This window comes from Bactrocera dorsalis, chromosome 2, assembly GCF_023373825.1.
Source record: "Bactrocera dorsalis isolate Fly_Bdor chromosome 2, ASM2337382v1, whole genome shotgun sequence".
NCBI classification, from domain to species: domain Eukaryota; kingdom Metazoa; phylum Arthropoda; class Insecta; order Diptera; family Tephritidae; genus Bactrocera; species Bactrocera dorsalis.
Window position 1 is genome coordinate 34,870,718 of NC_064304.1, and position 72,089 is coordinate 34,942,806.

The 72,089-nt window shown below is 34.6% G+C and overlaps 3 protein-coding genes across 4 annotated transcripts in view; all 3 read right to left on the reverse strand.

Annotated features, from left to right (window-relative positions):
• Positions 1-9,236: 9,236 nt before the first annotated feature.
• Positions 9,237-19,741, reverse strand: LOC105231754 (probable multidrug resistance-associated protein lethal(2)03659). Its single transcript, XM_011213205.4, has 7 exons — positions 19,005-19,741; positions 13,845-14,075; positions 11,769-13,775; positions 11,297-11,693; positions 11,066-11,216; positions 10,053-11,001; positions 9,237-9,973 (listed from the first exon to the last, which is right to left on the reverse strand). Exons 1-7 carry the CDS (start codon positions 19,082-19,084, stop codon positions 9,703-9,705), a joined length of 4,086 nt encoding a protein of 1,361 aa, XP_011211507.2. The 5' UTR covers positions 19,085-19,741; the 3' UTR covers positions 9,237-9,702.
• Positions 19,742-27,014: 7,273 nt separating this feature from the next.
• LOC105231753 (protein glass) lies at positions 27,015-44,363 on the reverse strand. The gene is made up of 7 exons (XM_011213204.4): positions 43,951-44,363; positions 37,864-37,997; positions 35,021-35,151; positions 31,993-32,706; positions 31,503-31,927; positions 31,162-31,434; positions 27,015-28,606 (listed from the first exon to the last, which is right to left on the reverse strand). The coding sequence occupies exons 2-7, from the start codon at positions 37,907-37,909 to the stop codon at positions 28,504-28,506; spliced, it is 1,692 nt and encodes a 563-aa protein (XP_011211506.3). The 5' UTR covers positions 37,910-37,997; positions 43,951-44,363; the 3' UTR covers positions 27,015-28,503.
• A 17,912-nt stretch (positions 44,364-62,275) lies between these two features.
• The window catches only part of LOC105231752 (retinol dehydrogenase 14), a 10,158-nt gene continuing 344 nt past the window's right edge, over positions 62,276-72,089 (reverse strand). The window contains exons 2-4 of one of the 2 annotated variants that reach the window (XM_049447897.1): positions 65,795-65,932; positions 63,192-63,330; positions 62,276-63,135 (exon numbers count right to left, since the gene is read on the reverse strand). In XM_049447897.1, the coding sequence (XP_049303854.1) occupies positions 62,405-63,135; positions 63,192-63,330; positions 65,795-65,932 (1,008 nt within the window). In that variant the 3' untranslated portion in view covers positions 62,276-62,404. The remainder of the gene's footprint in view (positions 63,136-63,191; positions 63,331-65,794; positions 65,933-72,089) is intronic. The other variant, XM_049447898.1, reaches the window with a different exon arrangement.

Consider the following 72,089-nt stretch of genomic DNA (forward strand, 5'->3'; position numbering starts at 1 on the left):
TGCCGAAACGTTCAGAATGTTGGAAAAGATCGTCGATAATAATTGTTTTTTGGGAGCAGGTTTTTTTTTCATTTGTATAAATTATTCAAAGATGGTCGAGAACGCGTTGACGATGAACCACGTCCAGGACGGCCATCAACATTAACCGATGATCAACACGTAAAAAGGAATTGGTGCTTGAAGATCGACAATTAACAGTCAGAGATCTTACTGGCATTGTTGGAATATCGGAAGAACCAGTGAAGTCATTTGAAAGATCATTTAAGCCTAAGAAAAGTGAAAGCTCGATTGGTTCCAGAATCACAAAATTCTTTCGAAAGACGGCGTCGTGTTAACGTCTGTGAAACAATGCTTTCATTCTAACACGTCATGAAACTTTTTATTACTGGCGGTGAGTATTGGTTCTATGCTACGACCTGGATACAGACGATCAGTCGGTCGAATATCGTGACAAAGGTGAACCGACAGCATATCAAAAATCAACGTTATGTTGACAGTTTTCTTCGAATATCGAGTTATGGTGTACTCCGAATTACTTCCGACCAGCCAAACTGTCAACAAGGAATACTATTTGAGGATTGTGCGTCATTTGCGCGAGGCTAGCCGTAAAAAGAGTCGGGAGTTAAGCGCCGGCAACTCATGCTTTTTGCATCACGGTAATACACCGTCACATACTCCATTGATTCAGCAAATTTTCAATCAATATAATTCCTCAACGACCGTATTCGCCTGATTTAGCTCCGTGTGACTTCTGGCTATTCAGCGAACTCAAACGACTGCTCCGAGAAAATCGTTTTGACTCAATGGAAGAACCACTTTAAAAACTGTTTAAAGGATTGGAAAAAACGTTGGCACAAGTATTTTGGTGACAAGGGGTATTACTTTGAAGGGAGCACATAGATTTTGAAAAATAAAAATTTTAAAATTATGAACAAAGTCTTAATATTTTTTGCTCATAGTTGTATAATCCTCAATATTTCTTTAAAAATATAGATATTTTGACTAAACTTGACTATTAAATTCTTTGGTTGGTATTCGAAATGCATAAAAATGGAATATTGCAACGCCTACAAAGTAATTTTCGTCAAATAAATTATACTTTTCGATTTATAATACTCGTACTATTGAAATTTAGTTGTGAGCCACGAAGTATTAAATTCTCCCATATAATCATTGACGGGCCTTCAAGCCCAATAACTGTCTAACAGATTACTCTAAAATCAGCAAATTTTAAGAAAACACATTTTTTAAAAACAGGATTGAGACCAATACACATCAGAGGTTGAAAAAATATGTATGCAACAGTACAGAGACGACCAAAAAATAGAATTTCACCTGTAGAACTAGCTCCAAAGAATCTGAAAGCTGTCCTATTTACCAGAAAGCTAATTGCTACCGTTTTCTGGAATGCTTCAAGTGTGATCTATATCTTCTACATATCCAAAAAAAAGAGTGGCAAACCTCTATAATGCTGAATAAATGGGAAGATTCATTGGTCAGTTACAGAATACCGTTTCCATTTGACTAAGAAAACTGTTTTCCCACCATGAGAACACGCCGGCTTATGCCTACGCCGTTACCACGACCGTATTGGCTAAATTACTATACTTTAATCACTGTATTCTTCAGAAGTGCAATCGAGCGATTTCTTTTTGTTTCCAAATTTGTAAGAGTTACTCAACGGACAGACAAAAACGAACACAATCTAATACATATACCAAAATATTCAGAATAAAATCTCATTTTTATTGAATTTGAAACAATAGTTTGCCTAAGTGACTCAAAATGATATAAAATGGCCAATTTGCATAGAAATTAAATTTTTCTATTTGCCTACTGTTATAGCTTCTATGATCATAAATTTGTTTACGCATATCAAAATGGAGAATGTGCTAAAAAATATGCTAATCATTGGTCAGTTACAGAATACCGTTTCCATTTGACTAAGAAAACTGTTTTCCCATCAGGACAACACGCCGACTCATGCCTACGCGGTTACCACGATCGTATTGGTTATACATATTACTATACCTCAATCACTGCACTCTTCAGAAGTGACATCGAGCGAGTTCTTTTTGTTTCCAAATTTGTAAGAGTTACTCAACGGACAGACAAAAACGAACACAATCTAATACATATACCAAAATATTCAGAATAAAATCTCATTTTTATTGAATTTGAAACAATAGTCTGCCTAAATGACTCAAAATGATATAAAATGGCCAATTTGCATAGAAATTAAATTTTTCTATTTGCCTACTGTTATAGCTTCTATGATCATAAATTTGTTTACGCATATCAAAATGGAGAATGTGCTAAAAAATATGCTAATCTTTCTGCTGCTTATTAGTCAGCATAAAAGCGATACCTACTAACTTTCATTCTTAACTATGCAAAATTCTACTTTGAGCAATTGGAATTCAAAGCTCATTTTTCAGCAAATAAGTTCAATGCTCGCTTTAATGCTCACACCAAAATAAATATGCACAATTTTACATATATATTTATGCATCTAATGTACATATGCGCATAGTCATATTTGCCGGCAAAATAAATAACATCGGAGACCATAAAATTTGCATAGAGTGATAGAAAACATATGTACATACATACATATGTATGTATTTAGTTTCGTTTGATAAATTAATTTTGTCACTTTCATTTCAACAATATCAATACGTCAGCTACACAATATGTATACAAATTAAGTTTGAACATGAACGTCATTAAAAACAGATAAACACAAACTCGTTCAATCACTAATCGCGCAGACACTTCAACCGGCTGCATTAAAGTTAAGATATGTGTCATTAAATAATAAGTACTAAGGCTGACTATGTTTGCGGCTGTAACTAATTTGGCCTTTTGCTTAGGCCAAGTGGTTGCAGTAAGTGTTTATGAGATGTTGATTTGTGGGTTCAAATTACGTTTGAAGCCGTCCTTAAAAATCATAGAAAGAGGTCCTTGCAAAAGTAACCGGCCACTGGGAAGTAATTTTGAATCTTTAAACCAGTGGCTGCATTTGTAATAAGAGAGATACTTCACAAAAAAAGCCCTCAAAAAATTATTGAAATTTTTAACACAAGAGAAACTTCTCAAAAAAGTTCTCAGAAGATGTTTGATATGTTTATGATCTTCAAAATGAATGCCAAAACTAAAGTGGACTCATAATTTTTGCGAAAAAATAAGCAAAATTATATCAATTACTTATTGGATATAAAAATTTCAGTTCCGTTTCAAATTAGTTGCCGTTATTGTTATATGCTTAAAATTGAAGATGAGTACTTCTTATCTCTTCGCATTGTATATTTTCGTATCAAATAAACACATACATATTTATATGTAAAAATTAGCTGAGTTTCTGGATGTTCTGTGCTATAACCAGTTTATTAAGTTTGCCAAAATATACTCGCATTTATTAATTTTTTGGGAATATGTTTGTTTGTATTTTTTACACAGCGGCCGCAAGCGTGTCATATGATCTTAATTCTCTTGTGTAAAATATTAGCCCGCTTGTTCTAGAGTCAATGACATAGATTTTGAAGCTGTGCTATTTCAAGGTAATTGCAAGAGAAATTGGTTATTAAGGGATATTTCTGTTAAAATTTCGGAGAGTGAACAGCCTAGATATTAAATATTATATCAATTTGATTTGATTAAATAAATAAATATTATTACATTTTATGTATCGGACTGTACTGGTGTTGAAAACTGAATCTATGGCTATTGGCTTGACTCTTGCTTGACCGCCAAGACGTCGCAATTATTTTGGAATGGAATCTACAAATTATCGGGGTTATAGCAAACAGTTATAGCTTCAGATGGACAATACTTCGAATAATACTATTGTACATATTTTTATTAAATAAATTTTGAAATTTTGAAAAATATGCACGAATATATGTACAGAGTTATAGACCCGGTATAATTTAATTAATTATTATTATCTATTATTCCAGAAAATATAAATTATTACAAACACTTTTAAACACTAGAACACTTGCACAAACTTATTCTATCAACGCAGACCACTCGCACATTTTATTTTTGGCCTTTTGGATGCTTCATTTGACCCGCCTTAAGCCAAATCTTGCCCTTTGTTCCGGTTGATACAGAACGATCACCCCGAAATTCGTTAGAACAGGTTATCAAAAATTTGCCTTGACTCTTGCTTGACTGCCAAGACGTCGCAATTATTTTGGAATGAAATCTACAAATTGTCGGAGTGATGGGAATGGTTATAGCTACAGATGGACAATACTTCGAATAATACTATTGTACATATTTTTATTAAATACATTTTGAAAAAACGGACGAATATAGTTATTTACCCAGTATAATTTAATTAATTATTATTATCTAACTATAAAAAACAAAGCATATCACAATGCAATTAAAACCGCATTTCAAAACTATATAAATGTTCAAATGTGGCTTTCAAAAAGTAAATGTCCCATACACTCCAAACTGTTGATATACACAAAACAAAACAGTTTTGAAGCCAACAACATAGAAACCAGCGCTGCCGACAACTCGTTGCCCTGCCGAGACTTTCTTGTGAAACATTTGCAAACGAAAATTTTATGAATTTTTCAAAAAGACTCACCGCTTTTCTCTTCCCGTTGATGAGTATTCCAAGAAGCAGCTTTTATTCGAGGAAATATAATGTATTACAAACACTTCCATTCACTAAAACACTTGCACAAACATATTCTATCACCGCAGACCACACGCACATTTTATTTTGGGCCTTTTGGGCGATTGTTTAATTAAAACGCTAGCTATGCACAAATTTTCACTAAAATCCACACACTGCAACAATATTTGCCATGAAACGCTTGATTTATATTGAATTTTATTGCAAAAATCACACTTTTGACTAAATTTGCACAAGCGCGTCGAAAACTTCTACACGACAAATTGAAATGGCGACGGAAACTGTAAATCGGTATACAAAGAGTTGCCAGAGTTACTGCAATGACTTGACAAATTCAATAAATCAATTAAAAATAATAGAAACAGATTAAAAACATTAAAATTATTAAAAATTATTAAAATTTATTAACGAAAATATATTATACAAAATATATTTTTTCAAATTGTATATATGTATAATTACATGAAATTTTCACACGCGATGTTTTACCAATAAACATTAAGGTCAAAGCAAAACAACACTTGTATCATTATAAAGAAAATGTGAACAAGTTTTTATTTAGTTTACAATATACAAATATTATCTTGCTAAATTATTTATTAAAATAATATTTCTTTTTAATTTGTTACCTTTGAACGCAAGCTGCTATTAGCGCCATCTAGCTTTTACATTTCTGTTTTAAGTACTTTTTGTAGCAACTTTCACGTAATGCCTATTCGAAGAGTATACAATTTGCAGATGGTTCCTTCTTTCAAGGGAATAATGCTTGAAAAACTAAAATATAACTCATTAGCTTAAAAAATTGAATTCCAATATTATTAATCCGGTTGCACTAAGTAAGAGTTCTTTTAAACTATGGCAACTCTGCTTCTCACTTTTTGTCAAATTGCTTCACACAGTTTCCGCCGCCAATTCGAACGTCAGCGTTCACAGTTTCCGATTAGTGTGTAAAAAATTAAAACAAAAAAAATTAAATTATGCAGTTTTAATTACAAAAATAAAGATTATTTCAGTTAAAAAGTGTTGTGTTGAATGTTTATAGTTGAAAATATTATTGCAATCAGTGTTTTCTACAATATTATGTGAACAAGAGCTCAATGCAATAAATCAGGCCTTCGGTGCTCCATAGCACAGAACGTGTACGAGTGTGTGTTCGTGTGAGAATGTGTGAAAGTGTTTTTAATACGCGTATACATCGGTTATCAATTCGAGTTAGCAAGGAAAATAATATTTTAATTTTTATTAAGAAATAATATAATCATGATTTTACTATTAAATCCTTACAAATAAAAAATTAAGGACGGACTTACATATTCTTGACGGGGTCACCTAATTTTTTGTTCATTAAGGTAACTTCGATAATGAATATTTTATGCCAACGCTTGATTATAGCACACACCTTTCTCTAATTGAGAAATTTCCAGTTTTCTTTAAACCAGTCGCAACTCTAATTCATATATTTTTTTCTTCAGTTACCGCCATCATTCTACTAACGGGTGATTTTTTTGAGGTTAGGATTTTCATGCATTAGTATTTGACAGATCACGTGGGATTTCAAACATGGTGTCAAAGAGAAAGATGCTCAGTATGCTTTGACATTTCATCATGAATAGACTTACTAACGAGCAACGCTTGCAAATCATTGAATTTTATTACCAAAATCAGTGTTCGGTTCGAAATGTGTTTCGCGCGCGTGTTTTGTTCAGCGATGAGGCTCATTTCTGGTTGAATGGCTACGTAAATAAGCAAAATTGCCGCATTTGGGGTGAAGAGCAACCAGAAGCCGTTCAAGAACTGCCCATGCATCCCGAAAAATGCACTGTTTGGTGTGGTTTGTACGCTGGTGGAATCATTGGACCGTATTTTTTCAAAGATGCTGTTGGACGCAACGTTACGGTGAATGGCGATCGCTATCGTTCGATGCTAACAAACTTTTTGTTGCCAAAAATGGAAGAACTGAACTTGGTTGACATGTGGTTTCAACAAGATGGCGCTACATGCCACACAGCTCGCGATTCTATGGCCATTTTGAGGGAAAACTTCGGACAACAATTCATCTCAAGAAATGGACCCGTAAGTTGGCCACCAAGATCATGCGATTTAACGCCTTTAGACTATTTTTTGTGGGGCTACGTCAAGTCTAAAGTCTACAGAAATAAGCCAGCAACTATTCCAGCTTTGGAAGACAACATTTCCGAAGAAATTCGGGCTATTCCGGCCGAAATGCTCGAAAAAGTTGCCCAAAATTGGACTTTCCGAATGGACCACCTAAGACGCAGCCGCGGTCAACATTTAAATGAAATTATCTTCAAAAAGTAAATGTCATGAACCAATCTAACGTTTCAAATAAAGAACCGATGAGATTTTGCAAATTTTATGCGTTTTTTTTTTTTAAAAAGTTATCAAGCTCTTAAAAAATCACCCTTTATATTCGTATACTAGCTGCCGACTTCTGCAAGAAAATTTAGTGAATATTGTCAATATCTCACCGTAATTAAACTATTAAGAAATTTAACATAAATATTACAGTACTTAGTGTTGTTAGCTAAAATCATATTTGTGTCTGCATTGTTTTTTAGTAAATAATTAATACAAAATACTCAACAAGCTGTATTTGTATGTGCAGGCATCTGTCAGCGTTTGATTTACTTTGAACATGTAGCGATTAACATTAGAAATATAATAATAATAATATTAGCAATAATAATAATAATAATAAATATATAATTTTATTTAAGTGAATTAATATTAAATGGATCATAAGCATTTATTTATTTTTAAAAATAAGATTGATGTCAGCGCCATCTACATTTGCCATTTGTTTACTTCATCCTTGTTAAAATTTAGGAAATGTCAAGCAAAGTATATTTTCCAAAGTAGTGGTAACTCCATTTGTCACTCTGTCAAATTGTTTCACACAGTTTCCGCCGCCATTTGAATTGTCGTACAATAATTTCCGATTCGTGTGCTTAAAATAAGCAAAATGAAGTCAATTTGGCATTAGAATTAAAAAAAAGTAGTTTCTTTTCTAAAACATTGCAGTGTTGATTGTGTAAAAGTGAAAAGAAGCCGAATATTCATTTGTGTAGTGCAATTTTTATGAAATAATATAACAAAAGGTTCAATGCAATGCGTCAATGCTTCGCGTTGCAAAATGCTTGTGTATGTGAAAGTAGAATTTGGATGTGAATGCAGCAGATGTAATTAAACAGAAGCGACCCCAGCGAAACAGTTTCTACTCAAAAATTAAAAGGTTAGTGCATGCTTAAAATATATAAAAAGCTTAAAAAATGTATTTTATTTAAAGAAATCCGCCCTTTTTTTGTACTTTATGTTTTTCTATCTTCGTTCCATTAACAAATGGTTGGTAGTGTACATTCACTCTAAAATTTTTTAAAGAAGACAAATTCGCAATAACTTCTTTTTGAGCATTTCTGCGCACAAAAACAAACCTCAGGATTTAAACTGTGAAAGAGATTAATTGTGTTGCTCATCAAGAAGCGATGATCGGCTTCCCATTTTCCTTTTAAAGTCGCCAACGGCATAACATCTTCAGGATTATCATCGATTTCCGCAAAATTTAAAATATTCTTCCAGCAATTATCTAGGGTTTTATCACTAACACGACTCCAATGATAGCTTCTTCATTGACTGGAGCAAATCAGATTTCGTCCCTGCTATTGAAGATAGAAGCTGTTTCTGTAGTGAAGCTTCATGATTTTTATTGCATTCTGATCCATCGATTGAATGAAGGGAGTAACGTTTTGTGGCATAAACATTGGGAAAATTTTTCTGCTTTCAAAATTCAAAATAAACTTGTACCTGCGGAACGAATGATTAATGAATTCTTCATTCAGGAAGTTTTTTTCGGTTGCCAGAAGTTTCCAGAATAAGCCAAACTCGTCAGAATTACTTTTACTCATTAAATCTTATATGAATCGCTTTATGCAAATCCAAACTTTGTGACTGACAGACACAAAAACAGAACAGTAAATTATTATTAAGGATATCCAATTCAGAATTATTTATTGTCAATGCATAATACTTTCAAACACTGAAACGTTTTTCGTTCACGTTTTAGAATAGTCAATACACAAAAAAACGTATTCCCCTTTCTGAGTGTTTACGTTTTCGAGGGTGCGCTGTGTATGTCCGGCTTTCTTTCCAGCTGTTATAAACTTTAAGGCAAACTTAATATATCGTGTTCAGGGTATAAAATTGTTGTCAGGAATCATGCTAACGCACCACCTACCGAAGAATAGCTGACGACGAAAAATTTACGATACATATATTGCACAGAGAGCGTATATAGATGATTTTTTACGTTCTCTAAAAGTACGCTCATGCAAAATATAAATCCAGGGAACGTTCTCTGATAAATCTTCGAAATTTCTAATATAATTCGTATATGAAATTCTTAAAATGAATACTTAAATATTTTGCATTATTATTTTTTCTAACTAAGGCAAAAGTAAGCGCAGCATTTATTATTTAAAATTTTCCTCGGCATTTTAATAATATGTATATTATGCTCCCCTTTATGCACCAAATTTAAACAACAAATTATTAGTTTACACATACACACTTATTTGCTTTATTTTTTATTTTCAAGACATACATACATATGTGTGGATTTGTGCTCTTTTCCTTCACTACTCCCTCAGTACAAAATGCTACACTTTTACTTACAGTAGGAAGAAGTTTCTTACTTGTATATGAAAATAGTAGTATTTATAAAGCAGTACAAAATATGCTTTTTTTTACAAAACATTTTACGAAAATCTTTTTTTATTTATGCATACTAAATACGCGTATAGGGTATAGGTCTGTTTGTAACTTCGTATATATAATATTTATGTACGTTTACATATTTTAAGTAACAAAGCAAAAGATTCGCGGTTCATTTATGAGATTTTTAAACAAACGTGTAAGTACAAAATTTGCTTTCGAGATTGTAAACAATCAATGGCTAGTTACAAAAGTTTAATTTATCACATTAAATTCATCAGTGGTGTCTTAATTGCACAGATTACGTATATGACTGCTTATAAATCTTTTTTCTTCTGCTCGTAACTCTGTTCGGCCGCATTCATTAACAAATTCGTCATCGCGACGCCAGTGTGCTCGGCTAATTGTCGCAGAAAACCATGCGGTCGTTGCAACAGCTCATATGGATGCCCCAGTTCCACCATTTGTCCAGCATCCATTACCAAGACGCGATCACTGTCCATTACGGTGTGCAGGCGATGGGCTATCGTTAGCACTGTGCATTCGGCAAATTTGGTGCGAATAGTTTTCTGTATCAGTTTATCGGTTCTATAACGAAAGTTTTTCACATTAAATTGGATTACAAATCTTATTTAAAATAATATAAAACTCCAAAATTTTAACTTACTCTGGATCCACATTAGCCGTAGCCTCGTCCAAAATAAGTATCTTGTTGTTCCTGAGAATGGCACGTGCCAAGCAGACCAATTGCCGTTGACCCACACTGAAGTTCGCACCGCCATCATACATGCGACACGCAATGCCACCTATCAGTGTCGATACATGTGCACGTAGCTCCACATCTTCCAACGCCTTCCACACTTCCGCATCACTGCGCTCCTCCATAGGGTCTAAATTATAGCGCAATGTGCCCGAAAATAATACCGGATCTTGTGGTATTATCGATATTTTACTTCGCAAATCATGTAAGCCGAGACTTTCGATATCAACGCCGTCTACGAGTATCGCGCCCTCATTGCAGGCCAAACGAAACAGTGACTGTATAATGGAAGATTTTCCCGCGCCAGTACGTCCGACAATACCGATCTTTTCTCGTGGTGCTATAACAAAGTTTAAGCCTTTCAGCACATAAGAGTCCTTAGGCGAATAACGCAATTTCAGATCCACAAACTCAATGCGCCCTTCACTAGGCCATTCACCTTTGGGTTTTTTACTTGGTTCAGTGTCTAGCGGCGGTTCCGGTGGCTGTTGCGTATACTCGAGTATGCGCTCTACACTCGTCATATCATTTTCCAGTTCCGCCGTCTGACGCATGCCCCATTGACACATACCAATCATGGTCATTGAATGCAATATCGCCAAGCCGACATCACCGCTATTGAACTGGTTGTGCAAAACTAGAAAACTGAAAGTCACAGCTGCAATGTAGAGCACGCATAGGAAGTCCGACCACAGCGCGAAGGCACGAGTGCAGGAGATGAACAGAAACCAGGCGCATGTGTTGCCATTCATGTAATCGTGAAATTCCGAATCCAGTGCCGATTCCGCTTGTAACGCACGTATGGTGCTGAGTCCTTGAAATGTCTGGTTGGTCAGTGAATATATCGGACTGCGTGCTGTAAAATGGTAATATTATAAGTATTGACAAAAATTTATAAAATAAAGTGGGAATGCGCTTACTAATCGACTCTATGCGCTTAACGCTACGGCTGGTGTTCACATAGATGTAACGGAAGAGAAATAGAAAGGCGACAATAAATGCAGCCGGCACTAATAGCCAATAATTGGCAATGGCTACGATTATAAGCACGCCAGAGATGTCAATAGCAAACTGTAAATTATTGAAAAGAAAAAAGTTTAGTTTTATTGTCTAATCAACACAATTTTAATAACGCTCCAGTGCTAACTTACCGCTATACAGTCCAACAATGTATGTGGCACATCAGTATCCACGGTGCGTATATCCTTAGCAAAACGATTAAGAATTCTGCCAGACGAGTTCACATTGAAAAAATACATGCTGGTGCGTGTAATGCCACGAAAAAGTCGATCGTGCAGTTTGAGCGATATACGAAGACACATGCGGAAGAAGCCGAATGTACGCAGTATGTAAACGACCATTGTGGAGCCGAGTATAATTGCATAGAAAGTGACCAACTCTTGACGTACTGCTTCCTCATTTTCTGCATCATTATGTACGTACGAACGATTGGCCGCGGTTTCATTCGCCAATAAGGTGATATTATTGTCATTCAAGCTTCTCATCGGTGAAGCGCTGGCTACCGAAACCTTCTCTTCCCAAATAACCCTAAAAATAAAGCACAAATTAGAGTGAATTCAATTTTGGACAAAAAAGTCTTTAGCACACTGTAACTTTACTTACCACCTAGACAAGAAGTAGTCGACTCCTGTTAACATAAATCGAGCGCATATAAATAATGCCACAATTATGAAAAGTAGTATGGGGCTTTCTAAGGCTTTAAAGAACGACATGTAGACACTCAATTTCACAGAGCCGACGGCCTGTTGTTCTTGATTTATATCCTCGACTGGCGTTTCATCCGCGCGCAGTAACTGGTGATGTTCCATGCTCTTCTCTGACTCACTGCGCGACATGCGGCTATCAACGCTAAGTGCATCTGTTGAGTCTGCCGTTTCATTGGGTGTTTCATAAGTAGCTTGCATTAGCAGGAACTGGCACTTTTCATTTTTCTGTAGATCCTGATAACTGCCTTGTGCCTCAATGCGTCCCGAGTTCATGAGTATTAGCTGCTCCACTTCGAAAAGATATTGCAATTGATGTGTCACCAAAATCACTATCTTATCATAAAGGAACTCAGTAATACAACGCTCGAATATATGTTTTCCCACATGTGTGTCCACAGCTGAAAGTGGATCGTCGAGCAGGTAGATGTCTGCTTTGTGATAAATTGCACGTGCCAAATTGACGCGCGCCTTTTGACCGCCACTCAAGCTAACGCCACGCTCGCCGACAATTGTTAAATCACCGTTCGGCATTAGCTCCAGATCACGTTCTAGCGCACATGCTTTTATAACTTTCTTATAGCGTCGTTCGTTGTATGAATCCACGAAAACAATATTATCGCGTACAGTGCCTTCGAACACCCAAGGTTCTTGCGCCGCATATGATAATTTTCCGTTAATCACAATTTGACCGGCATTAATTTTAACCTCGCCCAGCAGCGCATTTAGTAATGTCGATTTGCCCGAACCAACCGGACCCACAATAGCTACCATGGCACGCTCGCTAATTTTCACATTCAGCTTCGAGAGTGCTACATTTCCCTTGCCATCCGTCGGCGCAGCTGCATCCCATGTAGCACTAACATTTCGTATATCGACGCCCTTACGTTCGGCGTGTGGATGTACTTCACGCCCGTTTATAAGATCCAAGAAATTCTCTCCTTCACTCACATTGCCGTTAAGTTCCGCTTTTTCATTGTTCTCATTATTATTCTTATTATTCTTCGCCAAATGTTTCTTATCTTTTTTCAATACGGGCGTTGTCGCCGCATCTCCATCTTGTAGGAATTCGCGCACACGTTTCGCTGATACTGTTGCCTCCGACACGAATGTGATCGCCAATGGCCAAAAGTGTACCATTGAATCGTTCAGCATGTTAAAATACGAAGATACCGTATACACGCGCTTAGCGGTCAATGAGTCGCCGAGGTAAATGTAGGAAACCAACGCGAGAAAAACTGATAACGGTGATATCATGGAGGTACAACTCAGCGCCGCGTGTATATACGAGGTACCCTTTATAGCGCGCACTTCTTTAAATCGTATATCCGCTATAAGTTTGGTAAACGAATTTTCCCACGCATACATTTTGATCACTTGTATGCCCTGTATAATTTCATTCATCAACTTTACACGCAAATCCGTACGCTCGGCGGTTCGTCGTCGGTAATAGGCCGCCTTCTTGCCCACATAAGCTTGCAAAGGTATGAAACTCAGCATGAATGCCACGCCAATAACTGCTGAGATACCAATCTCTCGATACATAAGATAGCCGATAATTAGTGACTCAGTGGGTCCTTTCCACAGATCATGCAAAAAAGCCAACGCCACATCGAAGCGGCCCACATCGTTCGAGAGTATATTTATGGCGCGACCGCGCAACCCATCGTTACTGGCATTTTTAGAGATTTGTAAGCATTTGCGATATATCAGACCCGATAGACCGATTCTTATTTTAGTGCCTACTTGAAATATGTAAAATATAAACGGATGAAACGAAAAAACTGGTATCACAGAGCATAGCACAATGCCGGCAGCAAGTTTATAAGCATCTAGCTCGGTTGTTGTTGTCTGGCCTTCAACGAAGTAGGCGACCAGACCGCCAAGCAACAAGGGTTGTATAGCTCTAAAATATAGAAAATTATGGAAAAATTATTAGTTATTTATAAGTTAGTTCTATAAATATAGGACTCACTTGCAAATCGATTCGGTTATGGAATAAAGCACGCCAAGTGGCAAAAATACTGAACCATAGGCGCGTCCAATCACGCGCAAAATACTGGGTTTCTTATGCAGACGTTCCTCCTCCCAAAGCTTACTAAACTTATCGGTAAGCCGTTCACTATCTAACGATTGACGATTTTGATATAAATCCTCCTCTCTTAGCGGACCCTTTAGACCCAAGCGAAAGATGTCGCGCATCCACCTTAAAGCAAAAACAAAAAAATATTTTATTTAAAAGCACTTAGAGCGTGTAGTGCAAGAAGAAAACAGTCAAAAAGTAAAAATAAAAAAAAAAAAAAACAATTTGTTCATTTCTTTCGGCTGTGAGTGGCATACATATACCTACTTAAGTGAATAACCTAGTAGCGACTGCAATTAGAAATCGGAAACAATGGTTAACAATATTTAAGAGCAAACACCAAAGAAGTGAGCGGAAAACCGGTTGAAGAGCGCACGCACGTGAAGCGCAAAGTGCAAAGCGCTACAAATGTACATACTTATGTGCAGTATATGAGACTGCTTGTAGAGGCCAATAAACCCAGCTAAAATTTTCGTGTTTCCAAATTTTTGTAAACGGTTTATTAGCACAACCTCGAAATAATAAAATTGATTGTATAAATTGAAAGTATTTAATAATCAGGGCTAATAAACGTGCACTTATGTTGGCTTACATACATTAGGGCGGTTCACACCTAAATAATTTTAAATTTTAAAACAAATAAAAAAAATAAAAAATATACATTTTTGATAATATTATGATTAGTTTTATCTACAAACTACTAAATTTCTTTACTTTTAGACAAAAATTAAGGTAATCCTTATATTTCTAAAACATGAACCCTAATTTGATCTTTGAATTTTAATGTCACGAAGTCCAGTGACTTATACTAAGAAAAGCGTTACATGAAAGTTTCTTCTTCTTCTTTACTGGCGTAGACACCGCTTACGCGATTATAGCCGAGTCAACAACAGGGCGCCAGTCGTTTCTTCTCTTCGCTACGTGGCCTTCCAACGGAGTGGAGGTCTTCCTTTTCCTCTGCTTCCCGCGGCGGGTACTGCGTCGAATACTTTCAGAGCTGGAGTGTTTTCATCCATCCAGACAACATGACCTAGCCAGGCTGTCTTTTAATTCGCTGAACTATGCCAATGTCGTCGTATATCTCGTACAGCTCATCGTTCCATCGAATGCGATATTCGCCGTGGCCAACGCGCAAAGGACCATAAATCTTTCGCAGAACTTTTCTCTCGAAAACTCGCAACGTTGACTCATCGGTTGTTGTCATCGTCAAGCTTCTAATATAGCAGGACGGGAATTGTGAGCGGCCTTTAGAGTTTGGCTTTTGTTCGTCGAGAGAGGACTTTACTTTTCAATTGCCTACTCAGTCCGAAGTAGCACCTGTTGGCAAGAGTAATCCTGTGTTGGATTTCCAGGCTGACATTGTTGGTGGTGTTAATGCTGGTTCCTAAATAGACAAAATTATCTACAACTTCAAAGTTATGACGGTCAACAGTTATTCGAAGACTGTTTTGCGTTGTTTGTACCTGCTCGATTAAGTTCTGCAGCTCGAATATGAACGAAAGTTTAGAAATATTTGCGTTGTTACTGAGGATGTTTGAAGAAAAAATAATCTAGAATTAGCTGCAGAACTTTAAACTGAAAATAATGAAGTATATATAGTATGTATGTTTTTAGTTTCACTTTAAAAATTATTTAAAAAAAAGCTTCAGAACTTCTATTAGCACTATGATAGTACGGTTTAGCTCCGTTAGGATCGGGAAGGACCTCTCCGAGACGTTCGATACTAAACGAGGTTTCAAAGGCTAAACTCTATATGTCACTCTTTATTCCCGATCTGCTATGTGCTGAGGCATGGACGCGATGACAACATCTGATGTTGTGATGTCTCACGACAGTCGGGTCTACCTAACCGGAACGGAGCCGGATTTCAAGAGATGACGGATAAGGTGACTAAGTCATGTCATCCGAATGGATGAAAATAGTCTATATCTGAGAGTATTCAACGCAGTACGCGCCGTAGGAAGCAAAAGAAAGGCCACGTGGAGAAGGGCCTGACTACACTTGGAAACTCCAATTGACGCCAAACAGCGAAAAGTAAGAACGACCGGCGTGATTTCATAAACTCGTCTACACCAATAAAGAAGAAGTACGGTTCAGAATCAAGAATAAAATATTGAGAATCATAATTACAACCAATCCATTAGAGACCTCAAAGATTATCAGCAAAATGTTAAGCGCACTACGGCGTTCATGGCAATGCTTCAAGATATTAATAGCCAAGAGACCACATTGAACGTTATTTACAATTAAAATGATTGACACAAAAGGCCTGCCGGCGATTAGCAGCCAAATACGGTAGACATAAGTACTTATATGTTTACCTTCTTACAGTATTGTACAAAACGTTAGCAGCTGGGTGGCTTAAGAAATTAAAATTAAATTGTCCTAAAAAGTATTCATTGGAATATGGGCGTTTCTTCAATATCGAAGTATTTAAAAATATAATCACAATCATTAAATATTCTGTTTGGTATTAACTATTTAAAATTTCGATTGAACTTAATTCAATTTTTCACGATGAAGCTTCATTAGGGACTTGTGTCTATTGATGGTATGGTGAAATCAATCGTTGTCGTAGGACAATCCAATATACAAATACTATAGCAGGTTAATTTCCTACTTATGCAGAATAGACCTCGACATATCTAATATATATCCAGTGTGCAATGAGTCTCAGCATAACACTGGCTACCTCTTTGCGTGTCCCACTAACCCTACTCATCTGAAACCCTTCTCCCTTTGGTGCGAGGCCGTCGACGACAACTTATCTAATCCTTACCATCCTAACGGGGTTTATGTACCCTTTACAACAACAACTTTCAATCCAAGACGAATTTCGTGAAGGTGGTCCAAAATCGTTTGTTGTTCCGATAACTATTGCGAGTTTGCGCAAACTGATATTGGACGACCGGCATGTGACCTGCATGAACATTTGGTTATAAAAAAAATTTCTTTACATTGGATACCACACAATTTTTCAATCGACCTAATAAGGTTCGTGTCGATTAGTCAAGAAAAATGTTAAAATACGATAGCGGTGCTTCGAAATACACATATGACATCACGGATTTTACATGTGTGAGCCCGGAAGTAAACAGCTGTCGGCTGTATGAATGTTTCAAGATGAGGGGAATCCAACAAAAATGTTTTTCGCACATAGCACGGTGATTTTCTGTTTCTTGGCTAGACCTGTCGCAATCATAACATGTACTACAACAAAGCAGAACAGGAACTTCCAAGTGATACACAACTATCAAGAAATCATTAAGACCGAAGACAGATCACTCTTCACCAGGAAAATGCGAGCTCATATTATGTGACTGAAGCAACTGCATTTTCGAGCACTTAAAACATCGATTTGACAACTAAGCCATAGTGAAATCCTGACTTGTTCTTGTTTCAATAACTTCTAAAATTTTATGTTTCATTGTCATGTCTTCTCAAAGAATATATGTATTTAATATGGGACAACGCTCTGCTTTAATGTATAACCAAGTCTCTATGTAAGTTTATCATTAATTACATTTCATTATTCGATTTATTTTAATTTTTATTAACATTCTGGTAAAGTTGGTAAGAACACACAATTAATTAATTTAGAATAAACAACAATTAGAATGTTCGTGAGTAAAATTTAAATTATCATATGTTAATATTTAGAAAGCATCAATTAATTAAATAGCGGAACATTTTTTAGGGTATCAAATTTAGTTTTGTAATCGGACCTCTCAATCTACATAACCATTACTTATTTTTTTCAGCTTGTTTGGTAATTAGCAATTTCGATTCCACAAGCTAAAAACAAGTAAGTATCTATGTATGTTTTACCTTATTATTACTAGATGGACAAATACGAGGAGTCATGTGCACATCTCGGCATATACATATGTATGTATGTACTGATGAATGTATGTATGTATACATATATGCATGTACATAAGCACATATACTTAAAAATAGTGTTAATTTAATAAAATCGTGAATATTAAAGTGTTATTTTTAATGAAATTATTAAGTCTGTAGTGCATATTAGACTAACTCACCAGTCTTTGAAAATGTTAAAAAAAAGACATGAAATTCATATTATATTGAAACTTATCGGAAACGAAAGATAAAACAACAAACATGAAAGGAAAAATATAGTTATAAAATAAATAAGGAAAGTGAGTTCCTGGTTGAATTAGTAATGGTTTATCTCGATTACCGGCAAAACTACGAGTCCTATAGAAAAAAGTTATATGGCTATGCTGTAGGTAATGGATATATCCATAACTTTTGTATCAGCACCTTTTGGACATAACCTCAAAATTTATATGAAAATTTCACAGATCGGCAGCAAACTATTTTCATTATTGTTAGTTGAAATTTCGTTTCCAAAGGGTTTTTAGACCACTATGCTTTTTTCACAGCTTTTATAAAGCTAAGCAATTTTCTAACTCCCTATAAAATATTTTAATTTTTTCTCATACAATTTGTATACCACATTTATAGGAAAATTAGTATTAATCAATTTAGTTTCAATTTCCGTTTGTTTTGCTTAATACTTTAATTGTTTTTAATTGCAATGCGGCAATTAGTTGGACAAGAACGAATGCGTTGAAGGCAAAAGTGTGTCGAACATATGCACATAGACACATACATACATACATACATAAATGTATGTATGCATATACTACATACATATATGTATACGAATATTTATCTACTTCGAACACATACATATATGTATATACATACGAATACTTATCTACTTCGAAATCTAAAATCATGAATAATTTATAACAATAAGTGCTCGAGAACCCAGTTAATACAACACGAGCATATCTTGCTTTATTGGTTCCATAAAATTGATAATGACTATTTTTACACATATCGAATGGAAATAAATAAAATAAAAATGCACAAAAATCCACAATTAATACAAAGACGAAAAAAGGTATTAAAAGACACGTGAATTACACAAAGAACACAGAACACAATTTTCTCACACATTTTTCACATTTCCGCCTCCATTCAATACTCTACACACATATGATTACTTGCAATTCTTACCAGAAACTCCAGCGCGAGAGCAAATTTACCGTTGGATATGGATTTGTTGGACGTTCTATCTTTTTTCTAGTCCGGTTCATTATTTGATATTATTTATTACAATAATTTATTTACAGTTAAGTTTAATACTTTCAACTCCTCACACAAAATTGAACAATTTTCACTTTTTTCTCAGTCGTATCACAAACTTTACGTGGAATTATTTTTTACATATAATTTTTTTGTTGTTTTTTTTTTTTTTAGTAATTTTATATTGCACTTATCACTTTCATTAACGGGAAAGGAATGTGCTTATACAAATTATCTACTATTGCTTGGGCGAATCTTATAATCTTTATCAAATAATCGATAAATATAATAGTGGCAGTAATTGTGTCAGAATCCGAAAAAAACGAGACACAATTATTATTATTATTAAAAAAAAAATATTATCACTAAACGCTACAATGTCCGCATATTGCTTGCCAATCAATTGCACACATACATGTACATATATGAAGGGGGGAAAAACTGTATAGAAACGTGTAATTTGTTTTTCAACTATTTTATGTTGTTGTTGTCTATAGCGGCGTGTAGAAAATTTGTATTATTCGATGTGCTCGTTCTTTTTTCGTCTGGCCCGGCTCTGGTTGTGCCAAAATGATTTTAATATAGCACCACACAAAGCGTTATTCACAACAGAACGCAGCACGCGCACAAAGCCAACTGAATCTCTCAACTCTCCAATGCGCCTGTTTAAAGGGGTTGCTTGGGTTGCTTGTGTTTATTTATACACACAAGTGCACATACATACGTATCAAAGCGATTGAAATTAAGTAGCGCATAAGTCGACTCGGCCGAAACTTTAAATTATTGCTTTAAGCGACACATTTGCTATACCAAATATGCGCTCAAGTTGTTGTGCCACCATAGTAAGGAGATCAATAAAACAATATTTCGTTCAATAATAAGAGTGCAAATCAGTTTCTAGCCAATTTCCAACTATATTTAAATATACCTGACATTAAAATGCGTAATTCTACTTGAACGCTTTTGCCTTTCAGCGCGCAAAACATTGTTATTGTCGCTGCTAGTGAGTGGCAAGCAGTTGGAAACAAAGCGTTTATAGGTACATATATCAAAGCCAAATTGTGATAAGAGTTGTAAAACTGCTCTTTCGTCTATTTGCTCTTAATTTAAGCGCATGTTAGGTAAATATGCGGCTTTTGGAAGTATTTTGTTGTGGTAGGTCGGGAAACTTGAAAGAAATGATTTCACAAAGCTGTGAAATGAGTCAATTTTTATTGATTTAATGGAAAATATTAGATAATATCATATTTAAAATGAGATCAAATATTTTGCTTGGAAATTTGGTTTCAGAGACAGAAATATTTGAATTGAAGAAAAGTTTCATAAAGACTACCATATATGCTATATATGTATGCATAAGTATAATACAATCAATTTGTGCTAAAATAATAAATTAACAGTAATCTTTTTGCCCGTTGCGTTTCCAGACATATTTCCTGTTAATAAATATTATATATTGTACATACACAATTGTTTTTATTGTGCAATTTTCCTCGAATTGTGTCTTATTTGCTTAAAACTCCCGCGATAGTTTCCTGAAATCAGCGAAAATATAACAAAAATTATGCGTTGATAAGAAAACGCAATACAAATAGTTATTCCTATTATTAAAGTTCAAACTCTACACGAACAATGAACAAAATGAAACACCCATACATGCCATACTCACCCTATAAATGCGAGGTTAGCAACTAACTGCTGGGGTGGGCACAATAAACCTAAGATCGCGTTGCAATCCTCGTCTATCTATCTACTGGGGTTGCATTCGCTACTGACATTTGTTGTTTATTATTATTTTTGTTTGAGAATTATGTTGATAAAAGTTAGCTCTTTGACCGTTTCTCTCTACAATGACGTTTTACAACCATTATGACGTCATATAAGAGGAGCATTGTCTCGTATGCGCTTATTAGACCGCGTTTACACACGTCGACTTTTCTTGCTCATTATCAGGAAATTCTCTTATGGTGTTACCCATTGCATTTACATGGGCTATTTGAGTCCTTTTGATGTCACATTTTCTTATTCTTTCAAGCTTTATTTAAGCGAAAGTATTGTTCATTAGTTAATTTTTAGAGGTATTCACCAGCTTCTAAAATACAAAGTTTCTAACCAATGGGAATATTGGAAAAGGCTTATGGTGATTCAGTTTTATCGGAAACACAAGCCTACAAGTGCTACAAAGCCTTCAAAAACGGTCGAGATATCGTTGAAGACTTGTCTCTTTCTGGACGGCAATCGACCTCTTCAATTGATAAAAATATTTAAAAAAAAGTGAAGGGAAAATCGTTGAGCAAGTTTTAGAGAGCTGGCAAGAGAGCTCGACATCTCTCCCGAGTCCGTTCAAATTTTATTTTGGGTGTGAAATGCGTGCTTACTTGACACGTCCCGATAAAGCTCCAATATTCTAAAATACAGTACGAATGTGACCCAATTCAAAGCCAAAAACACAATAAATACCATCGATCAACCACAGTTTTCACCAAATTCAGCTCGGTGTGATTCATTTTTCAACCTTCTTTCTTTCTTTCTTCCTTTTCCCAACCTCAGATTGCCCGTAAATTATTTTTCTTTGTTTGATATTTTATTTTTCGTTTCCCATGGGTTTCAACCTACTATAAGTTTCGCTCTTTTTTTTTATTCAAATTTTCGAATATATTGTAAATATTCGAAAGTTCCTTCAACACTTCAAAAATAAGCCTAGTTCAAACTGCCTTCAGTGTGTGTTCTCCCAGTCGGTTCTGCCTAAACGGTATCGACCCGAATTTTCATCCGGTTGTAGATTATAAACTTTTTCTAAAAATGTCGATAAATTTTTTATCTCCCTACAACAACAACTACTACTTCAAATTTATTATTATTTACTCGCATTAAATAAAGAAACAAGGAATTTCGCAAATTTTCTATTTCTATATGTATTTTACGAATTATTATGTGAGCTCATTGTCTACTCAGAGCATTGCATTTCTTTAGTCGGCCCACTACCAGTTTTCTACCAAAACTTTAAGAGAATTCAAAAAATCTGCTTGCTCTCTTTAGAGCATAAATCATTGTCGGCTAGACATACTTACATATTACATACATACATTATTTGTAAGTATGTAGGCACGTCAGCATTCTGTTGTGAAATTCGAATTGTATTGTAATAATTACAATGTAATTTCAATGTTTTTTACGATTACAGACGCGTTCAAAAATGTAAATATGAAATGTACTACATGCATACATAATTAAGAAGAATTTGTAGATTTGTTTGTAATATTTATGTGATTATTCAGTCACTACTGGTTACTTCTCACATAGATTAGAAAATAATGAAAATTTGTTAAAATTTTACATATGTGTGTATGTACATATGTACTTAGATATTTGCATCCCATTGTTCGTCTATAATAACAATGCCATGATTTGTAGGGAGAAAATAGTAAAATATTTGCCAAAATTGGGAACTCGAAAATTTACGCTCTACTGCTTACAATGGTTAGTACATTTTATCACATCTCCACTGTACTTGCTCAAACCATCAGTGAATAGTACATTCAAAATATTTTTATTATTTTTATAATTATTGACAAAGTTTTAACATTGTGATTAACATTTTTTTTAATTCGTCACAGTTTATGGTTTGTAATAATATTTCTTCAAGAAATAAATTGTAAGAATGATTTCAAAAAAGTTATAATTTTGCCACCGCTGCAACCATTTTTTCAAAAGACTTTTCAACGTATGCATATACAATATTTAATCAAATTTTCTCAATCTCCTTCTGACAGTGCTTCATTGATAAATATATGACTGATACAAAGCCTTCAATCGTGGAAGACATGCCTCGTTCTGGACGACCTTCGACATCTTCAACTGATGAAAATAATAAAAAAGTGAAGGATATGGTGCTTGGAAACTTCAGATTGTACTCCGTGTGATTTTTCTAGTTCCCCAAACTGAAATTGCTGCTCTGTGGATCCCGTTTTTATTTGATCGAAGAGATAAAACAAAATTAGCTGAAAGTGGTGAAGGGCATTCTAAAAATTGCTTATGAAAAGTGTTTCGTGGGTTGGAAAAACCGTTGGCTTAAGTGTATTACATCTGGTGGAGATTACTTTGAAGGCGACAAAATAAATATTGACGAATAAGTAACTTTTATATACAATTTCCTGGTACTTTTTTGGCACAATGTGTATTTTATTTTCAAAAATCCTTACTAAAACGTCAATAATGTAACCGAAGTTGTAAAAAAGTGGGCTAAAAAATGTCTTAATACAGTGTGTGCTGCGAATACTATTGTTTATAGGACTAAATAATGTACTACGACTTTTGCAGCATACTGATTACAAAAAATGTCGGGACAGCATATGTCTAACTGTTAAAATTTAAAAATAAAAATTAATATGCCGGCACGTTAAAAAGTTTTTATTTCGACCTTAGTATTAATATTTAATAGAACTAATTACAATATATTGATAACAAGAGTTAAAAAAAGTTCACACAATTTTCGGTTCAATTAATCGGTAAATCAATTAACTGTTACTTATTGCATTAACAATTAGTTCATTACAGGAATCCCACCTAATTGGACAACTTAAGTATTTCTTTAGTTTTTAGTAATGATATTTAAATAATATTTTTACTTTAAAAGAAAAAAAAATTTAGGAACAAAACCAAATCAAAGCACTTACATATTTATTAGCCCTTTCGTACAGAAACAAATTAATTTTGTACATTAAGATTATAATTGAGAAACCGGGATTTACCTTCCACACACACCGTCTACTCAATTAACTCTCAGCTGTTATACTTCTTAAGTCATTCATTTTCTATTTTTTCTATTTTAACAATACACACAACCAAATATACAGCCTTGACAATAACCGGCAGAGTTAAACACAGCCAAATTTACAGTGTGGACAACAACTCGATTTCAATTCGACTAAGAATTATATCGGTATTGTGACAATTACAGACATGAGACAATCGTCTCAAGCAGAATACCGATATTAATGTAGTAAAATAAGATTTATATATTGTATAGTAAATCGAACCAAATTAGTGCTTTTATCGAACAAAGACCGATAAATTGATCAAATTACTTCCAATCAACTCTCCAAAATTATCATTGTAATAAAAAGATATAAACTTAAGAAATAAAACAAATTCATACTATTGTTTATATGCAGCTTATGCATTCACATATTTAGAGGTCGTTCCTTACATTTTTAAAATGTTAACTTAAGAAGACTGTAATTTTATTTTTTATGTTTTTCAATATTCGTGAAATAACATGCGATTTTGTATTTTGAAACTTCAAGAACTGACAGAGGCTTTGGAGGATCATCTTCTTTCTCTAGCTCCTTAACATCAGCACCATTCAAAATAGCTACACCAATTAGCATATGCTTTCAATTGCTGATGCCAGAGATTCTATTTTTAACGAACATCCTTTATACAATTAACCAGGAGATATTAAAAGTATTTTTTTTTCAGTAACAAATATTTTTAACCAATTATTTAGTGAAATAAATTGACCGGTTTCAATTAAGCGGAGGATACTGTATTAGAATAGAGTTGCCTGGTGAGCGACTACCCACTCGGTAAGACTGAAACATACGATGTATGCATAACTCACGCGGCCAGTTGGGTCCCTACGAAGCTGTGCTAATAAAAGTTCGAAGTTCACATCTTATCATCCATATGAAGTCCTCTTTCCTCAAGTGGAATGGCAAATGGAGTGATCTGCTAGTAAGAAATATCCAAGGCAGCTAAGTTTCCGATTATCTAATGCATATGTATGTACATATACATATCTTTTTCGAATGCAAAATCACGCTGGGTCCACCCTGTATTTCAACTTTATGATATACATTAAGGAAATTATTAAATTTTTTAATCTGCCTATTAGGTTTCTTATGGCGCCAATTTTATTTAATAATTGTACACACTGTAGAAAATCAAAAACAATCTTATCAATTTCATCATATCTAGCAACTAACCCATTTTAAACAAGGTTTTATACTATTATGAATGGAAATTGTATATTGTTGATAAACACACGCGTAATATGTGTTTGAAGAATTAAGATAAAGAACACTTGAAACTTAATATACGTTAAGAACTTTAAATTTGACTGATGCAATTGTACAAACTATTTTCAGTAAAACTTTGAAATGAGAATGCAATTAACGGGTGGGCCATCTAACGTTTTAAATTTTGATTATCTATATTTTGACATTGGAAGCGTCAAATACCATTCGGAAAGTGACAGACATTCGTAAAAAGTCTAAAATTTACGAAATGGGTATTCATATTCACTAGAAGAAAACTGGGAAATATTGAAAACTTGGAAAAATGGTCAATTTTACCGAAAAATCATATTTTCGGACGAGGCTCATTTCCACCTCGATGGTTACGTTAACAAGCAGAATTGTCGCATTTGGGGCACAGAAAACCCGCACGTAATCGTCGAGAAGCCAATGCACCCAGTACGAATCACTGTATGGTGCGGATTTTGGTCTGGTGGAATCATCGGTCCATTTTTCTTCGAAAATGAAGAATTAACCATAACCATCAATGGTGAGCGATATCGAGCAATGTTAACCGAATTTTTCTTCAAGCAATTTGAAGAGGAAGACTTGGACAAGATTTGGTTCCAGCAGGGAGGCGCTACGTGCCATACAGCAAACGCTACACTCAATCTTTTACGCCCTATCTTCGAAATTTAAAATTTTATATGGTCCACCCTAAATAATTTAAAAATATATGTATATGTAACACATTAGTTATTTGATATCTACAAATGCTTAACACAGCAGTTTCAGAAACTATACTATGGAAGGATGTTTTTATGAAGAAATATTGGTAGTCGAAAAAGTCTTTCCGTATTTCTAATCAATTTTTTGTTTATATTTATACCAATACATAAATAAATAAGTATGTACCATTTTTCCGCTAGAGACATTATTCCATCAGTGTAAATCAAAATTTCTAAATTTCTATAACGGAAGCGAGCGAACCATTGTTGTGCTACACGAACTGATACAGCATCGTCTCCGTAAGCTTCACAAATTTAATTGGTGACTTGAGTGGCATTCTTCCCTTTCTTATACAAAAATTTCAAAATATAGCATATATTTCATATTTCTTCATTATTTTCACTCGTTTTTGAACAGCTGTAACTTTTTTTCAACTTCTCCGAATTTTATTTCAAATTAAGCTTAAAATCTCACCTTTCCAACACTATATGTCATGATATAATGGGATAGGTAGCACTGGAGATATGCGACTGCATCGACGTCTATTGACCAAATACGAAAAGACTTTTTCGACTACCCCATATTGTTTGCGTTATATAATACATATGTATCTCTTTGTTATTTTTACGAATTTAGTAAAACATACATATATTGAAAATATAACGCTCTACATTCCACTACCGAAAAAGCATACGGCAATTTGCCTTTACAACTTGTTAAGTTTTAGAAATGTAATGTCTGAAGTAAAAATTTTCGCAGTCACTATCGTAAAAATGTTTTCAGCTGTTTTACAAGCATTGTAAGGAATTTATATTCGGTAAAAAAGATTCCTCAAAAATACTTGTATATACGAAATGTTTTATGCCGCTACAACAACAAAATTCTTTTAGATCATCATCTTCAATCTTACAAAATTTTATTGGTACTCGTTATTGGCTACGGCAAACACCACAGCCGATGGAATGATGAGCTACACGAGATATACGACATTATTGACCTCCACTCCGCTCGAAAGACAAGGTGGATAAGAACTCAGTTATATGCGCGTCAGCGATGTCTACGACAATAAAAGAGAAGAAGTTTTGAACATATTCTCTCATTTTCAGTTGGTCGTAAATTTATGTAACGTCACTTTTAATTTCTGTCTAATTTGAACAGATCAACAAAATAATTTCGGAAATAATATTTTCACACATTTCTTTATGGTATGGCTTTATTTGTCTAATTATTTTATACAAATTTTATATAATAATAAGTATATAAGTAAGTACATAATTACATTAAGTATGTATTTGTAAGTATAAAATTTTCAACATCAGATCGCGCTTATGTAAATGAGAAAATTATCGAACTAAAGAACAAAAACTAAAAATAAATAGAACGTCCCATTGACTAGAGTACAAGGCGGGATTACTGACGATATGCGCAGCTCGAAGACGAAGGGGCAAAATAAACAATATACAAATACAAAACACATAAATATATGAATAATTTTAAAATCTATTAACGGTGTCTGGGGATGTTTTAAATTCTACTACAGCACCAGCCTTAATTGAAGAAAGCAAATACACGTGAATTTGCTTAATAATAACTTGAGAAAGTCAAGGCAAATATGTGGAACGAACTGAAATGTATTTAGATTTAACTTAGAAACAACAGTCAGTCAATAAAGTAGGTATACAAAGAAAAAAGATTTGAGTTTGCTTTAAAAGATATTAAAAAAATTAATATTTTAAACAGTTTGGTACTAAAAGCAGAGAAAATTCTCAAATTATTTTGTACAATTTGCTGCTTTTAATTTAAATTAACTTAGTACACCTACTTACGTGACCGACTGTATAAAAGACATATTACAAAGAAAACTTTAAACTGTTTATAATAATAATTTTTTTTTGTTTTTTGAACGCATAAGGGATCATAAAAACTTGAAAACTAAACTTAATTTGTTTATGCGTGTTTTTGTATTTTTCCTTTTAAGTTTTTCCTCTAATTAATGAATATCTACATTTGCGTATTTAACTGTTAAAACTTACAAACTTTCATTTTATTATATAATTTATTTTAGTTAAAATTCGTTATCCATTTGTTTTGTTTTTGTTTTTTTTTTTATTTACATTTCGGCTGCTTATCAATGATATAACGGTAAATTTTTGTTAAACTTACAACTTTTAATGTTAAATTTGAGCATTTCAACCAAACTTTTGTCGCTTAATTTTTGCTTTGTTGTTGTATTTTTTGTATTTTTTTTTTTTGGTTTTGTAATTTTTAATTAATTTCTCATAGTACATGTACATATGTATGCTATGTACACCTATATAAGCCTTTTACTATAATTTACCGAAGTTTGCCTCAGCGATTGCTCGGCTTTTCATCACTTTCTCTCTTTATGGTGTATGTTTAAAAACTTTGTGTTACTAGTGTTCTTGCTAATAGAAACGCTCCATTTTGGTCTTATTAAGTGCACAAAAATAATACCCTGAATAGTTTTGTGATCCGGGTGAAGTGTAATCGTTGATGCCATAGCTGCTATAATCATAATTACTGCTTGGTATATGCATGTGCGGATGATTGTGGGCGTGGGCGTGGGCGTGGGCATGGGCGTGTGGGCCATGTGAAAGGTTGTGAGCACCGTGGGTGTATGGAGGATAGTAATGTTGAAATGCGGCGCCACTTCGCGCCTTTTGTCATGTCAACAAATTGCTACCGCCATTGCCGTTGTTACTGCCGTTATTTTGGTTCGTTCCATGTACACGCATATGGCGATTCAAATTGCCCGATTGTGAGAATCTGCAAATATGTAAAGAATGTTTTTTTTGATTATTTGTTGTAAAGGGAAGAGTAGCAGTTATTATTCAAACAATTATAAATTTATGTAAAAAACTGCAAGGAAAGGAAATATTTCTATCGAGAAACGTTAGGTATTTCTTTTTTTGATCACTCTGTAGTTATAAAAACGAACTGTATATCATTCAGATTATATTTACATTTGATCGAGTCAAGTAAGCAGTTCTAAAATCATTTAACGAGAGACCCAAGTAGAGGTTCTTCTTTTAATAGCCTTTTTTGATGGAACATGCCTGAGTCATGTCAAGCTGTCATATTATTTTTGTTCAGTATTCTTTGGCATTCCATCATGGAATGACTTACGCCTGAAACACTTTAACAAATCGTTAAAATTTAATACGAAAATTTACGACATCGCTTCGCTCTATGGTTTTTTGAAAAATTCCAAAAAGATCCCGCGTTTTCGAGTCAAATTTTGTTCATCAATGAGGCCAATTTCTAGCTCAATGTTTTCAATAAGCAAAATTACCGTATTTGGGACGAAGAGTAACGTAAAAAGACTCAAGAGCTGGCATTTCATCCAGAAAAAACAACGGTTTGGTGAGGTTTCTGTGCCGCTGGAACCATCGGTCCATATTTCTTGGCAACCGTTATCGCGTCACCCACGATTTGATTCCTGAAATTGAAGCCCGTGATCTCGGCGACATTAGGTTTCAACAAGACAACACCACTTCCCACACATCGCATCAATCTATGGTTTTATTGAGCAGATAATTTCACATTTTGGGGCGGTAGATTAACCACCAAGACCGTGTGATATCACATCGTTAGAATTTTGCTTGTGGGGCTATGTAAGGTTTAAAGTATAAGCGGACAATCCCACTTCGATTCGGGCCTTGGAGCAAAAGTTAACAGCTACCAGTTGCAATGTTTGAACAAATCATCGAAAATTGGACTCAATAGGAAGACCATCTGATACGTAGCAGAAGTCAAAATTATAAAGAGAAAATCTTGAAAAAAAAAAAAAATAAATAACCTCTCTAGATTTTTAGTATTTTTTTGTGGTTGAGTTCCAGGGACGATTTAATAAAGAGTACCGGAGTCTCCAAATCAATTCGTTGTCTTATCTCGTCACTTTTATAAGAGTAATTCATTTAGGGCTCTTCTTTTTTTCTAGAGCTTCACAAAGGACTACATATAGCAGTCCACTTGCGATCTCTCCAAATCAGCCATCTGACCTAACCTATGTTCATTGTACCCAATTGAGATGGTATGATCTCTAAGTGTCGTTTTGGTCATTTTTAATATATCATTATCTGTTTTTATTTTCATTGCATTCAATAAAGCTACAATATCATCATGAAAGATACCTAAGAACAACGTTTACAAATACAATTTTTCGTACGCTTTTGTCATTTTATGATCATAATAATCACACATGTGCTGGCAATTCGTCAAATTGTAGAAAATTTCGAGCAAAGAGACAAAGAACTGCTGTCGTTCAGGCAAGTTTTGCTAAGGACCACAATTTTTCGATTCCAAGACGTTCTCAAGAATTGAGACTGTCTCAAACCACAACCTATCAGATTTCAAAAAAGCATTTGAGCTTGCATCCGCATAAAATTGTTCTCACTCAAGAACTGATGCCATTGGAACACCAAGAACATCGTGAATTTGCCGAACTTGAACAACAATGACAACCTTTTTTATGAAAATCATCTTCTTCGATGAGACTAGCTTTCATCTGAGCGGTGTGATGACTAAACAAAAATGCGGCGAAAAAATCCACAAATTATTCATGTACAACCGTTACATTCACCTAAGTTGACAGTTTGGTGAGGGCGTTGGTGGAATCATCGATTCGAACTTCTTTCGAAATGAACCTGGTGACACCGTTACTGTCAATGGTTCGCGATATATGTATGTATGTAGATCGAATAGAAGAAGTTTATCTTGACAACATCTGGTTCCAACAAGATAAGGCCACGCACCGAGAAAAGTTTGGAGATTCGATTATTTCAAGAAATTGTCACATTGAATGGACTCCATGATGTTGTGATTTAACACCATTTGACTACTTCTTGTAGGGTTATTTGATGTCATTGGTCTTTAGCAGACAATATGGAACGTGCTATTCATTACATTCGTATTTACTCGAAAATTGTTTTTATAGAAATCGTTTCTGAAAAAATAGTCGTAAAGACCATTTGAATTATGTCATATTCAGAACTTATTTGTATCGCTTATATAATAAAAAATATTTGAATTTCCTTGACAACTAGTGTTCTTTTTTTGTTTAAAAGAAATCATATCGCTTTAATTGGAAAACCCTGTGTATGGCCTCAGAATTCCCTAATATCTAAGCAAGTCGTTCTTTGAAAACTATTTCATTGTCACAAGTTTTATATAATGACGTCATTGGAATACACAACTTTCCTTTTCCAAAAGTTTTTTTTTTGGTGATCTGCTACTCCCCACAACTTAACTCCCACAACTCACTTGTTTCCCATAGTTACCTACATATAAATGTATTTATATGAAACATACTTCGTACATACCTGAGCAAACACAATTTACATTGATATGGCTTCTCGCCGCTATGTATACGCAAATGTTTTGTTAGTGTGGAACTGTCCGAAAAGGATTTCTTGCACGAAGAACAACGATATGGTCTTTCGCCCGAATGGGTGCGCATGTGCGTGGTGACGCTGGAACTTTGTGAGAAACGTCTATCACAAATTGGACAGCGGAATGGCTTTTGTCCGGTATGTGTGCGTACATGTGCCGTCAGATTGGCGGCCTGCGAAAAGCTCTTGTTGCAATCCGGGCATCTAAATAACAAATAACGAGGTCGATATTGACTTTTGAAGGAATACAATATAATGTGTTATGTCCTTACCTGTAGGGTCGCTCACCGGAGTGAGTTCGCAGATGTGTTTTGAGCGTGCTTGGGCGTGCGTAAGTTTTGCCACAAAGCCTACACAGATTGGGCTTTGAGTCGGAGCCCTCCTCGTTGCTATCCTCATCGTCATCGTAAGGACTCTTCGTTGGTGATGCAAAGTCAGGCGCAAGCTCTGTGCCAGCGGCGAATAGATGACGCGATGTATCGCTTGTCGGTGACGGTGAGTCCTCCTCGACGATGACGGCATCGGTGAGTGCAGGCAAAACACCAGCTCCTGGACTCTGACTGGATTGCTGTAGCGTTGGTGTGCGAAAATCGGCGGTGAAGGAATATGTGGCCGCGGGTGGATAATGTGTTGGGCTGAGCAGTGGCGGGTAGAGAACATTGACAGAGGAATTGGTATTTGGTGGCGTCCATTGCATCTGAAAAGTTTTCGGTATTAAATTAAAGCGTTTGTATATTTATTAAAGTTAAATTTAGCACCCACCTGCGAACATTGCATAGGCACCGTACCTTCCGCGCCATAGCCATGCATTGTCATATTCATGCTGACGTTCACACTCATGCTGGGGTATATTGGTGGCGGCGGCGGCGCAACAGTTGTGTTAATATGTTGACTACACGTATTGCCCACGGACGCAGATCCACCTAACATCCCACTACTGCTGGGATCATAATAACAAGACGTTGGTGTGCCGCTGGAACTAAGTGAATTGCCATGTGGTGTGCTTTGCGTTTGACTTTGGGTGTGATGTGAGACTTGACCGCCGGGTGAGACGAGCATCTGATGCGGATGGACGGTGTAGGAGAGCGATGCTTGATGCGGGGTAGTGGAAAAATTATATGAGGCACCGCACGGTGAGAAGGGGAAGAGGCTAGGCAAGGGATCGATGTCTAATGGCGGTAATCCGGGGAACGACGAAGCCATCTCATCCGTACTCCAGTAGCTGACCGCGTTGTTGCTATTGTTGTTGTGATTGGCGGTGGTATTCGTACTGCTGTTACCAGTGAGACTTACTTGCTGTTGTTGTTGCAAGTGATTTTGTGTGGATTCAACAATACCGACACCGGCTATAACACTCGACGTCGAATCGAAACAGGAACCACAATCGAAGTCGTTGGACGTCAGCGATGAGATGGGCAAAACGGTATTGCCTTGACAGGACAAACAGCCAACACAGGAAGATGCAGCACACTCTTGCTGTTAGGGCGATTGCACAAGAAAGTGAACACATACATAAATACTTTTGAATTCAATTCGAAACTTATTTGGAGTATAATACAATTCTTATTTATTTGTTGATTTTTAAATTATTTGTTATACCCTGAGCATGGTATTTTAAGTTTAACGCGAAGTTTGTAATACCAAAAATGAAGAGACCCTATAAAAAATATAACGGGTGATCCAAGTAGAGGTACTTTTTTCAATAGCCTTTTTTTGACAAGTCACGCGTGAGTCGTGTCAAACTGTCATGTTACTTTTGTTCAGTATGTATTGTTTGACATTTCAGCATGGAAAGACTTCTGAATAACGTTTACAAACCGTTCAACTTTATTACGAAAATTCACGTTCTGTAAAGAATGTGTTTTGCGCGCTTCGTTCAACTTATGGTCAACATAATAGGCATACTGAGCGTACTATTCGCAACGTCATCACCCAACTTGAGATCCAGCATTCATGATGGGATAATATTCGAACGAATAGACCATGTCCAGCACGCCGTCATGAAAATATAGCAGCCATAGCTGAGAGTGTATAGGAAGACCATGAAGAGTAAATTCGGCGCCGTTTGCATCAACGGAACGGAACGACTTGGCGTATTTTACATCGAGATCTTAAACTGAGTACGTACAAAATACATCTTCTGCAAAAACTAAAGCCGCTCGACCTTCACAAGCGACATCGCTTCACACTGTGAGCTCTTGAAAAGTTTCAAGAGAATTCGACGTTTTCGATCCAAATTTTGTTCAGCCATCAGGCCCATTTCGGGCTCAATGGCTATGTAAACAAACAAAATTGCCACAATTGGGACGAAGAGCAACCTGTAAGCTGTCATTTCATCCCGAAAACAACGCGTTGGTGTGGTTTATGGGCTGTTGGAATCATCGGTCCATATTTCTTCAAAAATAATGGCGGTGAGAACGTAACCGTCAATTTCGACCGTTATCGCGCCTGAAATAGAAGCTCGTGATCTCGTCGACATTTGGTTTCAACAAGACGGTGCCACTTTCCACACATCGCATCAATGAATGGATTCGTTAAGAGAACAATTCGGTGAGCAGATAATTTCACGTTATGGGCCGGTCGATCGGCCACCAAGATCGTGTGATATGACACCAGTACACTTTTTGCTGTGGGGATATGTAAAGTCTAAAGTCTATGTGGACAATCCCGCTTCGATTCAGGTCTTGGACCTAAACATCACGCGTGTCATTCTTTAGTTACCAGTCGAAAGTCTCGAACGAGTCATCGAAAATTGGACTTAACGGATGGACCATCTGAGCCGCGGCCGACATTTGAAGGAGATAATCTTCAAAAAATAAATGGCAAATAATTCTTTCGAATGATAAAAACATTCTTCCTTAAATTTGAAGTTTCGGTGTTATTTCTTTAAAAAAGAATTAGAACATCCTTTATATAAATGATCAACAAGGCGCGCTAAGTCGATTTAGTCATGTCTGTCTGTCTGTATCGACCATACATTTTTCATACGTCATTTTCTCTCCAAAAAAGTGCTCATATGTCGAAACCACCGATATATAACTGCCATACAAACTGAACGCTTGGAATCAATTGCTTGTATGGAAAGCTTTCCATTTAATGAGATATCTTCACAAAATTCGGCTCGAATTATTATCCAATACACATAGAAATTGTACATATCGGATCTCTATAGCATTTAGCTATCATACAAAGTGGTCAGTCGGAATCAATTGCTTGTACGGAAAGCTTTTTCATCTGACGAGAGAACTTCATGAAATTTGTCATAAGTTATTGCCTAAAGCCATGGTGTAATCTTCGAAGAAACTTTTGTATTTATGAATGGTATTATATCTACGGTGTAACCGAAGAAATGTTTTTTTTTTTGCTTTTTTATTTTTATTATTACGAATAAACAAGTTATAAAACTGTATTTACCGAGCTATATTTTAACACAATCTATGTAAAACACTCGTTTAATAATATTTTTCGGCACATAATTTGTACTTCTGTCACTTGTGATTATTATCCAACTTCGATACAAAATTACACGCAAATCGCATATTAATTTCAAATAGCGACGGCAGAACGCTTTATAATTCTTAATTTCGTTCACTCTCTTTTTTAAGTTTTTTAACAAAGATTTAACTAAATTCCAACTTTACTTTGTATGTAAACAAATATATCTTCAAGCGTCTTTGTACATTTTAACAACTTTAGTGTTAATAAAATTGTTTAGCTCCAGTTAATATTAATTTTTGTTTTGAAAGCTTTGCGTTTGCCGCGTTTATTTCCGTTTTAACCGTTATCGTACCTGTGGACTATCCAACGCCAGACCGAATAATGGATTGTTGGGCACATATCCCGTTTCTGGTTCCACTGGACCGCCATTTGAGACATCGCACGATATGTACATAGCTCCACCCTCTTGATCTTCCAGGGAATCTGTAAAGAATATATAGGACATGCATACATAAATATATACAAACGCATTGAAGCTTGCTTTTTTAATCTAGCGAACTTTTGGGGATGCTGTGAGCAGCTAAATCAACCACCTTGCCATGCAGGTGCAAATTCTTTATAGACATATTTTGCTATGTACTTTTACATATACATCATAAGTTGCGCATATACATATGTACATATATATTTCTTCAATTATATATATATGTACATATTGACACCTAAAATGCAAAACGGCGTTTCATCAAATCGAAATTAATTTTTCTTGTTTACGATTCACTACATCATACTAAATATATGTAGTATTGAATTTTCAGCTTCCGTTGTCAAATATAACCAATAAATAACCATTTTATAGCCAAAACTCAAATTTGGTAGCAATACGAGTGGTTTCTATTATATCGTTTTTATTTCGCCTGTAAACTTATGAAAAGTTATGTTATGATATTTTGGATTTTAGGTATTTTTTTATATAGATATGTATTTATTTATATATGTAGATATTTTTATAAAATTGGAAATTCGAAAAATACAATATTCATGATTTTTCGATTTTTTTAATTTAAATTGAGCACTAAAAAAATTAATTAAATATTATATTTAAGTAAGGCCCATATTAAAATTTTAACTTAAAATGTGTAGAAATTTTATTTATTGCATTTATTTATACGAAATTATGTCTTGAAGTATGTTTAGTTTATGAGCATAATTTATTGAATAAAGACACTCATACTTAATGTTATTAATCCAAAAAACTCTTAGCAAAAACAAAAAATTTTATAACCAAAAATTAAAATGTAGAATATTTTTTTTAACAATTTATAAAAACAATTTGAAATATCTGCAATATTTTTCTTCTTCCTTAAAAAAAATATTTGTTTCTCTTGCGCCTTAAACAAAAATATTTCTCTAAATTACACAATTTTGATTAAATAAAATTTAAATATCAGAATTTAATTAAGTAATTATAATTTAAATGTTCACAATTAACTGTACTACATTTAACCCACAGGCGGCTAAAAGAAATTTCGAAATTTCTGCAATTTATCACTGTGCAAATGCTTTATTGTGTCACTGTCGTTAGCTCCGCCTCAAAAACATACCCCTATCGCTTGTAAACTTCCAACAGCGACACAAACACAGAAGTGCATGTGTATGCATGTGTGTGTGTATATTTCATGACTATTGTTTTTGTTGCTTTTCCCTCGCGAATTCGTTAATCAAGCGCGGCGCAATGCACAGGCGCAAAAAGAAGACTCATACAGACAAATAACGCCACATGCGAATAGTAACTAATGCATATATACAGCTAGGCCCAGCAGGAATTACGTGGCTTACATTTTTTTTTAAACGACAAAATATAAATAGCTTCGAACGTATTTAATAACACTAGTACTAGAAACACAGTATGGCGATTTGATTTATTTTCGGACTTTCAAAGTCATAGAAATTATCTGTTTTGTATTAAGTGGACTCGCATTTGGGCTGCTCTACCTACTGGGTCGTAAGAGACTAAATTGCATTTATTCTTACAAAACCGGTGGAACTTAATTAGGGTGATACGTATTCAATTTTGCATATATTTTTAATAAGTTTTTAATAAAATTTACTTCTAGTTGCGTTTGTGTGTGACTACGACCGCAAAACAGCTGAATGAATATTAAAGAAAAAAACCAACAAAAAATTAAATGAATTATTGCCTCAGTCATCTAAGGATTTTAATAATTTTGTTATTTTTTTACTTCATAGCAAGGAATTCTTATGTATAACAAGATTACAAGCTTAAGATTATCGAAATCTCCGAGCATATACTTTTGTTTATCATAACGTTTATACAAAAATATTCTATTGTTCATTTAGATTTTTTTCGCTGCATGGAAAATTGAAATGAAAGCGTGTCAGTTTATAGAGGAGCTTACAATTTGTATTAAAACTCGCCGTTACTTGCCAGTAATATGAGAAAAGCTCTAAGTTTTCGTTTTACAAATTAAACCATACTTCATTCAATCTACAATCTGACCAATCATTTTCGATTCGTCACTTCCCTCCTGACGACGTTTGAGTTGTCCTCTAAAAAATTTTGTGTAATTGATTTATACCAGTAGTTAGTCTTTCCTTGAGTTTAAGATTTACTATGAACCAGTAGTTCTATATATGGCATGATAGCTGGCCAGTATAACCTAACCTAACCTAAGTTTAATGTTTTACTAGAATACTACTAATAAGTTAGTTGTCACTTTTATTGGCCAAAATGCTCACAAGAAAGTGTGGCCGGCTCGGACATGTTCTAAGACGAATTTTATGCTGCATATAAGCATAACAAACTCAATTCCGATTTTTTTTAATGATACTTTGTTTTTTATTTCATGTGACGATATATTCACATAGCATTCTATTTTTATTTTTAACTTTCTTATAATTGTTTGTAATAATTCGAAAATTGCCACCCACCCTAATATTCACTTATGCGCTTACATACGTCCATACAAGGAAAAAATCATGGTGGATTTCATGGCATTCGTTTTGATTATTACTCGATACAATGGCCGCTGGAATTTCTAGAAACCATAGGCATAGTAACGAATGGCTTGACAGGAAATTCTAATAACACACACACAACTTGTACAAACGAATTAAGTAGAGCATATCCTACAGCCTATTAATAGGTAAAAATGTTAAAATGCTTACACTCACCCAGAATTATATTCAAGAGTTTGAAACTTTTATATAGCAATCCCATGACATGTTTCCTCCTCTAGGTAATGTGATTTGTTTGGTGGTTTTATTTCTAGTTTTTCTACGCTTCATTTTACGTCGATTTGTGCCGCCTGAAATTAGATATATAAATTAATAAACTGTTTAATCGATTTCAATGTTTAAAGTCGTTAAGTTCTACATACATATATACAAAGTATAATTTATTTTTCGGAAATAACAGTAAAGTAAAGTACATATTTTATAAAACAAACTGTCTGATAATATTGACAGACCGCGGTGAAGTGTGACAGAATTTGACAGAACTGCACCTGTCCTTTCCTTTAGCCAGCGCAACAACTATGAAATTGCTCTAAGCTGAGCAATTCAGATTCACGTTAGAAACCATTCTTTTCAACCCACTCTCAAACTTTTTGTAATAAAAATTCTATACTCTATTCATCCTGGATCGCTCGCAAAATTTCTAATGATTTTCCTGTCGATAACCAATATCGATCTTTAATTCAAATCTTTGCGTTAGAAATAATTTTTTTTTCTGGAGTCAAACCGATTAGACGACCAGCTGAATGGAATGAATATATAAACATGGAGAATGATTCCAGTGGCAATAACGTCTACGAATTCAAAACTTATTGTCCAATTATTATCAACTCGGCAACATTAAGTTAGGAATACATGGTTAGTACCTAGCAGTAGTTGCTGACGTACGAGTTATTGGAACTGGGTACCAATCTGGAGATCACACCTGGACAATTACATATTTGAGGATGGAATTAGCTTTTCAGTCAGTTACAAATTTTTCAAAAAAATTGTTTTTAATTTCAACTTGCACAAACAGGCCTAGAACAAAGGTGTTTTAACCTTAGATTTGATAAAATGGCGCAATCAAAAAAAGTTATTAGAATAGTCATATCGCGCTGTTTCTCGCTATTTTCCCGAAATTTTCCACAATTGGTATTTGACATGAATTTTAGGCAAGCGCGGAAAAGTCGATGGACAAAGTTGACCTGCAGATTGTAAACTTTTGAGATCGAAATGACACAAAAGAGATACAAACACTTTCTAAATATTTAAAATTATTTAAACTTTGTTTATACTAACAATAAATGATAGATTTCAGTTTTCAATTTATTTATGATTCAAACGAAATCATATAAAGTCAGCAGCTAGAAGGAATTTATGACTTTATAATGGAGTATATTATGAAGGCTTATTTTGGATAAACTGTTGACCGCGTAAAACATATACAAAGTAAAATCATATGAATTTGGCTGGACTTAATATATTTATTTATTTTAAATAAACTTTCGTCACTAATTCTATCATTGAATATAGTTTCTTCTTAAATTTTTTTTTTGAATTTGAAATCTTGGTATTTGAAGTAATAAAAAATTACTTACTTTCGATTGTAATATTGGCCTAAGGAAATGATAATGTTATTCGAAAAAAGTTTCTTTAATCTCAGTTTTGTCTCCCTCTTGTCTCCTTGAAGCTGAAGGCAGGATATAGCTTCATCTAATCTTAAATATTGAAGTTGCATTTCTTTGACACACTCTCGATTTTGAAGCAATGAGAACTTTCAAACATCAGGGACTGAAAATTATTATTGAATTCAAACTTAATATATCATATATATAATAGGTTGTCAAAACAGTCTTGCGGTATTTTCGCTAGTTGGCGCTGAAAGCGCGTAGTCCTAGTTTTATTCGTCGCATCGGGTCATGCTATACCTTTTTGGAAAGCTCATTTCACGCGCTAACACGTTTTGATTGATTGTCGTTTCTTTTAAGTCGTTCGTGAGTTATAGCGTCGCAAACATGGAGCAAAATAAAGAGAAAATACGGCATATTTTACAGTACTACTACGATAAAGGCAAAAATGCATCTCAAGCCGCCAATAAAATTTGTGCAGTTTATGGACCCGATATAGTTTCCATTTCCACCGCACAACGATGGTTTCAACGTTTTTGTTCTGGTGTAGAGGTGGTCGAAGATGCGCCACGCTCCGGAAGGCCTGTCGTCGAAAATTGCGATAAAATCGCTGAATTGGTCGAAAGAGACCGGCATAGTAGCAGCCGTAGCATCGGTCAAGAGCTGGGCATGAGTCATCAAACCGTTATAAACCATTTGAAGAAGCTTGGAGTCACTAAGAAGCTCGATGTATGGGTGCCACACGAATTGACGCAAAAAAACATCTTTGACCGTATCGACGCATGCGAATCGCTTCTGAATCGCAACAAAATCGACCCGTTTTTGAAGCGTATGGTGACTGGCGATGAAAAGTGGGTCACTTACGATAACGTAAGGCGCAATCGGTCGTGGTCGAAAAGCGGTGAAGCGGCCCAGACGGTGGCCAAACCTGGATTGACGGCCAGGAAGGTTCTTCTGTGTGTTTGGTGGGATTGGCAGGGAATAATCCACTAAGAGCTGCTCCCCTAAGACCAAACGCTCAATTCGGACCTGTACTGCCAACAACTGGACCGCTTGAAGGCAGCACCCATGCAGAAGAGGCCATCTTTGACCAACAGAGGCCGAATTGTCTTCCATCAGGACAACGCCAGGCCACATACATCTTTAGTGACGCGCCAGAAGCTCCGGGAGCTCGGGTGGGAGGTTCTTTTGCATCCACCGTATAGTCCGGATCTCGCACCAAGTGATTACCACCTGTTTCTGTCCATGGCGAACGCGCTTGGTAGTCTGAAGTTGGCCACAAGAGAGTCCTGTGAAAATTGGCTCTCCGAGTTTTTTGCCAATAAGGAAGCGAGCTTCTATGAGAGGGGCATTATGAAGTTGGCATCTCGTTGGGAACGCGTCATCGAACAAAACGGCGTATATTTGACTTGAATCGCATTATTGTAACCAATTTTATGAACAATTGAAAATTCACTAAAAATGCCGCAAGACTTTTTTGACAACCTATTATATATATCGTATTGTGAGCAGAAAAAAGTAATACTTTTAGTTGGAATTTCGCGCGAAAACCCATTCGTCGAAATATTCTTTTTTTGCACAGTGGAATCTGTGCCAAATGTCACATAAAAGTAGTCATTGGTGTTTAGTAAACGTTTGTCTTTCTGAAGTACATAGAGTGCATTCGGCGATTTTTACGATGAGCGAAATTATTCAAAAAAGAAGTTCGTTCAGAATGTTGGAAAGGTCTTTCGGTGATAATAGCTCGTTGCAATTGTTTTTGATTGGTACAAATTATTCAAAGAGGATCGAGAGCGCGTAGACAACGAACCACGTCCAGAACGGCCATGAACATCAACTGATGATCATCAAGTTAATAAAATAAAGGAATTGGTGCCTGAGAATCGACGATTAACAGTGAAAGATTGTACTGGCACCGTTGGATTATCGGAAGGATCAATGAAAACTATTTTGAAAGATTAGTTGGACCTAAGAAAAGTGAAAGCACGATTGGTTCCAAAATCACAGGCAGTGACTCTTGAATCTATGCTTCCGATCCAGAAACGGACAATCAATCAGCCGAATATCCTGACAAAGGTAAGACGAAGCCGAAAAACCACGTCAAAAAGGTCAAAAATTAAGGTTATGTTGACAGTTTTCTTCGAGAGATTCTTCGAGGTGTGGTGCATTCAAAACTCCTTCCGACTGGCCAAGCTATCAACAAGGAATGTTATTTAAGTGTTATGCACCGTTTGAGCAAAGCTCTTCGTAAAAGAGGCCAACAATTATTGGCTTTTGCACTGTCGCATACTGCATTGATTCTTCGTGAGTTTTTCGCCAAGTTTTCAACCACTGTCATGTCGCAACCACCTTATTCGCCTGATTTAGCTCCATGTGATTTCTGGCTATTCAGTAAACTCAAACGACCGCTCCGGGGAAACCATTTGAGTCAATTGAAGGCATTAAACGTGAATCGCTACGCGTATTGTAGGCTATTCTGAAAATTTAAAACTGTTTCCAGGATTGGAAAAACCGTTGGCACAAGAGAGGCCAAAGAAGATTACTTTGATGGGGGACGGCAATGATTTTGAAGAATAAATTATTAACTTTAAAATTATGAATAAAGTCTTAATATTTTTTGCTCATAGTAGTATATATGTATATATAATATATAACTAACTTAACTTTCGTTGTCAAAGTTAGAGAGCAACGTTAGAACTTGTCTTTAGATTTCCTATATAAAAATCAAAAAAATGTTTGACTCAATAAAGCCTAATTTTTGTTATCGATTAGATATCGGCGAGGCACAATAATTATCGCCTGTATGTCAGAAAAACCGCAAATAATCGCTGTCATTGCAGCAGGGAAGAGAATTTTGGAAGTAAAAGTGAAAAGCTTGTAAAATTATTGTTTCAAAGAAAAAGTGGCAATTCATATTAACTAAAAAGTTTTTTCCAAAAAATTTTCAAAACCATAAGACCATCTCTAATTAATCTCAAATAAGCTACATTCTTGGAACTTTTTATATTTAAAAATAATATAATAATAAATATAATAATATAATAATAAACGAATTATAGTTACTAAGGAGAAAAGAAGTTAACTTCGGCTGCACCAAAGCTTCACAGGTGCATTTTTTATAGCATTAATTTATTCCAAAATCGTTGGATATCAATAGCAGGCTTGCAAATTAGTAAAGCTTTGTATGATTTTGAAATAAAATCAGATTCACTATGACTGAAATTGGTGTATTGTGCATTGAAAAATCATGTTCGAAAGCAAGGACCCTCTCTTTCTGTATTTAAACCAATCCATTTGGCTTGGTTGAATTTCGCTTGCTATTAGTTTCGTGAGCGTTAATAGCTTAGGAGTAGAAGCTTCGATTTTCAATAGAAGCCTTATGTCTATATTATATCTATTTTATAACTGAATTAATAAAAATGATAGCAACCAAACTATAAAAAGCATATCAATGGTAAAGTATTTTGGAATTCTGACAACTATTATGCGGGCTGGTCTTTAAGGGGTTATATCTTCTTAAGAATTGGAAAACGAGTTTTTTGTGTATAAATATTTTCTAAGGGGCATTCTATTTAATAAATTATTTTTAATAAATAAAAAAATGTTTTATTACAAATTTTAATGCACTTTGATAATCAGCAAGAAATTTGAAAAATTTTAAATATCCTGAAGTCGAGGAGGACTTTCGAAAAAATGTTACTCGAGAGGAAGATTTTTCTGCTTAAAGTTTGCTCAAATTCAAAAACAAAACAAAAAAATATTATTATTAGAGATGAAAAGTGGTCAAAGGACTTTGGCGGTTCCCCAAAAAAACAAAGCCACCATATTACGCGTTTTCCGAAAAACTCGTTTAAATTTTTGGGAGTCGATTACACTAAGTTAAAGAGAGACACGCTCATATCTCCGACACTATTTCCCGGATCAACTCAATCATTTTTCAAAAACTCAAGTATTCGAAGAATATTCTCAAATGTATGTAGATTCGTCATAAATTACTATAATATTTGCAAATCAGCAGGACACATTCGAAAACCTCGAAAATTTGTTTCTAAAAAAATATCCACTTAAGGCTTTCACAAAACAAAATATGCTTATCCTTTGCTTGGCGCCAATTTTTAGTACCTTTTTGGTTTATTATTGAGTTCTGTATTATTATATAAAAAATAAATTAAACAAAATCAAAAGTTTTACAAAAGAAAATTTAATATTAATTTATTTTTTCTCAAAGCATTTAATAACACTGGTTAGTTATTTAACCATTCAGGATCCTTCTGCAAGCCAAATGATTTACAAGGATTTTTTAAATTCAAAAATCAGCTAGTTTTCAATATTATTTGTATTAAAAAAATTTTTGATTTTTTTTTAATATTTTGTAAAATTAATAATAACATATTTTTGATTTTTATCGAACGTTTTATAAATAAAAAAAATATTTTGGATTTTTTAAACATTTTATAAAAATATTTTTTTTTTTGATTTTTTTAACAATTTTTAAAATGAAAATTAAAATAATTTGAAGTTCTTTTTTTTAATTTTCTTATAGGTATGTTAATTTTTTCCACAGTGAATTTAAATTTTCATAAAAAAATGGTTTTTACTACTTTTTTATATTAACCATATTCTCGCTTTTCCATACCTTTGAACGAATTTCATAGTAATCATGATCGACGCGTATCCTTAATTTGTATGCCTTGTATCCTTTAGTATAAATAACAACAACGACGATATGCTTTCATGTATCTTTTTTTATGTTATTCACTAACGATTATTTTTTGTGCACAAAAGAGTATAAATAATTTGAAAATTTTCATAGATGTACGTATATATTAATTACTATTTACATATGTACATAGTATTTAACACAATTTCAAGCGATATTTCGGAAATTTTTAACTTGTGAAATAACCGTACGACCGGCACGCCGTCAACTCAAGACCCGCAGAGCTGATACTTAATTTAATTATCCTTTTTGTAGAAGGCGACTTGTAGCGTTGAACGGAGAACTGCAACTAAAACAACGAAATCGGGCGGTGCCGTGTCATCCAATGAAGAATATCATCGAAAAACTGAATAAAAGTGGGAAAGTGCGAGAACCGCAAACAAAAAAAAAACTTACACATACTAGCAAATGCATAAAAAATAAATAAGCAAATGAAAATAGCAACCACTAAAAGCCAAAAGGCGACAAATTAAAAGCATAAGAAGACAAAAGAAGCAGCAAAAGCATGCAATAAGCAACTAAAGTGATGGTATAGGAAAAAATACAAGCAATAAGGGAGAAGGACCACCCCTTCTACGCGCACCGCAGCCAGTTGTCTTCGACGAAGTGTTGATGAGTGCCTTGCCTTTGCTCTTCGCTGCCTTCACATCAGTGCTGTGCACTGAGCCTACACTACCCCCAAGGCAGAGCCAATACGGCAGCTCGACGGTAGTACGTACTTTGCTTACTTGTCACCCAATATCAGCTCATTACTTACAACATAACCTGCCCACGACGACCGGTAACTGCACACACACACACACATACGAAAAAAAAAACACATACGAACAGTCACTCATTTTCACACACACTCGCACACATGCGCAGCGCGCTTAAATGAATGAGTTGCTGTCTAAATTAGCATTGATCGTGTGCATTCACACCAATACAGTTGCAAATTCACCAAACAAATACCAGCAAACGCATTTACAAATACCACCAAAGCGTTATTGCTCTTTGTTGTTGCACTTCAATAGTTTTCCATTTCGAATGTCTCGTCCATTCACACCACACCATTGGAACACCCCCTTCGCGAGTGCATTTTACTTTCAATAATACAAATGCGAAGCGGAGGAAGTGATATGGACGCTGTTCCCCTGATTATGCCCGCCTCTGACGCAGTTGGTGTCGTTGTGGTCATTCGTTCACACCAAAGGCGCGTTTCAAATATGTGTATTCATGTGTGCGTGTGTATGTCATGTGATCTTAGTAGGCAATAAGCATTGTACGAGTTTCTTGTAGTTACAATTAGATTACCGCTTCAGGCAAAACTCAATAATAACTCAATTCTAACGAAAATGCGCCGCCAAGCAGCCAATGAGCGCGTCGCTGAGCTAGTTGCCTCACATATACATACATATATACTACACATGTGAGTATATTTGTGTATCACTTTTGCCCCTCTTCCTGTCTGTTGTTTTGCAATATGCTTTGCCATTCACTTTACGATTTTTATAGATTGTTGGCCGATTTCATTCATTATGTTATTACACATGTCTAAATAGTGATTTCCTCCTAATTACCATTTTAACTAACCGGGACTTTATCTAGTTGGTCAATTTGAGACCAATCGGTGGCTATATAACTTCGGCTATGAACGATGAAAATGGATCAGTGTAGGCTCTTTGATAAGTACTTGGCTCTATCGCCCCATGGTGCAACCATGGCAAAAGAAGTTTGCTGTCGTGTAATTCATTCTCGTAAATTTCAGTCGAATCGGACTCGTTGTTCTATTTTGACGTCGTGTAGAGCGAGCTTGTCTGTAGATTTTAGAAAAAGTAAAAATAGCTCTATTATTCGATTATTGACTTTATAAGAAAATAGCGAAGAGAAATAAAAGAGCATTTGGTTGCTATGCACCTACTTATATACTAAGGGAGTATTTGATAAAATTGATTTAACGAGCTTTAACGTGGTCGCACGTCGGTTTCAAAAAATCCATAACCAGAAACCCCGGAAACGACTATCTGGAAGATAACGTGACAAAAGTCCACAATATCGTTTTGACAGCCAATTGAAGTTGCACGAGATAGCTGAAACAGTAGATGTCTCCAAATAGCGCGTGGGTCATATCCTATATGAAATCTAATAAATTAGAAAACGAATGATAGATACTATATAGCTCGAAAAAATAGACTCAATGTACCCAGCAGATACCAACTGAAAGTCGAAAAAATGAACTCACCCGAAACTGCTCCGAAGAAGGGACAGTCGAAAAAGTGGACTTCACGCGACGAAATTGTTCCAAAGAAAGCGAAGACTGTCCTATCGGCCAAAAAATAATGGTTAGCATTTTCTGGTACTCAAAAGGCATCCCATTCTTCAACAAGCAATCCACGAAATCGGTCTAAAGTAACCGAACCAACCGGGAATTATATCGGGTGAAGAGCTATGATTTCGAAAGAAATCCTCAATTCAATGTATATAATGTTTTCTACATCTACAACAACAGCAAATTTGACAGCTTCTTAAAAACTGTTCTTGAAGCCCAAGCCTTGAACCCTAATAAGTTAGAAAAAATTTTCTTAAGACAACCTGATTTCCAGATTCTTCTTCCAGAGCATGTTATTGATTAAAACCGGAGTATTTGCAGTCTATTTCGATGTTGAGTTCAACTATCTTCAACCTGATATATATTAAAGAAAGGTTATACTCTGACAACGACAAAATATTTTATGACTCGTTCTTCTTCTTCAAATCTTTCCTTGAAGCCATGGTCACAAGCGTTAATAATTTTGATAGCTGTTATGCGCATTCTTAGAATCTATATGTAGAAGTAGATCATATATCATATAATTAATCAAGATCTACAGCATATCTCGAAGTCGGCTTCATAAAACATACTGGACTCTGGATTTTCTTAGTGTTTTTCTTTCTTTTCCTTCTATTCCGAAAATTCTTGTATCCCATTTGTTTGCTATACATATGCATACATAATATGTATATACATTTATATTTCCAATTGCATTTATTAATTCGATTCGATAATTATCAACGCTTCAAAGAGCGAACATAGGCAAAGAAAATCGCAATACGCGAGAGAATATTTCATTTGATACTCGATATTGCGATGTGGTTAAGTGAGGAAACTACCATACATGCAAAACAACAAAAACGAAATTATTAAGCAAAATCCAAATGTATTTATATTATTATTGCAAACAGAGTTTAAAACGATTAGTGGATTTAAAATCTGAAATTAAAATTCCTGAAGTAATTCTCAAACAAAATTGTCTTCAGACCGAAGTAAATTAGCCCACCATGAAGAGATACATATGTATACTGTTATGTCCATTGATAAATTTGCAAAATTCGGTTGCCTCAACTTAACCTTACATCATAAGCCGAAACAAGCGTGGAAATTATGGATATGTATGTGTGTCTAGCGGTATTCAGTTTCAAAATTGAATACAGCGTTCATTCTTGCCACTATATAATGGTACCTATACTCGTGTATTGACTTCAGATCGCCAACATGCATGTTGCAACAATTTTTTTATTACATACATACATTCATATGTACATGCTGCAAGAAATTGGAATGTTGCAGAGGCGCCGCCGAGCAAAGAGTTGCACGTAGCAGCTACGTAAGGGCAGCAAAAACTGTGGTCACACGACGTACGTTGGTATCAGATTACCGGTAGACAGACCTGCGTTATGCCGATATGGACACATTTACTCACAGATATATCTATGTATGGTTTATGTAGGCATACATACATATGTACTTATGTATATTAAAACATGTAAATTAAAAGGGTAAGTGTAGAATAAGAAAAGTGCTTAACTTTTTGTACTCTCTCGACAAAAGAAAACTAGTTTGATAACTATATAGGAGTTTTAAACTAATTAAACCTGGATAATCGAATATCGAATTCGAAAAACTTATTAATAATAAAGTAATCCATAAAATAATTCCGGTTACCTGAAATGTACATACATATGTAAAAGATTGATATCGCCTAAAATCATTATAATGCAGGCTATCAAGTTCAGCCCGGTATTTAAGAAAGAGTCATTCAGAAGTGAGCCAGTTAGAACCATTCCACATTTTTTGGAATTTTGTGAAATGATGATATTATATTACTTAATATGATTCAAATTGAAACGTATCTTAGTAATTTAGTATATTTTTTCTTTTTACTTCGTATGTTCCTACAATTCGGGCCCTTGTTTTACAAGGACTTCCGGAAATTACCTCGTAATGACCAGGTTTTGAGTATTTTGTAAAATATATATTGGAAGTCGAAAAAGTCTTTTCGTATTTTGTCAATAGATGTCGTTACAGATAGTATATCTCCAGTGTTACCAATCACATTGTATCATACCATAAATGTGGAAAAGGTGAGATTTAAGCTTCATTTAACCAAAAAAATTAAATTCGGAGAAATTGAAAAAGTTACAGCTGTTCAAAAATGAGTGAAAATTATGAAGAAATTCGCTATAATTTAAAATTCAGAATAATGTCTTTAGCGAAAAATGGCAAAAAGTGGTCGACTAAAATATATGTATTTGTTCATTTATTTATTAGTATAAATATAAAAAAAAAAATAAGTTGAAGTTTGATTAGAAATACGAAAAGGCTTTTTCGACTACCCAATATATTTGGGATAATAAAGAGTTTGAATAAAACATTTCATTTTTTTATGAAGAAAATTATTGATAATATGGCAGTTTTTGCTCGAGAAAACCTATGTAGCCAATCCAAATTATCTCTACATTCGTTCCAGCCCAGCATGTTTATCGGCTTCTCGAAACGCTGTTTTCAGTGTCTGTGAGGAAAAATCCTCCGAAACGGCTGAACTGATCGACGTCGAATTTTCACATAATTTTATAAATATTTGTAGTGATCGAAAGAATAAAAATTTTGTTAATAATTTCGATTTTTTGAGCCATAAGGAGTGTAATTTTTTCGCAAAAAGGATTTTTTTGGGAATCCACCGGTTTTATAAAAAATCAGAAATTTGATGAGTTTAGTTGTTTGTGTCTTTTGAATTTGAAATCCAGAAATTTTAAAACGAATCACGAATTATAGTAAAAATTATTAATTTTAGTAAAATGCCTCTTCAAAAAACATCGCAACAAAACCCATTTTTTCTGATTTACAAATGGTTGTTATACTTATTATGCTAGCTGTCTTCATTTTCGCGTTATTCTTCACGTTCGTCGACCAATAAACCATCTGATCAAATTTGACTCGGACTGGTCCATTTTTCTTTTTTTTTTTTATTGGAAGTCTGATTTTTATATGTGAATTAGTGTGACAATTGATTACAGTTTTTACAAATAATTGAACAACGAGTCTGTTTGAAGGTTTGTATTTCCTTAAAGTCACGGCCCCGGAATCGTTGAAAATGTTGCAAAAGAGTGAATACTTTTACACCAACACAACATTTGAGTTGCATAAACCATTCAATAAAGTCGCCCATACATCAATGTTAATAACGATAAAAAAGCTAAAGAAAATCTTATTGGAGAGATAACTGAGAATCTTAACAACTTTTGTGGATCGACACAACACATTTTGACTAAAACTTTACCTTAATCTTTAGCAAAAGCGACATTGAGTAGAGATCGCAAGTGATATGCTTGGCAACATATATATGTAGTTGAGGAATTTACTATAATACTTACTACATACATATGTTCAAAAAGTAAGGTAAAATTGGCATTTTAAACACCTAGGCATCAGAAAGGCGGGTAAATTTTTTTTCTAGGTTTGTAAGACATTGCCAACAGCTCGTCAAAAGGCTTAATTATCTCCGAGTTACATATGTTTTTGTAAATAGCCAAATGTGAATTTTTCGATTTTTGCAATGCTTGATTTTGATGAGCATGGAATTTTCTTTGCACCGCGAATATTATTATGCGGACACCTTGAAAGATGCGAAAAGCTTTTAAAGATCTTGCTATCGCACAAAACAACATTTATAAGTGGTACAACGAGTTCAAAACCGCCGAAAAAGACTTAAAGACGACATCCATCAAACTCTACCGACTAGGGCCACGATCAAAATATTGAATTTGATTCTTAAAAATCATCGATGCTAATTAGAGATCCCTCTGTTAACGTTAGAATATCATTTCGATCAGCACAAACCATTTTGAAGTACGCGTTCAGTCTCGATTGGTGAGATAATGTACCATGTCATACTGCATTGGCTCTTCAAAATTTTTTTACCAAAATCGCGACTCATATCGTTCTACAACCACTCTACTCGCTCGAATAGGCTTTGTGTGACTTCTAGTTATTCAGCAAACTTAAAAGGCAAATGCGATGTTTTGAGACGATTGACGAATTAAAAATCGAATTGAAGAAGTTCTTGAAGACTACACCAGAAAAATACGACTTTCACCGTTTCGTGGACTAGAAAGACCATTTGCACAAGTGCGTTTGATCACAGTGCCTTTATCAGGAATAAAAGTATTTATTATGGTACTGAAGGAAAACCTGGACGGAGGTTAATATATGTATGTACATTATGCTACGGATAATTTAATTAAGTGGTGGCATGTATTAGCTCAAGATTCTATTTGGAAGGTGATAATAAAGATTTCTATTTTTCTATAATTTAAATTTTAAAGCCGTTCCCACGGCAGTCCAGTCTACGTAACCGTAACGGACCCGGATTTTTATCCGCCCAAGGACTGCCAACACGTCCGATTTCTGCCGACACAACAACAAATGTTATTAAAATTTGTAATTTTTTATGATTTCTTTTCTTCCTGAAATTTGTTTAATCTATTATCTTATCATATGAACAATATCGGCCCGTTTGTATTTGTTTTGGCAATAGTTTTTCTTGCGTTCATATATCTGGAAAATATTTTCTTTTTTAACAACAAAAAATACGCATTTGACAATATTCTGATTTTGGCGCCACCTTGCGATCGTATTTTTACTTCTCATAATTGAAAAATTCTGAACGAAATCACATGCTAAACGAACAAACGATTTTTTTGTTTTATATTTAGTATGTACAAAAGATGAATCAAAACAAAAGCGACAAACATTTTTTTTTCTATATTATTGTATAAAATACTTGACTCCCAAGAAATGTCATCGATACCTGTGTGCATTCTAAATTAATATGTGTGCAAGCAAAAAAGATACTTAGTCTGTTGTTGCTCTTCATTTTATGTAGCCAAGTGGAAAAAATCCGAACTGTTAATTTCCCAAGACGTCAGCTCATCGACTTTAATCCGTTATGACAATCAGAAGCACACACTAGTTACTGTCGCAGTCATTGCTCTGCCGGACACTCATGTTGTTGTCTTGTTGTCGTGTAACTTACATTTACACACTTTGACTAAACTGGTTCTAAAAACTAGGATTACAAGATACAATGTAGTAATTGACATATAGTATATATATAAATCTACATATAGATATATTTATTTTAAATTTATAAACTATTCATTGCAATTTAAAATGTAACTAAAATGTATTATAATAATAAAAAAATTAATACAAAATTTAATAAAAGTTTAAAGAAATTTGAAGTAATTCTAATAATAAAAAATATGACATTGAAAGTTATAACGTATTGCTAATAATTAAAAAATTTTAAAAATAATTTTCAAAATTAAAAAAAAAATTATCCAGTCTTATTGATATTATTACTACAAAAAAATTAGAAAATATGACTAAAATTTATTATAATAATAAAAAAAAAAAATACAAAATAAAAGAAAAAAGTTTTAAAAAAATTTTAATTATTTATAATAACAAAAATATGTTATGATGTTTTTCTAATAATAAAATTTTTTTAAAAATGTATTAAAAAATTTACGACGCTATTTATTAATATTATTTTTATAAACTTTATTATTAAAGGATATAGAAATTTTCACAACTATCAATAATTTTAAACAATTTCATTTCAATTCAAAATTTTTTGAAAACTTCTTACCGTTTTTCTGAGTGTATGCCAGTCTGTGAGTTTTTGCTAAAAAATATCCTGTCGGGGAACTGTGATTTGTTGGTGATATGGCGCATGTTTTGTCACACAAGAAACTGCACTGTCAGCTAGTATGCTAGTATGTTGTTGCTTAGGTGTAAAAAAAAAAGAATTCCCATAATGCAATCTGATATGCAAGCAATTGCGTGTTGACAATTTATTTATACATCAACATACATACATACATACTTTTACGCTCCAGTGATTTCAACGAAATCCAACGTGATCCATGGCAGGACCTGTGAGAGAATTGTAAAAAAAATGTAATGTATACATATTGTTTCTGTTTTAAGAATTCTGGGAACATATTTTTATAAAGAATTTTAATTATAATTAAATTTCATTTTTATTTTATTTATTATCTAGACACTATAATTCTTCATTGAAGGTAAAATTTTTGCATATTATCCTCATATTCATATATAGACCGACAGCTAAAACTATCTGTTAACTTAAACTTTATACCTTCGAAGATATCATATCGACATTGATATATACACAACTATCTATTTTCAAGGTGTGATCAGTGAATACCTACAGAGGGGAATTGAAACACAACGTAATTAAAATACAATCACAATTGTCTTTAAATAGTTTTAAACACTGTTTTGACTTCAAAGTAATTCCCACCAGATGTATGTAATATATAATACTTATGCCAACGATTTTTCCCGTCCTCGAAACACTTTTCACTTCAGCGAATTTTGTTTTATCTCACCGATCGACTGAAAACGGATTCTACCGAGCGGTAATTTCAGTTTAGGGAACAAGAAATAATCACATGGAGCCAAATCTGGCGAATACGATAGTTTATCGATGGTATTTATTGCGTGTTTGGCTTTAAAATCGGTCGCAATCGTGACTCGATGCGATGGTGCATTATCATCGTGTAAAATCCATAAATTGTTCTACGATTCCGGCCGTTTTCGGCGGATGTCCTCCCGCAAACGCCTCAATGCGGCCAAATTGAACTCCTTATTGACCGGAAGGACAGATCAAACCTTGAATATCAAAAAAAGTTAAAAAGATTAATTTATGAGCGTATTTATAGGGATTTTTATAGTTTCGACTCGTTTTTTCCCCTCTATTCCGATGATTGTTGACTTGTTTGCATGCCAAACCCGGCAGTTATACTGTCCTCTATGAATGTGGCATCGGAATTTGCACGATCAGACATATCCAAAGATACCTGTTTTCGGTACTAGTTTTGAAAAAAATCACCTTTATCAGAACGAGTCGAACAAAAGTGCGTTTCTTATCCTAAATATCCACCAAAATCATTCGAGCAGACTCGCGAGAGATGTCGAGTTCTATTGCCATCTCTCGAAAACTTGTCTGATGATTTTCAAGCATCTTCAACGAACTCTCAACCGTCTTTGAAGGCGTTGCATCACTAGTATGCTTGTGTTTTTGGTAAAACTTAAGCCTTTTAATATAACATTTTTATACATAATGATTTCACTTCTTATATCGGTGATCCGTAATGATTCCATTTTGGCTCCGTCTGCAAAGATCTAATTTTCAACACTTTCTTCGCCTTGTCTTTATTACTTTCATTCATGCCTCTTCTATGAGAAGGGAGAAATATCATTTGAAAACCTACACAGAAGCTTAACTCTAAGAAAATGTAGTTTTTTATGTGATCACATTGGCTTTGCCTTTGAGTTCCTATTTTCTTCAAACTATTTACAAAATATGCGGTCATAATGATTAATAATACTATCTGACGAAAAAAAATATATTCACCCATTTTAATATACATTTTATTGTCGCCTTGAAAATTGGATTCTGAATTAATAAAAGCATGCCCATGCTTAATCCAATTTTCCATACTCTTGATATAAGCTTTGGTTGAGATGGCCTTCAGTGTCTTCAGCGAATTTTGATTTTTTTCGTTTTCGTCTCTTTTTTGGTGCGCCAAAGGAAAAGAGAAGCTTGCAACATCCTGCCATTTCGCTAATGGAAGGCATAAGTTAGCCCTATATTTGCAATATATATTTATTAACCACCTTTGGAGTTGATCAGCCACTCTCTAAGAGACAAGTGTCAGTAAAAGTTATTATAACTCTAACACATAGGTATCTCTTGCATACTTCAGGTGTCAGCTGAGTAAATAAATAATTCAACGAGTTCAAACAAACTAATATAATTGATTTTACTGCAAAAACGAAAACAAAAAAGTTTCTTATTGAAGTCAGATTTAAAATATACATACAATTTGTTTAGAGTGAAAAATCGCCAATATGATGACTACTGGTTGTTAGGCAAAAATTAACAAAAACACCACAATTAACACAGCAGCCCAAACTGTGCCCTGCTTGCCACCGTGCTTGCGTTCCTTCCCTCTTTAAATGATATTTACAGAACAATTGATTAAATCACACGTAACAGAGTAAATACATAAGCAAACACTATTTGCAACCCACAAAAGCAAATGGGAAAGTGAGTGCAAGCAATTTGTTTACAGCGAAGAATCACTTCATGGTTGACTTGGCATCTGATGCGAGTACCTGTTATCGCATGCAAAGTTGCATTTGCTACACGAAATAGAGGAACACAGATTAGGAAACACGTGGTCTTGTTTGCAAGAAGGATTTAGAAGACGGCATATGTATACTTTTGATTAAAAAAATTTGAGGTTAAAAATGGACAAAAGTGTAAACTTAAACATAATCGAACTTTACTCATCTTCTTGCTTATTAAGATTTGTTCGACTGTATAAATACATGACTGTATCATCTAAATATATTATTATATATACATATATATGTAAGTGTGTAGTATTCATATACTCGTGCCACCAATTTGTCTATTTTAGTATAACTGAGAACACGAACAAGCAACATCTTTTTATTTTGCACACTCGTAAGCCGCCAACATCCCCTGCCCTCACCCACTCCTCCTCTGCAGTTATCCAATAGCAACGTTTTCCCCCAATTATAGAGGCTTCAAAAATCAATGAAATACTTTTCTGGCGGCACTGCTGTGGCTTCTTGCGGCCAACGCCGACAATCCGACGTCTTTAACAACTTTTGCACAAAACCGAAATGTACAATTGTACAAATGCAAATAATAAACGACAAACGCCATCCATGGTGAACGGCGAATGGAAATAGAAAATTAATATATGTATGTGTATGTGTGTACACATTCACACATATACTTGTACCTACTTATCTATATATTTTTTAAAACATATATAGTATATGAATATATGTACATATATGTATATACGAGTATATTGCATTTGCATGTCTGTATATCTCAAAACCGTTAACATGGAAATGACAAAATGGCAATGGTCATTGGTCACAAATGATTAAATTTTGTTGTTGTAACTCATGCACAATAGTATCAGTGAACTAAATGAACGCCCCCAATCAGTTTAATTCTATAAATTTGAAGCATGACTCTAGAATACGAAATTATTAAAAAGAGAAAATTTAAGTTTCTCTCAGCGGAATAAGTACGTTTTGAGTTAACGGTTTACATTTGAATCTTAATTTTTTTCCAAATTAATTTACGAAAACAAACAATACAAAGGATACATTTATTTCGTCCTTACTCATAAAATGAGAAGGAAATTGAACTTCGACTGCACTCAGACGCGTTTCCAGGGGGGTGGGTTTGTTTTTGTGGGTAACTACAGAGAGTTCTCCCGCCAAAAGTTAAAAGTTATGCATTATTTCAATCATAAATAATATCCCGGGAAGAAAAGAAAAAGACTTTGAGTTGCAAGAACAAAATTATATAGTTAAATCCATTAATTTATGCGATGTGTGGGAAGTGGCGCCGTCTTGTTGAAACCAAATGTCGCCAGGATCACGAGCTCCAATTTCAGGCATCAAATAGTCGGTTATTATAGAGCGATAACTTTCGCTATTGACTGTTACGTTCTCACCGGCATCATTTTTGAAAAAATATGGACCGATGAATCCATTGGTCTACAAACTATACCAAACCATGTATTTTCTGGTTTGATTTTTAAACATTGTTTAGGCGTAAGTCTTTACATAGCTTGATACGACTCACACGTAATCTATCAAAAAAGGCTTTTGAAAACAGTACTTATACCCTCGATCAGCCGTTCTAATACCCGCCGGCATCCTGACAACATGACCATTTGCGTACAATGGAAAATGTTTTATAGTTATCTGTAGCCACGTTTTTTTATATAAACAACCGTTAAAGCGAATCCTTATCTTGAATTTGATCAGGCAAATTGTATGACAGCTACTTCTATACTGGTCTGATCTGATATGTCAAAACGTTTTAAGTATGCATACCAATTAAAATGTCAAACTTTACTATAAAATTGTGACTTTCCAGATTGCAACAGTAGTGTTGGCAAAACCCGAGATATAAAAGGCAACCTACGTGGTGATTGGAGGTTCTGACAAATGATCAGCCTTGAAGTACCAGATAATATTCAAGAAAAAGTAATTGAAACTTCGAGCCATTTAAGACAACACATTAGACCTTTGGTGACAGATAATATTTCAATCCATCTTAGCTTGTTTGTTATAATTGAAATGCTAATAAAATTTAAATCACTTAATTTTTCCAAATTAAATAATTGATTACAAAGGTTAAATATTCAAATTAAACTTCAATTGACCCAATTAAGGAAAAGTTTATTCATTGTCATTAGCTCAATTAAGAAAAGATTTAAATTGAATTTAATTTGACTCAATTAAGGGACTGATTATTCATTCTCAACCTTAATTGGCTTAATTAGGAAACAGCTGTGAATTCGAAATATGGTAATTTTGAAAGCTTAAATACTCCATTTAGCTGTAATTAACTTGTATATTTAACATCAGTGACAGATAAAAATTATGGCAGGTAAAATTTTACTTTTAAAATACAAATTGTAATTCAATTTAAGATTTAATTGACTCAATTAAGGAACAACTGTGAACGCGAATTTGAGTAAGAATAGACTATATGAATATAAAACTTAAATATTTAATTTAAACTTTAATTGACTCAATTAGGAAAGTGCTGTAACGGATAAAAATGTAAAAGATAAAAATTTACTTTTAGAATACAACGCTTTATTACTCAATTTAAACTTTAATTGGCTCAATTAAGGAATACAAAACTTAAATATTCTATTTAAGCTGTGATTGACTGAATTAAGGAACACCTATGAATTCCAAATTGGATAAACTTGATTTACTTTTTGAATAGGCTTAAATGTAGGTCTCAAATAAGTCAATAGAAAGCAAATATAGTATTATTATATAAAAAAAACTAATTTAGTGACGCTTGACCTAGCACCATGCTAATTGAAAAACGTATCCACTATTTTTTTTTTTGAAAAACTAACGTACGAGTACATACATATGTATGTAAGTACATGAAAGCGCAGTATCTTTCACACCATCTGTCCACCTTAACTCGTTATCATATTGCTACCAATACGGAAGCAACGGAAAAGTATCAATGACCATTCTAAAAACACCCACAATCTGCCACTTGACTGTGGTGACAGCTGGTCTGCTACTACGCGCATTGCCCTTAAAAAGAAAAATACAAACAAAAAACAAACAACAATTATAAAAGAAACATAGAGCCATTTAAAACCGCAATATGTCCTGCCTGATTAGGGTACAAGCATTTCTTCGTAAGCAAACTCTAAAAGCGCAAGACAGTCTTATTTTTAAATACATGGCGCATCAAAATGTCACTTCAGCAAAAGTACGACGAGTCAATATGACAGTTGAAAAGGAACTGTCAATGTCCGCTGGCCGAGCTGCTCGCCCGCAAGGATATGCGTCGGCCAGTAATCGCGCTTCTCAAATTACACCCTCAACCCGACTTGGGGCAATATGTCGCAGCACAGTTGAGTTTATTGCGCGTTGAGTACACTTGAAAGGAGCACGTTAAATTAATTGCAATGTGATACTTTCGAAAATAAAAATATAGTATACAAGTATATTCTTAGTGAGCCTTTAAGGGTCTATGACTGAAATATTTAAAAAATAGAAATAAATACATTTTCGAGTCGCAAATTAAATATCTTAAGCTCAAAATAACAGTAATAACTTGTGCAAATATAAGCCACATGCTTTGAACTAACGGCACGCGCTTGTAATAAGCTGTTAGCTTCTGTATCCTTATGTCCTTCATCATGAGAACATATGTATTTTATCATGCGTAATTGTTGGCTTTCAGCTACTTAAGATCTTAACGCTAGCAACCTAAACAAATATACTCCATAATTTATTGTACAACATTCATCATTGATTTCTGCGCCAAACTGCTAATTTTGTAATCCTTTAAGAAAATATTAAATTTCAATTACACTCATCAAAATATTATCTACCAGCAGCGTGGATGGCTAATATTAAAAGCAAATAGTGCTGCCTACCCACTCATCAAACACTACCGCCCACTGCAATACGCTTGCATTTATGTATATCTCATAAATACCGTTAGCCACGTGCCGCTACTGTTGTATTATCTGTCTCTTGCTGCGGCGCACTTGCGTGTAGGCACGATTATTATCGATAATATGTAATCTACCGCAAGCGCGCTTGTTTCAGCACTAATAACTTGAACGTGTTGAAAATGGGCTGCTCATTGCACCCCTCCGCGGTCGAGTTTTACAAAACCGACAAATTATGCCTGTTTATCAGATTAAACGCTCGTCGTACTGCCTGCTGCTGCTGTCTGCTGTCTCATGTAATGTCCGCTGAGAATATATGTCAGATTTCATTATGACTCGCAGGAGAGTGGTGAGAAACTTTGTACTATAAGAATATACATACACACATCCTCGCAAGCTCGCACATTTTTATGCTTGTGCCGAATATTTATTTATACTGATATATGGCACACTGTATATTGTTGTTGTTATTCAACAGGTGTGGGAACTTTTGCAAGGACCTTGTCACATGATTCCACGCGCACCCACATACAATTTTTCACATATTGGTAAATTTGTTTATATGTATAAGTAAACATTTAAAAGTAAAAAGTACTTAAAAATCAGTTTTGGTTAAACCTGTTTTATTTTACCGCTATGGTGGTCGATTTGAAATGATTGCAAGTAACACTATCATATTACTTCGCTAAAAAACTGCAGTGCAAGCAATCAATGCAAAATGTTGAGAAGAAATTCTCACGTTGTAAAGCTATTCGTTTAAAAATTTTCACATTGAATGGAATTTGCGCGCCAAAATGTTCTATAGTTAAGTTTGGGATAAAGGTGAATGATTCCTCAATTTATTAGCTTTTTCTTACATCTTAACGTGGGTATTTTTGATGAAAACTGATATTTAATACATTTTATGATATGCTGCAATGTATTATATTTAAGAGTATATTCGCTAGAGTTCGCCTATAACACTAAGACATGGCGATTAGTTGACTGGTGGATTGAAATAAATGATGGAAAGATTGACGGAATCCGCCCCCGACCCCGGCAAGCGCCCGCCTTAAGGATGCTAAACTAGTTTGAAGTTTTGACAAAGTCATTTTTTTATATTGTATTTTTATATATTCGAAATAACTAACAATAATATTACTAACATTTCAATAGGTTTTTGATTTGGTCACAAATCGAATTTTAGCAAGCCAAAAATTACCAAAATGTGAGGTTAAATCTTTTCTTTATCATAGGTTATTTTACGATTTTTTTTTTATTTTTAAATTTCATCCACAAATAAGACCGGAAACATTTTAGCAATGGAAGACCTTTGTTTAGTGCCAACGAAGATCTCGGAAAACTCAAAAATATTAAATTTTTTTTGCAAAAATATGTATTCTTGAAACATGTATACGAGGTTTGACAATTAAGTAATGAGACTGATTTTATTGCCGCGCTTGTGGTAAATCTGTGACCTTGAAATTCCCTTTCTCTTTTTCCGGCATCTCTTCCCTCTCCACTGATATATGTACCTCTAGCTTGTTTATTTCGCCTCCTGCGACAAGTTGAGTAGACGTGTGTTTGTAGTGCTCGTCACGAAAATGGAAAAGCAGCATTGAATGATCGACGCAGAAGACTGTTTGGAACAAGTGGAAAACGATCGCACGCTGCTTGATCGAGTTATTACAGGCGATGAGAGCTGGTTTTTCCAATACGACCCGGAAACCAAACTCCAAAGCTCACAATGGTTGTCTCCGCGCGACACCCGCCCGAAAAAAGCTCGAACGAGCAAGTCGAAGGTAAAAACGATGATTATTGCCTTTTTCGATAGCCGTGGAATCGTCCACAAAGAATTCGTTCACCGGGGAAAACTGTGATTCAAGTTTACTATTGCCAAGTACTCGAAAGATTGCGAATACGAGTCAACAGGTGCGCCCAGACATTGCTCTTAACTGGATTCTTCATCACGACAAGGCGCCGTGCTACACCGCCCTCAGCGTGTCCCAGTATTTGGCCTCTAAAGGGATCGCCGTGTTGCAACAGCCGCCTTATTCTCCCGAAATATCACCCTGTGACTTTTTTTGTTTCCTAAAACCAAATCGGTGGTCAAAGGAACCCGTTTTGAGTCAATTACGGACATCCAGGCGACCGTGACGAGGATACTCGCGGACATCCCAGTCGAAGCGTTCCAGAAATGTTACGAAGCATGGAAAACACGCTGGAATCGTTGTATAGCTGCACAAGGGGACTACTTTGAAGCGGATGGCAGAGTTGTAGAATAAATTTCAAATATACGGTTTTTATTCAGTCTCATTACTTAATTGTCATACCTCGTTAATATATATTGAATGTTTGAAAAAAATTTATACAGTATTTATCCCGAAACTCAACGTTTTTTAGGCTGCCGCACTAGGTGTGCTCCTTCATTAGATTCATTGTTCTAGATTTGAGAAAACTTTTTCGCTATCCGATTACTTTTAGATTTGATCTTTGACAACCCTCAAGGATATTTAGTCTAAATTAGATAGCGGCTAAGGATTCGCTCATTAATCTCTGAGTGTGTTTTACATTCTACCAATTCCATGATTGTGAAAGTTAAATCTTAGCCATATCTCTATGTAAATATTTATTTAGTAAGTTAAAATTTGGAGAGAGAGTAATTATCATTTGATTTCGCTCATTTTCACCGTGTATCAGGAGGATATAGAAAGATTTATTCTTAGAAAGTTTGATTGTTTTATATACCTGAAATTAGGGACGGGACACCTTTTCAAAGGTTTTAAGCAACAAACACACTTCGAAGCCCTGTATAAAACTTCAAATTTCTATCTTAATTGTGGCGTAGTTATAGGGCTTCACAGGTTTATGTTTAACGGTATTTTTCGGGCGTGACAATAATCCGACTTTGCCCATATGCAATGCCAAGCTCACTTGGGACTCAAAAAGTCATGTGTCGAATTGCATTAGTATATCCTAAGTTTTTTATCTTTTTTACTGGCGTAGATACCGCTTACGCGATTATAGTTGAGTTAACAACAGCGCGCCAGTCGTTTCTTCTTTTCGCTACGTGGCGCCAATTGCATATTCCAAGCGAGGCCTGGCCCTTCTCTACCTGGTCCTTCCAACGGAGTGGAGGTCTTCCTCTTTCTCTGCTTCCATCGGCGGGTACTGCGTCGAATACTTTCAGAGCTGGAGTGTTTTCGTCCATCCGGACAACTGACCTAGGCAGCGTAGCCGCTGTATTTTAATTCGCGGAACTGTGTCAATGTTGTCGTATATCTCATACAGCTCATCGTTCCATCGAATGCGATATTCGCCGTGGCCAACGCGCAAAGGACCATAAATCTTTCGCAGAACTTTTCTCTCGAAAACTCGCAACGTCGACTCATCAGTTGTTGTCATCGTCCGAGCCTCTGCACTATATAACAGGACGGGAATTATGAGTGACTTATAGAGTTTAATTTTTGTTTGTCGAGAGAGGACTTTACTTCTCCATTGCCTACTCAGTCCGAAGAGTTATCCTGCGTTGGATTTCGAGGCCGAATGTTGGTGGTGTTTATACTGGTTCCTAGATAGACGAAATTATCTATGACTTCAAAGTTATGACTGTCAACAGTGACGTGAGAGTCAAGTCGCGAGTGCGACGACTGTTTGTTTGATGACTGGAGATATTTCGTCATGCCCTCGTTCATCACTACACCCATATGCTTCGCTGCCTTAGTCGTTTACAAATCCTGATGAACTCATTAAGCCTAACTGAGGAGTTAATTATGTCCCGCTCGTGATCTGATGTGTTTTCTTCTTCCATTTCGCTGATGTTCTTATAGAGTTTTTTTTTCATACATATTTAAACAAATTATTGCAAAAAAAATAAAAATTAAATTTATTTAATAATTCCATTAAAAATGCAATATTGCACGCTCTGAAACTTAAATTACTTGTAATTATTTCTTATAAAAAAGTGTCATCATTTTAGACTGGAAGTTCAATTTGATTAGATCTTTGGATCTTGCGCGGTTAACTTGACCAACTTAACCGACTCCTCCCACAGCTTGCGGCCCTTCTCTTCGTCCATCGCAGCAGCAGTCAGAGTTGTCTCTTTGCAGTCCATAAAATATTTGCCCGAGACATTGGCCACGTCATCGGAGGTGGCCAAATAGATGGTGGTTTGTGCGCCTGCCTTTGGTGTCTTGAAAAATCCCTTTGTTATAGCCATCATCGGCAAGTTGAGTGGGAAGGGCACATTTCGCCAGATGCCTGAATCAATCATGCCTGGATGCAAGTAATTCACCGTTACACCGCTACCTTCCAGGCGTTTGGCCAATTCGCGTGCAAAATAAATGTTGGCGAATTTTGACACATAGTAGAGATAAGCAGCTGGGAATGTGCCAATCGGATTGAGTTTATCCAAATTCACCGAAGCCAAGCGATAGAGTTCGGAAGCAACAATAACAATGCGCGATGGTGCGCTACGCTTCAAAACATCGATCAGCAAATGAGTAAGCAAAAATGGTCCATAATGATTGGTGGCCATTGTCAATTCAATACCGTCTTCACTAGTTTGTCCACGGAATGCCAGCGCCATTCCAGCATTGTGTATGAGAACATCGATTTTCGGTTCATTCTTCACAATATCGGCAGCGAATTCGCGTACCGACTTCTGTGAGCCCAAATCCAATTTCTTCACAATCAACTTGCTGTTGCCAGTCTCTTTGGTGATTTCCTCTGGAATCGCATTGTTGTGTTAGAAGATTACTTTCAACATTAATGATTGTTTTTACCTTTAACGGAGTTCGCCGTCTCCAGATTTCGGCATGCCATAATAATCCGCGCTCCACGCTTAGCCAAGTCTCGTGCCGTCTCCTTGCCAATGCCGCTGTTGGCGCCTGTGATGATAACTGTTTTTCCTTCCATTTTGGTCTGCAAGTGATGGAAATAATTAGAGTTACAAAATTTTGTTTGTACGGATGTTACGAGTAATATATAAAAATCCAAAAAATGGTAGGAAATCTAGTGTTTTCAAAATTGTCAATTAAAATGAAGGGAGCGATTTGTTAGTTTCAAAATATATGCATATTATAATACAAAAGGTTTAAACTAAATATACCCTTTTCAGCAAATAATGAGCGATAACCAACAACCCACTTGCTTTCCAAATCTTTCGAACACCCAGGTAAACTTCCCGGAGAAAAGTGTTTTCAAAAACTTGATGGAAAACCAAATTATTTAAAAGGCAAACACATTTCGAATCGCATATTTTCTTCCCCTCACCTCTCGAGGCAAGATATCCCGAAGGATATTATACCCGACGACACAAGTTTTAGGTTTTCCTCTGCTATCGAATTATATCTTGCGAAATGACGTAAAATATATCAGCTAATATTTTCTAAAGAAAGTTACCCTCAGCCTCGCAGCAAAAATGAAGTAGAGTTGCTTTTTAAACAGGAAAAAATTTACCAATACATCACATACCTTCACGCTTTATCTCGGAGAGAAAGTCCAAGTCAGACTAAAAGAAGGTGGAAGACGCAGAGGCACGCGACCTACCAGCGACCCAACATCTACAAGGACGCATGGACGGATCAAAATTACTGTTGCAGTAGGCACCGAGTTCTATTGCGCTGGGCCAGATCTCAAGCTGCCGGAATACTTAAGTATTTTACAGGCAGAAGTCATTGCGGAAGCTGCTGTGATAGATATCTAATAATGACGTAAACGACCCAAAACATCAATATGCATACATATACTTGAATAGCCAAGGAGCAATTAAAGCAATAATCCCATTCCCATTGCATCAAAGAATGTTCTTAGAAGCGGAGAGATAATAGATATAGTGGTAGCGGGAAAGTGGCTGCATATATACTCAGTTCCAGGCAGCAAGCTTTCATGAAAGGGCTGATGAGATTGCCAAAACTGCTACCGTTTGGGTACCAAACTAGTTCAAGAAATACGCAAGATGCCAAAAATGATACGCAATGAAATTTCTGAAAGGGCTGACAGACGGGTCAGGGTGAGATGGAATGCCTTAAAATTATGCAGAATTGCCAAAATCATGTGCAAGGAAAAGGAAGGAAAACTCACATGCTTTTTACCCATAGGGTATCAAAAAAAACTGCAAGTCGGTTGTTGGCCTAGTAGCAGTTCACAACTTAGTGGCATCACATGCGACCCATATGGGCATTATTAACGAAACCCACCATTTGCTTCTGCCCGGCCTTATCTAGAACTAGTCTTAGATATTTAGAAGGGATTGGTTGAAGTATCAGAATTAGATATCAAGTCTCCATTAAACTTCGCAAAAGACGTTGACGTGCTGAAAGACGTAAACTACTTGCCATTCGTCGAATTTCTTACTGGTACGCTTTTCATATGATCTTAGTAATATAGTCACGTCACGATTTTGACGTTGACATCTGCCTTGGCCTTTGTTAGTTAATTTATAAGCGAAAAACTCTCTCGGATATCACAGTCGGAAGTCTCTCATCATGCCGATATGTGCGGCATAAAATTCATTGCCTTATAGAATTACTTTTAATTTGCAAGCGAATTTATGAGACTAAACTTTGCAATTATATTTGACATTATATAATATACTTATTTACTGCTGAATGCAACTTGTGTTCATCTGTCATACTAATAAAGAAATAATTGGAAAGTTTTCTAACCTAAATGTATAATAAGGACTTTCGAGCTATTAATTTTAATTCATGGAAAATAGCGGCAGTTAATAGTAGACCAGTTTTACCCTTGGACTATCAATAATAATATGAGTAATTGATTAAACAATAGTTTACTTCGGGTCAAATATTTTATAGAGAAACTAAATGCACTCTCTATTACAATATGTACACAAATGTACATACATGTTTATTAGTCGTTTGCAATGAGTAACGCTTTATTCTTTTTTTCATTACTTTCATAAGATTTCTTATTAAAAGTGTAGCTTATGCAAAACTTTTCTTAATTTTTCGTTGGTGTGAACTAGCCTAAAGCATATACATAAATATAGGTATATACCTGAAAGTACTAGGTAACATAGGTTGGTAAGGTATTAATGTCACATTTCAAGTTAAACGCGTGTCTTACCGGTACTTTTTTCATCTTGACAGTTAACATATAATAAAGACTTACATAAAGCCACTCAAAAGCTCACTACGACTTTTTTAAACATTTGTAATAAGATAATTAAAACCGTGCTCACATATTTTATTTTAATAGTACGTTTATGTAATTAGAGTGTGTTGTTGATATTGTGGAGATTTAGTGGGAACATTTAATATGTAATTGGAAAGCATTTTCATAAGTTAGTTCAAGAGGTGGCCGGTGCCTGGTGACAGGTGGAGGGTGAGAGGTTAGGGATGAGAGTAGAAATTTAAGCGTTTACCTCTGTGAAACATCGCCCGGCGGTAATGCGCAAATAGAAGCGTATGCTCAGAAGTGTGGCAACGATGGCCGAAAACAAGGCTAACAGCAAAATATCGCGCAGATAGTCAGCACTCGGCAACACATTCAGTAAACCCATCTATAATAGACATGTTTGTATATATGTATGGCATGTAGAGTATGGGTGTGTACTAAAGCAAACATGATAATAGAAATATGTATACGAACATGTGGCTGTTATGCAATAAAGAGGGGCAACAGCATATGCAGATTTATGCTCAACAAAAAATAATAAAGCAAAACAAATAACAAAACAGAAAATCAAAGTTCGATTGCAACCAAGTTTTTATACCCTACGTCTGAAACTTTTACTGAGTTTTTTTAACATATTGGTGTTTCAGTAGAGTTGTAGTTAAAAATAAACATAACTTTTGTTCGAATCAACTTTTAGCAAATATAACTTTTCTATTGTTCACTTGGACTTATGTAACCCAAAGAAATCGAAATCGGCTCTAATCTACCGCAGAGGCATGAATTTCAGGTATTTTTTGAAGTGTCGCAAAAAGGCAATTAACATTTTTACTATCCATTTTTCTATTAGTTATTTATTAACATTTCAAAAATGCAGCAAAAATTAAGAAATAAAAAAATTAATTGTTTAAAACTTAGCAGCAACTTAGTATTAATGTAGAATAATTTCGGAAAGTCTGGAACTACGGAAATAAACTATTTCATGAAATGGCGATTGTCTAAAAAAAAACAAATTTTCTACCACATTTTCCGCAATTTCGAGTTTTTTTAATAATATAAATTGAAAAAATTTCAGACATAGGCAAATCCATAAAGAATACTCTCTAAAAATTTCAGACAAATCAGTCCAGTAGAATTGGAGAAATCGTGGTTATCGTTTTGGAAAAAAACAGTCTCTTGAAAACGAGTTTTATTTCCGACCGAACCTTTATTTAATTTGAATTTTGCAAAACTCTCTTCTAAATATACATATTTCAGAATATAAAAATCTCGATATTTTTATTTTAAGGCCCTCTAACTTACAAAAAACACGATTGATAAACATAAGCACTAAATACGTTGACAGCTTGACTCGTAACGTATTGTCAAATTTACTTTTCTCTGCTTTTACTAAGATTGTCATGGATTTTGACGTAATTTAAACAACACTGACAGCTGACAATGCATTTTTCACCTGCATTGAAATTCAAACTAAATACTTAAAAACATACCAGTTATCAAGTAGAAATGTCTAACTCATATGGAACTAGTCAGGCTATTAATAGTTTATAACTTAGTCCTCATACTACAGGGGTTTCAATAAGAATGATATGATTTCTTAAAAACAACTACACTAATTGTTAAGAAAATAATAATGAATAGCTCGTTCAATATTCACTTCTGAAGCTTGAAGAGAATCCGATTTATGTCTAAATACCAATGACTTCAACAAACCCCACAAGAAGTAGTCTAATGGTGTAAAATCACAACTTCTTGGAGACCATTCAATGTCACAATTTGTTAAAATAATCGAATTTCCAAGCTTTTCTCGCAATAATTCGGTCGTTGCACGTGCTGTGTGCCACGTAGCCACGTCTTGTTCATCAATCTTTACCGCTCTCCATTGACAGTAAGAAGTACGGACCGATGATTCCACCAGACCAAGAACCACATCAAACCTTCAATTTAGTTAAATGTACTAGTTGTTCATGAATAATTTGTGGATTTTCTTCGTACCCGAATCGACAGCTTTGTTTATTTACCGCACCAAACTTAGTTTCATCGGAGAAGATGATTTTTTTACAAAAAGTGTTTATTGTGTTCCAAGGCAAAATCGACAAATCATCGGGAAAAGATGATTTTTTTACAAAAACTGTTTATTGTTTTCAAGTGGTTCCAAGGCAAAATCGACAAATTCAGCAAAATCATGACGTTTACGTTTCAATATCCGTTCGGTTGTGGTTTGAGACAGTTCCCAATTCATGAGAACGTCTTGGAATCGTCAAATTGCGGTCTTCAGTAACACTTGCCTGAACGGCAACTTTCATTACTTCGAGCAGTTCTTTGTCTTATTAACACTTGAGCATTATGTAAAGTAAATGTACGCTCGAAATTTTCAACAATTCGACGAATAGCGAACACAGATGGACGATTATTACGACCATAAAGTGATAAAAGCGTACGAAAAGTCGCAGTTGGAGAAAGATTATTTTGATAATAAAATCGAATAATTTGTAAACGTTTGTAAACAGTTCATGACATATTAAAATTTAAAAACATTCCTACTGGAAAACCCGATAAATGTGAACTACTCCGAAATGAACCAGACTTGTACCAATTATACAACGAATTTTCTACGATATTATAAAATAATAAGTAGCAAATAAATAACTTCATTTACAATTTAATTAATAAATTAATTCCACTGACACTTTACAGCTTACATAAGTTTTCTGTGCGTTTATGTCAAATATTTTTTTCCTTTTTAAACACAAGGAATTTTAAACTAATAGGAAAAATGAATCGATAATTGAATTATTTTCTTACACAATTTGAATTAGAATCTTACATGCATCTTATGCATATTTCTGACAGAAATCTGACAAGTGACAGCTCGCATAAAATTGCCTTTGAAAAAACGTTGGGTTTTAGTATGGTACAGTCAGCTGACTAGTTTGGCGCAGGGGTCATGTAATAGTTTACAAGACACGGCAAGATTCGGAGCAAAAGCAAATAATACCGAACCTTTGCAAATTGAAGTTAACGCAGAAAAATCGTGATAATATATTATACGACAGGTATAAATACAACACAAATATTCAGCAAAAATCTTCTGCCAAAATTTTGTATAAACAAAACAAATATTGAACGAAAATATGCAGACTAAAAAGTTGCAAAAACAAATTAATTAATATCGTCTAGAGCGCGCGACTACTTCATGCTTTAGCGATCTCAAGTTAATATTAAACAAAAGTGACATACATACATATATGGTTGTATGTGTGTGTGTCTGTTAACAACACAAAACGTCCGTAAGTATGTTTGTATGTCATGGTGCTGCCTGCTAATCTGTGTCAGCGACTTTATGCCATTTAAATAATTTTTGCTGCAAAACAGTGCGAGCAGTGCATTATTAATTTTTAATACGCAAAAATATGGGTATATGTATGTATTATTATATAATTTATACTACCAAAATTGTTTTGGATTTATTTTGCAACGAGTTATAATAAAAATAAAATATTTTCTTTGTGGCAGTCATAATATTTCTTCTGGTTTTCTATATTCAATGTTGATTTAATTAAATAACTTTAATAGAGAAGATTGGTGATATTTTTAGAACGCGAGAGTTATGTCAATTAAATTGATTTTTTTAAAAACTCTCAGCCAGCAATTACGTTTTGAAAGATTTTTCAATGATCCCAACCAAGATTTCTTCAATAGGTATCTTCTTATGTTAACAATAGAACACAAGGAGTGATATTTGAGGACACTCTTTCAAATTCAATTCATATCGCTTCAGGTGCTCCACAAGGTAGTCATCTTGGCCCGAATCTGTGCCTGTTATTTATAAACGATATCTCTGCTGTCATAGATTTCTCAAATATTTTCTTATATGCCGACGACGTAAAGCTTTTTAAATCTAACATATCGTCATCCAGAATGCAAAACAGCGTATCATCAAACAAAAACCGAAAATCGGGCGTTATCTGAATAACCAATTTAAAACCAAAACTCAAGTTTTGTTTCAATATGAGTGTATGATAACCAATCTATAACCGTTTTATAACCAAACCTCAAATTTTGTTTCAATGTGAGTGGTTTCTATTATATCGTTTTTCCTTCGCCTGTTAACTTATGAAAAGTGGTGTTATTTGCGTTTTAAACAATTTAGTTGCTTGGTGTGTTAGGAATGATTTACCATTAAATCTCAAAAAATGTAAGACAATGTGCTTTTCTCGTACATCTGTGTTCCCATCTCCTTATATAATAAAATACTATTTACTAGAGCAAGTTTTTAACTTTGTTGATTTAGTAGTTACTATGAACACTAAGCCTTATTTTAGTCTTTATATTGATAACATAGTCTTGAAATCAGTTTGGTTAAACTTTGGTCTAGAGAACTGTATGTTACTAAAACACTTTTTACAACTTTGGTTAGACCTATGTATATTAGAATATGGCCTTCTGATAAGTTAGAAGTGGTACAAAAAAAAATTTTAATTTTCGCTTTAAAGCATTTCCGATAGGATTCTACTACATACACTAGTGGTTTAAGACGAAAAAAAAAAATATGTTAAAAAAGATATTGCTACGGAACTTGTCATAGTTTATTATTCAAGGCAACGCAATAATCTTCGCACATTTTGTTTAGATCGAGCCACTACAGCATATAACTGTCATACAAACTAACCTAACAAAATGGAGCTCTTTGTACACCCTCTATATTATAAGAACTGCATCTGTGAAAAGAATTGTAGCTAAGATTCAACCAAAGTTTAAAAGTGTTTCCCTTTTTTGATGATGAATAGTGATTAGTAAAGTTTTTTTGTATTTTGTCAATCGATGTCGTTTCTGTCGTATATCTCCAGTGCTACCAAATATAGTGTTGGAAAGGTGCGATTTTCAGCTTCATTTAACCAAATTAAATTAAATTCGGGGAAGCTGAATAGTTACAGCTGTTCAAAAACGAGTGAAAATATTGAAGAAATTCGCTCTATTTTGAATATTTTGTATAAAAATGGTAGAATGCCACGTAAACCACCAATAAAATTTGTGAAGTTTACGGAGACGATGGTATATGAGTTCGCGAGCACAACAATGCTTCGCTCGCTTCCGTTCTGGAAATTTCGAAATTCGATTTAAACTGATAGAGTAATGTGTCTAGCGGAAAAATGGCAAAAAATGGTCGCCCAAATTGGTAAATATTTGTTTATTTATTTATTTTTGTAAACATAAGAAAAAATTAGTTAAAGTTTGAATAGAAATACGAAACGACTTTTCCGACTACCCAATATATTACAGTTATGAATTTATGCCACTTATTGCTGTATATGGTATAATCGACCTTTTCAACAAAATATTAATCAAATGGATTCAAATATCATAACTAAAATTGGATTGAAAGACTTTGTTATGCTTTTTATCACTATCAAAATTCTGATCTCATGTTATATATGTATATGTTACAAGATCGAAAAATAATTAAATATTGTAAATATAATTTTTTAATTTTTTTTAAATTTTTTTTTTTTGTATTTTTTTAATTTTTTTGTATCTTTTTATTATTTATACTGAAAATTTGCCTTCATATTAAAAGATTTATTTACTCAAATTTTCACTCATATTTCTTTTTGATTTCGCCTTTCTGATTATTTCTTATTATTATTTTTTATTAATTTTATTTTTTAGCTTTTTTTGTATTTTTTTTTTTTTGTTTTGGTGTTTTATTAATTTTTTATATATTTTTTTATATTTTTTTTGTATTAAGAGCTATGCCAAATGTGCTCAACTAAAAATATGAAATTTACAATAAATGTTTTTTGGAAAAAATTCAATTAACTAAATTTCGAAGTCCGAAACTAATTGATGACAGCTGCTTTTCTGTGGTGAAAGTCCACAATATTAGTAATTGAGGTTTTGTTTTAGTTTCCCCACTCCACAGTTTTAATTAAACCAAATTTTGGGAAAAACAACGAAACCCCGAACATTGATTCAGTAATCGTGTTTGCATTATTCTGTTGCGAATATAACTTTCACTACTTTACGCAATGCGAGCGCTGACATTATACAATATCATTACGGAAATAAAAAAAATAAATAAATTGTGCATACAAATTTGAAGTTCAAGCGAATGTATGTAAGAGTTTTTAGTGAAAATTAAAACAAAAAAGGTCTAAAATTATTTGTGTGTACTTGCTACTTTGCACCAACCACGTCATCAATTCAAGCAATCTTCTTTCTACATTCTACAGTGTCTTTTCTATGCGGCTGGCACACACAAGCCTCACATATATGTATACCTTCATTTTAGTTTGTACATCAAGCATTGTTTGTTTGTATGCATTGCTTTCATATTTATTTGTAGGAAAGTTCTGTGTTGGCCGAACCTGTTGCCTTTGTGTGAATAACACTCAACTCGCATTGTAAAAATGACATACTTGTTGTTGTCGCTTCACTGAGAGTCAACTGAAAATTATTACACATATGAAAAAAAAAAGAAATCTCCACAGAGCCAACAATTCAATGCTCTAAGAATCAAAAAAAGCAAGTCTCTGTTATATATA

Coding starts and splice junctions, on each gene's coding strand:
- LOC105231754 (XM_011213205.4), bottom strand. CDS start 19,084: ATGAACCGGACTAGAAAAAAGATAGAACGTCCAACAAATCCATATCCA. Junction 14,076..19,004: donor CTCTCGCGCTGGAGTTTCTG/GTAAGAATTGCA, acceptor TTTTGCTTTAAG/GTGGATGCGCGACATCTTTC. Junction 11,694..11,768: donor GACTACTTCTTGTCTAGGTG/GTAAGTAAAGTT, acceptor CTTTATTTTTAG/GGTTATTTGGGAAGAGAAGG.
- LOC105231753 (XM_011213204.4), bottom strand. CDS start 37,909: ATGGGATTGCTATATAAAAGTTTCAAACTCTTGAATATAATTCTGG. Junction 31,928..31,992: donor TGCCTATGCAATGTTCGCAG/GTGGGTGCTAAA, acceptor AAAACTTTTCAG/ATGCAATGGACGCCACCAAA. Junction 28,607..31,161: donor TGTAAATTGTGTTTGCTCAG/GTATGTACGAAG, acceptor ACATATTTGCAG/ATTCTCACAATCGGGCAATT.